The 72089-nt window shown below is 37.5% G+C and overlaps 3 protein-coding genes and 2 non-coding genes across 5 annotated transcripts; 3 read left to right on the top strand and 2 right to left on the bottom strand.

Annotated features, from left to right (window-relative positions):
• Positions 1-20660: 20660 nt before the first annotated feature.
• LOC148573581 (small nucleolar RNA R71) lies at positions 20661-20768 on the bottom strand. Its single transcript, XR_015906341.1, has one exon. It is a non-coding gene; the product is annotated as a small nucleolar RNA R71 (small nucleolar RNA).
• Positions 20769-28989: 8221 nt separating this feature from the next.
• Positions 28990-29097, top strand: LOC148573580 (small nucleolar RNA R71). The gene has a single exon (XR_015905831.1). It is a non-coding gene; the product is annotated as a small nucleolar RNA R71 (small nucleolar RNA).
• A 17501-nt stretch (positions 29098-46598) lies between these two features.
• Positions 46599-48624, top strand: LOC148573579 (uncharacterized). The gene is made up of 2 exons (XM_088505807.1): positions 46599-48496; positions 48606-48624. Exons 1-2 carry the CDS (start codon positions 46599-46601, stop codon positions 48622-48624), a joined length of 1917 nt encoding a protein of 638 aa, XP_088361933.1.
• A 41-nt stretch (positions 48625-48665) lies between these two features.
• LOC148573578 (uncharacterized) lies at positions 48666-49226 on the top strand. Its single transcript, XM_088505806.1, has one exon. The coding sequence runs from the start codon at positions 48666-48668 to the stop codon at positions 49224-49226; it is 561 nt and encodes a 186-aa protein (XP_088361932.1).
• A 5679-nt stretch (positions 49227-54905) lies between these two features.
• On the bottom strand, positions 54906-59904 carry LOC107625250 (adenylate kinase 1, chloroplastic). The gene is made up of 4 exons (XM_088505519.1): positions 59451-59904; positions 56499-56639; positions 55714-55986; positions 54906-55547 (listed from the first exon to the last, which is right to left on the bottom strand). The coding sequence occupies exons 1-4, from the start codon at positions 59778-59780 to the stop codon at positions 55404-55406; spliced, it is 888 nt and encodes a 295-aa protein (XP_088361645.1). The 5' UTR covers positions 59781-59904; the 3' UTR covers positions 54906-55403.
• Between the last annotated feature and the right edge of the window lie 12185 nt (positions 59905-72089).

The following is a 72089-nucleotide window of genomic DNA, read 5'->3' as shown; positions in this document are numbered from 1 at the left end:
TCCTTCCTCACTAACCTCTTCCTCCTCTTCCCCATCACTAATATCATAGCATGGAGGTTGTGAGAAGTCTACCTCCATGTCTTTCTCAAACTCAATGGGGAGAGGCTCATTAGGATCATTAAGGGGATTGACCAAGGAGGACAAAAAATCATCGATGATGGAATTCTCATCTTGATCAACTCCCTCATATCTCTCTTTCTCTCCTCCGGTTCACATATCTCACCTTCCTCCTTATGTTGTGCTTCAAACCTTAGCTCCCCTTCATCCATTTGACATTCCATGCTCTCCTCTTCTCTACGCCCTTCAATTGCTCCTTCACATCCTCCAAGAGGAGGGCCTTGATAGGATGAGCGTAAAAGACCCAAGCGGTTCACCGCTTCGGCTATGGTAGTTACGAATTGCCCTTGAGTCTTTCGGAATCTTTCTTACACTTGGAGAAAGACTTGAAGGTCTTGATGGTCATGGGCTAAGGGTAGAAAAGCTTCATATTGTGGTGAAAAAGAAGGTTCATAGCTTGGGAGAAGAGTGGTATATGTGGGAGGTGACTTATGTTGGTAGGTGTTTTGAGGTGGTATGTAAGAATGTGGTTGTTGGTATTGGTGTGGTGTCTGAAAATATGGTGATTGAGGGTTATGTTGAGGGTATGGGCTATAGGCGTATGGTGGTGGGGGTGCATAATCAATATGAAATCCACCATATCCTTGGGTTGGGTATATAAATTGGGAAGGGTATGGCTCATTGTAATATAGAGGAGGTGGCTCCTTCCAAAATTGATGCTCCAATCCCATTATGCAATCCGAAATTGAGGTTATCAAGCCCTAAATATAAGCACAACCAAACTCCAAACCAAGAGGGTGATAACTCATAGAGAAAATTGAAAATAACAACTAAAGACATCAATTAACAAAATAAACAAAATCCTAATTACCAACAAAAGCAAACAAGCAACCAAAAAATTTCTATTTCACACTATTCACATATTTACAACAACCAAAACTATAACACTCATGATGCTAGTTCCCCGACAACGGTGTAAGACCCAAGACCTTTGAAAAGTCGTATTTTGAACTAATTCTAAATTATATATTTATTTATAGTTTTAATTTCAGAAATTATTTTTATTAAAAATAATTAAAGGCAATTAATTGGATTTAAAATAAATTAATATTTTTATCCAAACTCTATACCTATGGATTATTTTCCTATTTATGATTTAAAGTTCTAGAAATTCGAAAATAATGAGATTTGGCTATTTAAATTAGAATTTTGTCTAATTTTATAATTATTGAATTATTTTCTATATTTAAATTATAAAATTGGTATTTATGAAATAATAAGAATTTTATATAATTTGATTTTAGATAATTTAATTTATATCATTTAATACTTTAAGTTAAAGATAAAGAGAAATTAATTATATTACCATGAATTTTCAATTAGAGTAAATTATTGAGAATTAATTAGTACTTTCATACCACAAATAATATTTTAAAGAAATTTTAGAGATTAAATTAGTTTTTCAAATATTAATACTTTATGCTCCAATTTTATTAAAATTACCAAATTATCCCTATACCTAATTTTTACCAAAATCCTAAATTACCCAAAATTCCCAAACCCACACTCTCCTAACCCTAATTTTATTACACTTTTCCCCCTTTTCTCCTTGTCTCAGCGCCGCAATACCCTTTCCCTCAGCATTCCGTAAACCAAATACCCTTTCCTCAGCTTCATAAAATCAGGAAAAAGAAGAAAGAAAGAAAGAAAGAAAGAAAGAAAAGGAGAAGAGAAATAGGGAGAGCAGAGGAGGGCGGAGAAGACGACCGCACTGGCGCGCTGGGCCTCACCGCCGCCGTCGCATCATTGTCGGACCGTGGAGAGAGGGCGTTTGTGGAGGGAGCTATGAGAGAGAGAGAGAGAGACGAGCGCGAGCCAGGACTAGGAGGGAGAAGCCACCGCCGTGCATCCTCGTTGTCGTTGCTGGAGATCTGGCCGTCGATGGTCCATCCACGTCGTCGCTGAAGCTTGAACGCCGTTGCAACCACCGCGTGTTATCATCTTCAAATCCGCCGCCATGGAGTCGCGTTGCTGGGCTCGCCGTCGTTCTGCCCGCGCAGCTGCTGTGTTGTCGGAGCTCCTCACCGTAGCTGATGGCGCCGAAAACTGCCTTCCAAGCCTGTGTCTGTTGGTAAGCCCTAACCCTGCTTCAGCTTCTTTATTTGTTAAGTTTACCTTTACCGTGAGAGTTGTCGCTGAGGTTGTCTGTGCCAGGTGATACGGTCACTGCGAGTTTCTCTGCTGCCGCTAGAAGGATCCACTACAGCCTCCTCTATTCTTGTCTTTGAATCAGCGCTTCTCTTTTCCAGTTTCAATCCCAATTCTGCTATTTCTGAATATGTAACTCTTCAACCCTTACTCTGCTTCCATTTTGGTTTCTTAGTCTTTTTCTATTCTGAGTAAGGAAAACCTATGTTTCTGTTTAACACTGTTGTTCTGCCTTCCCTATTTGCTGATGGAATTATCATAGGTGATAGTATTAATGGTACTAACGAGCTATTTGAGTTGCTGCCGCTGCTGAAATTAACAAAAAAAGGGGATCATCGCGTTTAAATTCGACGGGTTTGACTAACTGAGGTAGGGTTTTCTTAAAATCTATTTTATATTACAGGGTTGTGATAAATAGATAATGATGTAAAAAGATATACTTTTGTGATTATATTTGTCTTGTGGATGTGATGGTTTGTTGGACTGGATTATTGGGTACTTGATTGCGTGAGTGGCGTATAGTTGTTGATAAAAACTGGTTTGAAAATGTTAATTACTTGATTATTAAGAAAGGTGGATTTTCTTTGTTTTGGAGTTTACTTGGTAAAATAAATGAATCGATTTTGGAAATAATTTGAGAGATGAAAATAAATTGGTTCTGGGAGCGGTTTGGTTTTGAGTTGGTCTGATTTTATAAATGATTATTATTTGAGCTGATTTGATTTTAGAACGAGTTTTATTGTTGGAATTAGTTTGATTTGAAAATAAATTGATATTGGAACTTGTTTAAGTTTGGAAAATGTTTGAGATTTGGAAATGGTTGAGAAAAGGTTTGAGAAATGTTTGGATGGGACCCGAAAAAGGGTGGCAGTGTCCGAGTTTTAGAGGAGATGCTGCCGAAATTTCATAAAATTGGAAGTTTTATTTGAAGTAATTAATTAAAAAGATTTGTTCTTAAACATTATATGTTTTAAGATTGTTTTATTTATCAGAGAAAGAATTATGTTTTGAATTGGGATTGTTAAAGGATGGAATGGAAAAAAGGATGATGAGGATTTTCTTTGAAATATGGTTTTTGAATGAATTTGAAAATGAGATTTGGATTGATGGATGATTATGATGTTGAGAATGTTGAGAATGTTGAGATATGAACTTTGAATTATTCACATGGCTTATGAATTTGAATTATCTGAGATACGAGGTTCCCTGGATAAAGTACCATGGCTTGCCACCATGTGTACCAGGTTGAAAACTCGATACTCTATTGACCCTATGACGTAAGTGTGACCGGGCACTATATAAATTCCCGGGAATGATACCACCATTGAGCAATATTGATTATTTGAGAAAAAAACTATGTATAGACTCTTGGGGATGCACGTCGGGGGACAGTCTAAGGACAATTCAGACTTGTTGGGTTGGATGGATAACCGACAGATGAGCCTCATCAGCCATAGGACAGGCATGCATCATATGCATTTGTATGCTTTGCTTGGGTTTGAACTTGTTTTGGTTTGCCTAATTGCTAAATTGTTCTTAACTGCTACTTGAACTATTTGATGTAACTGCTACCTACTTGTGCTTTCCTTGTCTGTCTTGCTTGTGTTTGTCCTGGCGTGCTACATTTGAGAATGAACTTTGGTGCTGAATTAATGATTGTATTATTTGATTGCGTGGTTGGTTTCTGATTGAGATTTTCTTATAAGAAAGGAAAAGTTTCGGATTTCGGAAAGATTAAACATTGTTTCTTTGAAAAAGTTTTGAACGATTACCTACTAGTTTTTAAAGGATTCATAAGGCAATGATAATCACTGAGCATGAAAATAATTTTCTTGTTAAATATCTTCTTATGACAACTTTGAAACTCCGTGGTGAGACCATGTGGTTAGGTTCTCACCCCCCTACAGCTTTACCTTTTCAGGAACCAGATGAGGAAGCATTATGGAGAGTTATACTGCGTTTGGTTTATATATGTTGTTGTATTAATTAGATTATTTTCTTCCCTCGTCTTTGTTATTACAAGTTTGTAAGAGGGATAGGAGTTGTATATTTTATATGTATATTATATTATGAGTTATTATGTAAGGAGTCTTGTATATGAATCTATGTCTGCTTGTATTTTTCTTAAGATAAAGTATTTATTTCCGGTTTTCAAAGAAATTAGCGATACAGTGTCGAGTCACAGGCTCCTATTTAAATATTAAGTATATAAAGTAGTTGTAATACTTCTTGTTATCAGAATATATACAATAGCCAATAACATAGCACCATTGCAATCCTCGACAACGGCGCCATTTTTTTTATGTGTGAACTCTTGTGATGGTATAGAATTTCCTCAATTGGATGAATTCTCGTTGCAAGTATAGTTCTACACCAACAAAGAATCCTCACATGCAAACATTTTGGTTATCACAAGTACAAACCCCAATAAAAATTTACCGAAGTATTTAGACTTCGGGTTGTCTCCCTATGAATTGCAATGAAGTGTATGCGTATTGGCTATGAAGGGTTAAAAATGGGGTTTGGTTGATAAAAGGGGCAATAAAATAAATGGCAAGAAAAGTAAATCAAACAAGCAATTAAAGAAGCAAGATAAAGGACTCTTGGCTGAGACTTAGGTAATTGAGATCACTATCCTTATCAATAATTCAAACATTGATAATCATATGGAACCGAGCTCATTAGGTCTACTCACTAAAGCCTTAAGTACGTAATGTCTACTCTTAGGCTTGGAGTACGTCAAATGGCTTGATCAATATCAATCCATAAGTCCCAACCTAGCTACTAATTGACTTAGTAGTAGGCTAGAGTCAATGGTTATCAAATTGATCTCCAAGGGTTCTGGAATCACCAATTTAATGAAGCCCAAGGATTCAAGATCACTCAATCCCCTTAGCCTAGGCCAAGGGTTAAGAGAACTACTCAAAAATCTATAGGAAGCATTATATCAAACACCTAATGTGCAATAAAAGTAAACATCACAAAATGCTAAAATTAAAGAGACCCATAACTTTCATAGGTGAAAAATCAATAATAGCAAGCAAGATCAACATAAAAGAAACATATAAACATGAAATTGCATTAAAAGGAAATTAGATCTAACAATGTTCATCAACATACAAGAGAGCAAAATGAGAAATTGACTTTGCAACTAAAGAAATCAAGATGTAGAATTGAGAAATCGTAAAAGAAACAAGATGAAATCAAGTAATTAATTCAAGATCCAAGACATTTTAACCTAATTCTAACTTAATTCTAGAGAGAAGAGGGAGCTACTCTCTCTAGAAAACTAACTAAAGGCTCATGTTGACTAACTAATTACTCCCCCTTTGCTTGGACTTCAATTCTGCATGAAATACACTCAGAAACAAGTTGGATTTGGGCATGGGCAGCTCAGAAATCGCTCCCAGCGTTTTGCCTTTAAATGGGTCAAGTGAGAGTATCGGCGCGTACGCGCCAGGTGCGCGTGCGCGTTGATTGGCCGTTTCTTCACCCGCGCGGACGCTTCTTGTACGCGTGCGCATCTCTATGCAAAACCACTTTTGCGCACGCGCGCCTTGTACGCGTGCGCGCCCATTGATGCATTCCCAATCTTTGTTTCTTCATGCATTCTCCACTTTGTATGCTTTTCTCCTCATTTCTTCCATCCAATACTTACCTTATGAACCTGAAATCACTCAACAAACACATCAAGGCATCGAATGGAATTAAAGTGAATTAAAATCACCAATTTAAGGGTCTAAAAGCATATTTTTACACTTAAGCATAATTCAAGGGAGAATTACAAAACCATGCTATTTCATTGAATAAATGTGGGAAAAGGTGATAAAATTCCCTAAAATAAGCACAAGATAAACCATGAAATCGGGGTTTATCAGCGTACGCACGGGTGCTGGAACTTCCAAACTCCATTTCTTCATGGTTTCTTCCCTTTTGCATGCTCTTTTCCTCACTTCTTCAACCCATACTTGCCTTGGAAACCTAAAATCACTTAACAAATACATCAAAGCACCAAATGGGATTAAAGTGAATTAAAATTGACTAAATTAAGCACAAAAGAGCATGTTTTCACTTTCAAGCACAATTTAGGAAGAAATCTCAAAAGCATACTATTTAGATGAATAAATGTGGGTTTATGTGATGAAATCCACACAAATCAAACCAAAATATATCGTAAAATTTGGACTCATCACCTATTAACATAAAGCTTCCTTCTCAACATAGAGCTTCTCTTTCTCAATGTAAACCTTCTCTTCATTCCTCTATCTCAACATAGAGCCACTACAAAAAAGGGTTTAAAATGGTATTTATATTATGGCGGTTTTAAAGAACCGATATAATATTCGGATATTATGGCATTTTATAATGTTACCATAATTAATTTTTCTAAAATGGCACTTTTTGGTGATTTTGGTGGTTTTCAACCACCATTATCGAAGCCATTATTAAAAAAAAAAGGCCGAAAACCAAGGAAAACCCTAACGCTTATCTGGTGAAAGTGAAACCCGAAAAAGTGAAGCTGCTCCAACGATCTTCTCACGGAGCTCTCCAGGGACTGAAACGCGAAGTGACGATCTGTGTGACAATCTTCTCCAGTGACTGCTCTGGTGATGATCTTCTCAGCGGTGTTCTCCGACGATCTTCTCAGCGACGTTCTCTGAAACGAAGGTATGACATCTTGCGTTCTCCGACGATCTCCTCTAATGACGATCTTCTCCGGTGACATCTCCTCCAGTGACAGCTTCTCCAGCAGCGATTTCCTTCTGCATTTTCCTTCTATGATGATATCCTCCAACGATGATCTTCTCCGGCAACATCTCCTCTAGCGACGATCTTCTCCGGCAACACCTCCTCCAGTGGCGATCTCCTTCGGCGACATCTCCTCTAGTCGCAATCTTTTCTGGCGACTTCTCCTCCAGTGATGATATCCTCCAGCTTCCTCCTTGCCATCCTATGTGTCTTCTCCGCCAAAATCCTCAGTGCCTCCCTTTCGTTCTAGATCGGTAGATCAATTTTCTATTTTTTTTACATTCTTGGGTTCAAAAGTGTGATTCTCTGCTTTTTGATACTGTGATGAGTGTCTAATTTAATACGAATATAGATAAATTAAACAAGAAGTACATTATTTAGATTTTTTTATTTAAAAAAATAAATGTATTCTCGTTGCTGTGTGAATGAATGCTTATGTTGTGTTTGATAAATGTGATGTAAATTTTGATAATGACAGTGTTTGATGATGGAAACCAAGCACAAGAGAATAGCTTAGTTATACTCTGCTTCTGCTTTTGCTCGATAGGTAGGAATTTTGTTTTTCTTCTGTTTCAAAATTGATTCAGTATCATTTTAAAAATTGATTACGTATTTTAAACAATAAATCAAAAGATAAGGTAAAATCACATGAGTATTAAGTGTTTGATCCTAATATATGGAATTTGGCTTGCTTTTTATGGTTGATTTTGATTTTGGGTGACTTTTTGCTTTTTGGTTATAATTATTTATTATTATTATTATTACTAGAAGCCTGATTACCACACTACTAATTTTCTCCCATTGAAGGTGTAGTTTTAAATTTTTGAAGATATTGGTATAATTAGACATTAAATTTCATGTTTGAAAGTTTGATAGATAGGAGTAGTTTTGTTGGAGATAAAAATGAGAGGGATAGTTACTATACTGAATGTATTTATGGACTTGAGAAAAGATTTAATACAATTAACAAAGACCAAAAGGTAGTTATTGGACCCAATTCTCTTTCTTATATGTAATATATTTATATGTATATGGATATATAATAAAGATTAATATTAATATGCATATTTGAGGCTGATGTTGATGTGTCTTTGGCTTGATTCCCCCACCCTCTCTTTTGGCTTGATTCATTTTTAAAGTGAGGTTCAGTGTGATTTGCGTGTCTATTTCTTTTTTTAGGTGTTAAAGTTAGGAAGCAAGTTATGTTAGATGGTCCAGTTAGCTATGGAAAGAGCATTGCACTTGCAATGCTTGTGCATTGGGCTAGGGAAGAAGGTTGGCTGGTTTTCTATGTCCCTAGAGGCAAGGCATGGACTCATGGAGGATTTTTCTATAGGCACCCGCTAACTGGTCTGTGGGATACTCCTATACAGGCTACAAAGGTCCTCAAGGCAAGTATGCTAATTTCTTGCTTGTTAAATTGAATAATATCCCCGAGGTACTCTTCAATGGTAATTCCATTTGTTAATACGTTAAACAGAAGGGAAAAGAAGGAAACAACATGTGTATTTTATTGACTAGTATATTAACAAATCAACAATAGATCAATTTACAAATGGCTTCACGGTTGCTTAGGAACTGAGCAACTTTTTGCATTATCCAAATCACCTTATAGATTGCCATTTCTCAGGGATGTATTTGTATGAGGCAACTTTCTTTCTTTTACGAGTTATCGCCTTCTCTTTTCCAAAATACTTTGACAGCATTTAAGTTTACCTCTAACTTAATTATGCCATGGATTTAATCTATTGGTGAATGACAAAATTTTATTCACATGGAATTTTTGAAAAGCTTATGAGCAATGTTGTTAATGCCTAGGCACTGCACTTAAAAGGAGTTGTGTATGTAGCAATATTTGAAATGCTTTTATGATTTCAGCATCTAATTTATAATTAAAGTTTAAGTGTTGTTCTGATATATCAATTGCACCTTTATGCCTCTATTGAAATTTATATCAATTGCTGCTCTAGAAAAAAATTTTAAGACTGTTGAAATTAACGATTTACCAAATTAAATTTAAGACTCTATTGTGATTGAATTTGTTTGTTTTCCATGTACAGCGGTGACCACACAGTAAAGATAATTGATTGTGAAACTGGAAGTTGCATAAAGGTGCTAGTTGGTCATAGAAGGACGCCTTGGGTGATAAGCTTGTAATCTGGCTTTTAATAGTAATTTATTGAATCTATGTCATTTTATTTCTTTTGGTGCTTATTGTATAAAATGAATCCTCTAGCATGAATTTTGATAAGATATGCATTTAGGAAGTGACAGTTCTATGAAATTTAGCACAAAGTTTTCATTATTATCCATCAAAACCATGGGATGCTGTTCAAATTGTGTGATTTTTTAATATTTTGTTATTTGCTTACTGAATATTGTATCCTAAATTTGTATTTGAATAATTTGTTCAAGTGGTTAGTAGTTGTTAGTTTGAAGGTCGTTCTCTGTTTCTGCCATGGATATGGCAGCACTTGCACCTTCTATTTTGAAGGTTTAATTTCTCTGTTAATATTTATTTTCAGAACTAGTTAATTTAGAGATTGAGATTAGGGTTCAAAATTCTGTTCAGGTCTTGCTAAGAGAATTGATGCTTCTGGATATGTTGTTTATGCTATGGATTACCCAGGTTTTGGCCTTTGTGAAGGCTTACATGGTTACATTCCAAAATTTGATGATCTGGTTGATGATGTTATAGAACAATATACATAAATCATAGGTTGGACATACTCTTAATTGGTTCTTTTAATCTAATAGTTTCAATTTAGAAAGTGCCATAATATTGTCACCATATATATCTTTGTATTTTAATTGACAGCAAAGCCTAAGGTTAGAGAGTTGCTTGGATTTCTATTTGGGCAGTCAATGGATGGAGCCATTGCCCTTAAAGTTCATTTGAAGGAACCAAATAATTGGGATGGGGTAATCCTTGTAGCACCAATGTGTAAAGTAAGCTCATCCCTCTGTATATATAGCATTTGAGTTAATTGTTAACTAGCTTCATTAGTTTCAACTTCTGAATTTGTTTCAAAGTTTGATGATACCTTTGGAATTTGTTTAAGCTTTTGTATCTTATATTTTCAAGTGTTTTCAATCTTTAACAACTCTCATGTGTTGTTAATTTTATATATGCTCATCGTTAAGAGGTTTCTTACAGGTATACAAATAGGCAATTTCAAGTCTCAACTGTGATTTTAAACTTCTCTGACCAACTCTCCTATTTTGTTAACCAATGATCATCTCTTATAATTCCCTCTGGTTTGCTGTAGGGAACAGCGTTGGTAGTCCTCGCCAGACTTGTCGTGGCCCTGAAATTAGTCGGAGGAAACTTAGCTGATCACAGGTTCCTCTTCCTTGGGGCTGGAGAGGTAAAAGTTTTGAAATTGGGCAGCCAGAAAGAAGATACACAGGAAGAAATAAGATCATGATATTATGTTATTTTTCTTACTTTCAAGGTATTAGCTAAGCTAGTTACCTCGTTTTATGTATGACATGTATGCGACACATTGCTAGAAATTGGAGCCAATCGACATTTAGAATTAAAAAATCATGTTATATTTGATAGTTTATTTGTATTGTAGTTATTACCTTTGATTTTCAATACTAAAAAGTTATATATTATGTTTAATACTTTATTTATGAATTACGTAATATTTTGTTTATGGGTTATGATTTCTTGTTATTATGAATTTTAAACAAAAAAATTATTTGTTTAACACAGTAAAAACGACGGTTAAAACTACCTTTCTAAATTATAAAAAGTGTCATTTTTACCCGGTAAAAAGGCAGCTTGTAACTGCCATTTTAAACAACATGAAACGCCATTTTAACACGGCAAAAATGGCGGTTTCAAATGTCATTTTAACCAATAAAAATGCCACTGTTAGGGTAAAAACGGCAATTCAAAATGCCGTTTTAACCAACCAAAAATGCTGTTTTAATCCGGTAAAAACAGTAGTTTCAAATGCCATTTTAACCAACCAAAAACGCTACTCTGCTAAGGTAAAAATGGTGGTTCACAAACGCCGTTTTAACCAACCAAAAATGCCATTTTTACCCTGGAAATAACGGCGGTTTGAACCAACCAAAACTTGCCATTTTATTTGGAAATAATGGCATTTTGAACCATCATTTTAACCTATCCAAAAACTGCTGTTTTAACCCAAAAAATTGTGGCAGTTTTCTAAAAACCGCCGTAATAACCAGAATGGCGCCTAGAATTACGTCGCTTTCTAAAACCATCGTTTCTGGTAATAATGGCAGTTCAAACCGCCGTAAATACCCAAAAAAACTGCCGTTTTAACCAGAATTTTCGTAGAGGAGCTTCTCTTTCTTAACGTAAATTTCTTGTAGTTCCTCTCTGATCTCGTCGTTCTTCTTTGTTTTCTTTTTTGATCTGTATTTCATTTATCTTCTTCCTATTCTTCTTCATTTTCTTCTTCAATTTGCATTGAATTTATCTTCTTCATTTTTAGATTTTAATAGCATATCAAAACAATGAATGATTCAACTTCAAATCAGTTGAATGAGAGCGATTTGGATTATTCTTCTAAATGGAATCAAGCAAACGAGGTTTGGATTATTCAATTTTGAATTGAATTGAATGGAATGCAGTCGCTAAATTATAGATGATTAGTATTGTACATTGGTTTTATTTTGATAGCATTGTACATTTCGCTAAATTCTGAATTTAAATTTATATAATGACAATGTTCGATTCATTTAGTATTGTACATTGGTTTCGTTTTGATAGTATTTCTCAGTTCATTCTAGACGCATGTGTTCTAAATTTGAATTTATATAATGGACATTGTTTGATTCATTTAGTATTATACAATGATTTCGGTTTGATTATATTTTTACTTCATTCTAGACACAGGTGTTATGAATTTCAATTTATATAATGGACAATGTTCAGTTCATTTATTATTATACAATGGTTTCACATTGATAATATTTTTGGTTCATTTTACAGTCCATGTGTGTTGTGGATGAACAATTTGTCTCAAAAGTTGGGATGATTTTCAAGACACTAGAAGAAGCTGAAAGTTCTACAAAGATTATTCCAAACTTGCTGATTTTTCTACCAAAATAAGGAACACAACTCAGAAGAGAGATGAGATTAAGAATCAACTAATTACATGTAATAGAGAGGGGTAGTGGAAATCCAAGATATCTCCAAGTCTGAAGACAAACCCCTCAGCTGGAATAAAGTGTCCAGCTAGGATTTATGTACATATATTGAAGGATGCCGATCTTTGGATCATTTCCAAAGTTGTTCTAAATTATTCACACCCTTGATGTCCAGATGGAGTAGAGATGCTCAAACAACACAGGGAGCTAAGCATGTTTGTGTGTCACACCATTGAAACCAACGAGGAAGCCGGAATCAAACTGAGTAAAACATATCAGTCATTGGTAGTAGCAGTGGGCAGTCATCGGGAACTATGTTTTATCGAAAAAGATGTGAGAAATTACATTACAAGGGAAGTACATAATGTTTCTAAACAAGACAATGCTAAAGAATTTGGCAAGTACTTATTAGGAATGAAAGAGAAGAATCAAAATTTCTTTTTCGAGCTTAACTTTGAAGGTGATTAATCCATCAAAAATGTATTTTAGGCCGATGCAAGGAGTAGGGCTGCATACGAGTATTTTGGAGATGTTGTTTCAATTGACACCACTTACAACACCAACAGGTATTCGGTTCATTTGGATATAGTTTTAGGTTCATAGAGCCTACACATTTCGGTTCATAACTGTGTGAGAGTGTCCATTTATGCAAGTACAATCTAGTTTTTAGTTCTTTTGTGGGTGTGAATTACCACGGTCTGTCCACACTTCTCGGATGCGCTTTGATGAAAAATGAAGACATCCAATCATTCAAATGGCTATTCGAATGTTGGCTTCATTGCATAGAAGGCAAGGCACTAAAAGGGATTCTTACAGATTAATGCGCATCGATGCAAAGGGCTATCGAGATCTATATGCCAACAACAGTTCACCAGTGGTGCTTTAGCACATCAGGAAGAAGATTCCAAGCAAATTAAATGGCTACAAGCGACACGAAAAAATCGAACAAGAGATGAGCAATGTTGTTTGGAACACGTTTACAAAAGACGTATTCAATAGAAATTAGAATAATTTTGTCACAAAGTACGGTGTTAGAGGCAATAAGTGGCTTTTAGGTAACCGAGATTTTAATTCAAATTATTTGATGCTATTACTATTTTGGTGAAAACGAGTATAACGTTTGGTTCATCCTTGCATCTGTTTTTGGTTCATTCTGCAGAGCTATTTGAAAATTACCATTTACAGATTCCAGTTTATTTGGATTACCACTTTTGGGTCAGGATGAGAAGCACACAAAGGAGCGAGAGCATGCATGCATTTTTTAACAAGTTTATCACACGCAATAGCTCCTTGATTCAATTTGTGAAGTAATACGATAATTGCCTAGCAAGCAAAGAGCAAAGAGAGATTGTAATCCAAAAACTTGGTACACACGATTGTATTCTCAACTCCTTTTCACAACTCCACACAACTAACCAGCAAGTGCACTGGGTCGTCCAAGTAATAAACCTTACGTGAGTAAGGGGGATCATCGGCTTGAAGCAAGCTATGGTCATCTTGCAAATCTCAGTCAGACAGATTCAAATGGTTATGGGATTTTGATAATTAAGATATAATTAAAACAGAAAATAAGATAGGAATACTTATGTAATTCATTGGTGAGAATTTCAGATAAGCGTATGGAGATGCTTTGCTCCTTATGAATCTCTGCTTTCCTACTGTCTTCATTCAATCATTCATACTCCTTTCCATGGCAAGCTTTATGTTGGGGGATCACCATTGTCAATGGCTACCATCCGTCCTCTCAGTGAAAATGGTCCAAATGCGCTGTCACCGCACGGCTAATCATCTGTCGGTTCTCGATCATGTTGGAATATGATCCATTGATCCTTTTGCGTCTGTCACTACGCCCAACACTCGCGAGTTTGAAGCTCGTCACAGTCATCCCTTCCCAGATCCTACTCGGAATACCACAGACAAGGTTTAGACTTTCTGGATCTCAGGAATGGCTACCAATAATTCTAGCCTATACCACAAAGACTCTGATCGTGAACCAGGAGGCTAAGAGATACACACTCAAGCTATTGCAGATAGAACAGAAGTGGTTGTCACGCACGCGTTTATAGGTAAGAATGATGATGAGTGTCACGGATCATCACATTCAACAGGTTAAAGTGCGAGTGAATATCTTAGAATAAGAATAAGCTTGAATTGAATAGAAAAATAATAGTACTTTGTATTAATTCATGAGGAACAGCAGAGCTCCACACCTTAATCTATGGGGTGTAGAAACTCCACCGTTGAAGATACATAAGTGAAAATAGGGTAGACATGGCCGAGTGGCCAGCCTCCCATGGAGGTATCAGAACATAAAAGTTACATAATGTGTTCCAGAGATGTAAAATAAATCACTAAAAGTAGTTTTTATACTAAACTAGTAACTAGGGTTTATAAAAATGAGTAAATGATGCAGAAATCCATTCTAGGGCCCACATGGTGTGTGCTTGGGCTGAGCATTGAGCTTTACATGTGTAGAGACTTCTCTTGGAGTTAAATGCCAGGTTGCAGCCTGTTTGTGGCGTTTAACTCTGGTTTGTAACCTGTTTCTGGCGTTTAACTTCAGAATAGGGCAGGAAGTTGGCGTTTGAACGCCAGTTTGCATCATCAAAACTTGGACAAAGTATGGACTATTATATATTGCGGGAAAGCCCTAGATGTCTATGTTCCAACGCAATTGAGAGCGCACCAATTGGGTTTCTGTAGCTCCAGAAAATCCATAGGTCAGAATCCAACAGCATCTGCAGTCCTTTTTCAGTCTCTGAATCAGATTTTTGCTCAGGTTCCTCAATTTCAGCCAGAAAATACCTGAAATCACAGAAAAACACACAAACTCATAGTAAAGTCCAAAAATGTGAATTTTGCATAAAAACTAATAAAAAAATAGTAAAAACTAACTAAATTATACTAAAAACTACCTAAAAACAATGCCAAAAAGCGTATAAATTATCCGCTCATCACAACACCAAACTTAAATTGTTGCTTGTCTCCAAGCAACTGAAAATCAAACAGGATAAAAAGAAGAGAATATACTATAAATTCCAAAATATCAATGAACTTAGCTCCAATTAGATGAGCGGGACTAGTAGCTTTTTGCCTCTGAACAGTTTTGGCATCTCACTTTATCCTTTGAAGTTCTGAATGATTGGCATCTATAGGAACTCAGAATTTAGATAGTGTTATTGATTCTCCTAGTTCAGTATATTTATTCTTGAACATAGCTACTTTATGAGTCTTGGTCGTGGCCCTAAGCACTTTGTTTTCCAGTGTTACCACCGGATACATAAATGCCACAGACACATAACTGGGTGAACCTTTTCAGATTGTGACTCAGCTTTGCTAGAGTCCCCAGTTAGAGGTGTCCAGGGTTCTTAAGCACACTCTTTTTGCTTTGGATTATGACTTTAACTGCTCAGTCTCAAGCTTTTCACTTGACAAGTTCACGCCACAAGCACATGGTTAAGGATAGCTTGGTTTAGCCACTTAGGCCAGGATTTTATTCCTTTAGGCCCTCCTATCCATTAATGCTCAAAGCATTGGATCCTTTTTACCCTTGCCTTTTAGTTTAAAGGGTTACTGGCTTTTTTCTCTTGCCTTTTGGTTTAAAGAGCTCTTGGCTTTTTCTGCTTGCTTTTTCTTTTTCTTTCTTTCTCTTTTTTTTTCCTTTTATTTTTGCCATTTTTTTTGCAAGCTTTTGCTTTTTCACTACTTTTTTTGCTTCAAGAATCAATTTTATGATTTTTTAGATTATCAATAACATTTCTCCTTTTTCATTATTCTTTCAAGAGCCAACAATTTTAACATTCATAAACAACAAATTCAAAAATATGCACTGTTCAAGCATTCATTCAGAAAACAAAAAGTATTGTCACCACATCAAAATAATTAAACTAATTTCAAGGATGAATTTGAAATCATGTACTTCTTGTTCTTTTGTGATTAAAAACATTTTTTATTTAAGAAAGGTGATGGATTCATAGGACATTCATAGCTTTAAGGCATAGACACTTAAACACTAATGATCATGTAATAAAGACACAAACATGAATAAAACATAAAGCATAGAGAACGAAAACAGAAAAAATAAATAAACAAGGAGATTAAGGAATGGGTCCACCTTAGTGAGGGTGGCGTCTTCCTCCTCTTGAAGAACCAATGGTGCTCTTGAGCTCCTCTATGTCTCTTCCTTGCCTTTGTTGCTTCTCCCTCATAGCTCTTTGATCTTCTCTAATCTCATGGAGAATGATGGAGTGCTCTTGGTGCTCCACCCTTAGTTGTCCCATGTTGGAACTCAATTCTCCTAGGGAGGTGTTGATTTGCTCCCAATAGTTTTGTGGAGAAAAATGCATCCCTTGAGGCATCTCAGGGATTTCATGATGAAGAATTTCCTCATGCTCTTGTTGAGGTCTGATGAGCGGATAATTTATACGCTTTTTGGCATTGTTTTTAGTATGTTTTTAGTAGGATCTAGTTACTTTTAGGAATGTTTTTGTTAGTTTTTACGTTAAATTCATATTTCTGGACTTTACTATGAGTTTGTGTGTTTTTCTGTGATTTCAGGTATTTTCTGGCTAAAATTGAGGGACTTGAGCAAAAATCAGATTCAGAGGTTGAAGAAGGACTGCTGATGCTGTTGGATTCTGACCTCCCTGCACTCAAAGTGAATTTTCTGGAGCTACAGAACTCAAAATGGCGCGCTCTCAACGGCGTTGGAAAGTAGACATCCAGGGCTTTTCAGCAATATATAATAGTCCATACTTTGGCCGAGTTTAGACGACGCAAAAGGGCGTTGAACGCCAGTTCTACGCTGCAGTCTGGAGTTAAACGCCAGAAACACGTCACGAACCAGAGTTGAACGCCAAAAACACGTTACAAACTGGCGTTCAACTCCAAGAATGACCTCTCCACGTGTAAACTTCAAGCTCAGCCCAAGCACACACCAAGTTGCCCCGGAAGTGGATTTATGCATCAATTACTTACTTCTGTATACCCTAGTAACTAGTTTAGTATAAATAGGACTTTTTACTATTGTATTAGGGATCTTTGATCCGTTTTATGCTATCTTAGACTTTCATGGGGGCTGGCCATTCGGCCATGCCTGGACCATTATCACTTATGTATTTTCAAACGGTAGAGTTTCTGCACTCCATAGATTAAGGTGTGGAGCTCTGCTGTTCCTCATGATTTAATGCAAAGTACTACTATTTTCTATTCAATTCAACTTATTCCGCTTCTAAGATATCCATTCGCACCTAAGAACATGATGAATGTGATGATTATGTGATGCTCATCATCATTCTCACTTATGAACGCGTGCCTGACAAACACTTCCGTTCTACATGCAACCAAGCTAGAATGAGTATCTCTTAGATATCTAATACAGGGGACCGAGTCCGAGTTATTAGTATCTTCGTGGTATAAGTTAGAACCCATGGATGGCCATTCCTGAGATCCGGAAAGTCTAAACCTTGTCTGTGGTATTCCGCGTAGGATCTGGGAAGGGATGGCTGTGACGAACTTCAAACTCGCGAGTGCTGGGCGTAGTGACAGACGCAAAAGGATAGTAAATCCTATTCCAGTATGATCGAGAACCTCCAGATGATTAGCCATGCCGTGACAGAGCATTTGGACCATTTTCACAGAGAGGATGGGATGTAGCCATTGACAACGGTGATGCCCTTATAGAAAGCTTGCCATGGAAAGGAGTAGGAAGGATTGGATAAAGACAGTAGGAAAGCAGAGGTTCAGAGGAACGAAAGCATCTCTATACACTTATCTGAAATTCTCACCAATGAATTACATAAGTATTTCTATCTTTATTTTTTGTTTATTTATTATTATTATTCGAAAACTCCATAACCATTTGATATCCGCCTGACTGAGATTAACAAGATGACCATAGCTTGCTTCATACCAACAATCTCCGTGGGATCGACCCTTACTCACGTAAGGTTTTATTACTTGGACGACCCAGTGCACTTGCTGGTTAGTTGTGCGAAGTTGTGAAGTTATGTTTGGACCATGGTATTGTGCACCAGTTATTGGCGCCATTGCCAGGGAGAGAACGAACAACAAATTTTACAACCTCAGAGTAACAATTTCGCATACCAAGTTTTTGGCGCCATTGCCGGGGATTGTTCGAGTTTGGACAACTGACGGTTCATCTTGTTGCTCAGATTAGGTAATTTTCTTTTTCGTTTTATTTTCAAAAAAAAAATTTCCTTTTGTTTTCGAAAATTATTCAAAATTTTTAAGAATGAATTCTAGAGTTTCATGGTAACATGTTGAAGCCTGGCTGGCTGTAAAGCCATATCCAAATTCTTTTGGATTGAGGCTTCCACTTGTCTACATAAAAGGCATGTATATGAAGTTGGATGAAGTATCAGCTGTTATATGCTTGATTTGTATCTTCTAAAGCTTGGCTGGCTAGTGAGCTATGTCTAACCCTTGGATTGGAGCTTTAGGCTAACATTGAAAGATTCTTGGAATTCTTATTAAAAATTTTGAATTTCTTATTTTCTTTTTCCTATATGTTTTTTATAAAAAATTTAAAAGAAAATACAAAAAAATCATAAAATCAAAAATATTTTATGTTGTTTGTTTGAGTCTTGAGTCAATTTTTAAGTTTGGTGTCAATTGCATTTTTTTTCTAAAAATTCTTTATGCATTTTTTCGAAAATTCATGCATTCATAGTGTTCTTCATGATCTTCAAGTTGTTCTTGGCCAGTCTTCTTGTTTGATCTTCATATTTTCTTGTTTTGTGTCTTTTCTTATTTTTCATATGCATTCTTGCATTCATAGTGTCTATACATGAAAAATTTCTAAGTTTGGTGTCTTACATGTTTTCTTTTCTTGAAAATTTTTCAAAAATAAGTTCTTGATGTTCATCTTGACATTCATAGTGTTCTTAGTGTTCATCTTGACATTCATAATGTTCTTGCATGCATCACATGTTTAGATCCAAAATTTTCATGCATTGCATCATTTTTCATGTTTTTCTCTCTCATCATTAAAAATTCAAAATTCAAAAAAATATCTTTCCCTTTTTCACTCATAAATTTCGAAAATTTGGATTGACTTTTTCAAAAATTTTTAAAATCTAGTTGTTTTTAAGAGTCAAATCAAATTTTCAATTTAAAAATCTTATCTTTTTCAAAATCTTTTTCAAAAATCAAATCTTTTTCATTTTTCTTATTTATTTTTGAAAATTTTAAAAATATTTTTTTAAAAATCTTTTTCTTAATTTTACATCATATTTTCGAAAATATCATCAACAATTAATGTTTTGATTCAAAAATTTCAAGTTTGTTACTTACTTGTTAAGAAAGATTCAAACTTTAAGTTCTAGAATCATATCTTGTGATTTCTTGTGAATCAAGTCATTAATTATGATTTTAAAAATCAAATATTTTTCAAAACTAATTTCAATCATATCTTTTCAAAAAATATCTTTTTATCTTATCTTTTTCAAATATCTTTTCTAACTTCTTATCTTCTTATCTTTTAAAATTTGATTTTCAAAATTTGTTTCAACTAACTAATTAACTTTTTGTTTATTTCTTATCTCTTTCAAAACTACCTAACTAACTATCTCTCTCTAATTTTCGAAAATATCTCCCTCTTTTTCAAAAATTCTTTTTAATTAATTAATTGTTTTCAATTTTTAATTTTAATTTTATTTCATTCCTAATTTTCGAAAATTACTAACCTTTTTCAAAAACTATTTTTGAAATTTAACTTTAAATTTTAATTTTTAATTTTCGAAAATCCTCTCACCTCTCATCTCCTTCTATTTATTGATTCATTTACTGACACTTCTCTTCATCTCATTATCTCTGCTCCCCTCACCCTTGTGTTTGGATTCTCCTCCCTTCTCTTTCTTTACATTACATTCTTTTCTTCTTCTACTCACAACAAGGGAACCTCTATACTGTGGTAGAAAGGATCCCTATTATTATTTTTCTGTGCCCTTCTCTTTCATATGAGCAGGAGCAAGGACAAGAACATTCTTGTTGAAGCAGACCCTGAACCTGAAAGGACTCTGAAGAGGAAACTAAGAGAAGCTAAAATACAACAATCTAGAGACAACCTTACAGGAATTTTCGAACAGGAAGAAGAGATGGCAGCCGAAAATAATAATAATGCAAGGAGGATGCTTGGTGACTTCACTGCACCTAATTCCAATTTACATGGAAGAAGCATCTCAATTCCTACCATTGGAGCAAACAACTTTGAGCTTAAACATCAATTAGTTTCTCTGATGCAACAAAACTGCAAGTTTCATGGACTTTCATCTGAAGATCCTTTTCAGTTCTTAACTGAATTCTTGTAGATATGTGATACTGTTAAGACTAATGGAGTAGATCCTGAAGTCTACAGGCTCATGCTTTTCCCTTTTGCTGTGAGAGACAGAGCTAGAATATGGTTGGATTCTCAACCTAAAGATAGCCTGAACTCTTGGGATAAGCTGGTCAAGGCTTTCTTAGCCAAGTTCTTTCCTCCTCAAAAGCTTAGTAAGCTTAGAGTGGATGTCCAAACCTTCAGACAGAAAGAAGGTGAATCCTTCTATGAAGCTTGGGAGAGATACAAGGAACTGACCAAAAAGTGTCCTTCTGACATGCTTTCAGAATGGACCATCCTGGATATATTCTATGATGGTCTGTCTGAATTAGCTAAGATGTCATTGGATACTTCTGCAGGTGGATCCATTCACCTAAAGAAAACGCCTGCAGAAGCTCAAGAACTCATTGACATGGTTGCTAATAACCAGTTTATGTACAATTCTGAGAGGAATCCTGTGAGTAATGGGACGCCTCAAAAGAAGGGAGTTCTTGAAATTGATACTCTGAATGCTATATTAGCTCAGAATAAAATATTAACTCAGCAAGTTAATATGATTTCTCAGAGTCTGAATGGAATGCAAGCTGCATCCAACAGTACTCAAGAGGCATCTTCTGAAGAAGAAGCTTATGATCCTGAGAACCCTGCAATAGCAGAGGTGAATTACATGGGTGAACCATATGGAAACACCTATAATCCCTCATGGAAAAATCACCCAAATCTCTCATGGAAGGATCAACAAAAGCCTCAACAAGGCTTTAATAATAGTGGAAGAAACAGGTTTAGCAATAGCAAGCCTTTTCCATCATCCACTCAGCAAAAGATAGAGAATTCTGAGCAGAATCCATCTAGCTTAGCAAATTTAGTCTCTGATCTATCTAAGGCCACTGTGAGTTTCATGAATGAAACAAGGTCTTCCATTAGAAATTTGGAAGCACAAGTGGGCCAGCTAAGTAAAAGGATCACTGAAACTCCTCCTAGTACTCTCCCAAGCAATACAGAAGAAAATCCAAAAGGAGAGTGCAAGGCCATTGAAATGACCATCATGGCCGAAACCACAAAAGAGGAGGAGGACGTGAATCCCAGTGAGGAAGACCTCCTGGGACGTCCAGTGATCAACAAGGAGTTTCCCTTTGAGGAACCAAAGGAATCTGAGACCATCTAGAGACCATAGAGATTCCATTAAACCTCCTTACACCTTTCATGAGCTCTGATGAGTATTCTTCTTCTGAAGAGAATGAGGATGTTACTGAAGAGCAAGTTGCCAAGTTCCTTGGTGCAATCATGAAGCTGAATGCCAATTTATTTGGTAAAGAGACTTGGGGAGATGAACCTCCCCTGTTCACCAATGAACTAAATGCATTGGATCAATTGAGATTGCCTCAGAAGAAACAGGATCCTGGAAAGTTCCTAATATCCTGTACCATAGGCACCATGACCTTTGAGAAGGCTCTATGTGACCTTGGGTCTGGAATAAACCTCATGCCCCTCTCTGTAATGGAGAACTTGGGAATCTTTGAGGTGCAAGCTGCCAGAATCTCATTAGAGATGGCAGACAACTCAAGAAAAGAGGCTTATGGACAAGTAGAGGACGTGTTAGTAAAGGTTGAAGGCCTTTACATCCCTGCTGATTTCATAATCCTAGATACTAGGAAGGATGAGGATGAATCCATCATCCTTGGAAGACCCTTCCTAACCACAGCAAGAGTTGTGATTGATGTTGACAGAGGTGAACTAGTCCTTCAATTGAATGAGGACTCCCTTGAGTTTAAAACTCAAGGTCATCCTTCTGTAAACATGGAAAAGAGGCACAGTAAGCTTCTCTCAAAACAGAGTCATGCAGAGCCCCCATAATCAAACTCTAAGTTTGGTGTTGGGAAGTCTCAACAATGCTCTGAATATCTGTAAGGCTCCATGAGAGCCCACTGTCAAGCTATTGACATTAAAGAAGCGCTTGTTGGGAGGCAACCCAATTTTTATTTATCTAATTTTATTTTTATTTTATTGTTCTTTCATGTTTTATTAGGTTCATGATCATGTGGAGTCACAAAATAAATAGAAAAATCAAAAACAGAATCAAAAATAGCAGAAGAAAAATCACACCCTGGAGGAAGGGTTTACTGGCGTTTAAACGCCAGTAAGGAGCATCTGGCTGGCGTTCAATGCCAGAACAGAGTATGGATCTGACGCTGAATGCCAGAAACCTGCATAGAACTGGCGTTCAACACCAGAAACATGCTGCATCTGGGCGTTGAACGCCCAGAACAAGCATCAGTTCGGCGTTTAAACGCCAGAATTGCATGCAAAGGCATTTTACATGCCTAATTAGTGCAGGGATGTAAATCCTTGACACCTCAAGATCTGTGGACCTCACAGGATCATCTCAGGATCTGTGGACCCCACAGGATCCCCACCTTCCCTCCTCATAATCCTAGATTCTTCCACATCTTCTTTTTCTTCTATTCTTTCTTCTTTTGCTCGAGGGCAAGCAACATTCTAAGTTTGGTGTGGTAAAAGCATAGTTCTTTTGTTTTTCCATAACCATTGATGGCACCTAAGGCCAGAGAAACCTCTAGAAAGAGGAAAGGGAAGACAAAAGCTTCCATCAAGGGTCTATAGCTCAGTGGTAGAACATTTGACTGCAAATCAAGAGATCCCTGAGATACCTCAGGGGATACATTTTTCTCCACACAATTATTGGGGACAACTAAGGGTGGAACATCAAGAGCACTCAATCATCCTTCATGAAATTAGAGAAGATCAAAGAGCTATGAGGGAGGAGCAACAAAGACAAGGAAGAGACATAGAAGAGCTCAAGGACATCATTGGTTCCTCAAGAAGGAAACGCCACCATCACTAAGGTGGACTCATTCCTTGTTCTTAAATTTTCTGTTTTTCGTTTTCTTATGTTAAATGTTTATCTATGTTTGTGTCTTTATTACATTATCATTAGTGTCTAAGTGTCTATGCCTTAAAGTAGTGAATATGAATCCATAACCTCTCTTAAATGAAAAATGTTTTAATTACAAAAGAAAAAGAAGTACATGAGTTTCGAATTTATCCTTGAACTTAGTTTAATTATATTGATGTGGAGACAATACTTTTTGTTTTCTGAATGAATGCTTGAACAGTGCATATGTCTTTTGAAGTTGGTGTTTTAGAATGTTAAATATGTTGGCTCTTAAAAAAATGATGACAAGGAGACATGTTATTTGATAATCTGAAAAATCATAAAAATGATTCTTGAAGCAAGAAAAAGCAGTGAATACAAAAAGCTTGCAAAAAAATGGCAAAAAAAAAAAAGAAAAAGCAAGCAGAAAAAGCCAAAAGCTCTTTAAACCAAAAGGCAAGAGCAAAAAGCCAGTAACCCTTAAAACCAAAAGGCAAGGGTAATAAAAAGGATCCCAAGGCTTTGAGCATCAGTGGATAGGAGGGCCTAAAGGAATAAAATCCTGGCCTAAGCGGCTAAACCAAGCTGTCCCTAACCAAGTGCTTGTGGCGTGAAGGTGTCAAGTGAAAACTTGAGACTGGGCGGTTAAAGTCAAGGTCCAAAGCAAAAGAAGAGTGTGCTTAAGAACCCTGGACACCTCTAATTGGGGACTTTAGCAAAGCTGAGTCACAATCTGAAAAGGTTCACCCAATTATATGTCTGTGGCATTTATGTATCCGGTGGTAATACTGGAAAACAAAGTGCTTAGGGCCACGGCCAAGACTCATAAAGTAGCTGTGTTCAAGAATCAACATACTGAACTAGGAGAATCAATAACACTATCTGAACTCTGAGTTCCTATAGATGCCAATCATTCTGAACTTCAATGGATAAAGCGAGATGCCAAAACTATTCAAGAGGCAAAAAGCTACAAGTCCCGCTCATCTGATTGGAGCTATGTTTCATTGATAGTTTGGAATTTATAGTATATTCTCTTCTTTTTATCCTATTTGATTTTTAGTTTCTTGGGGACAAGCAACAATTTAAGTTTGGTGTTGTGATGAGCGGATAATTTATACACTTTTTGGCATTGTTTTTAGTATATTTTTAGTAGGATCTAGTTACTTTTAGGGATGTTTTTATTAGTTTTTATGTTAAATTTACATTTCTGGACTTTACTATGAGTTTTTGTGTTTTTCTGTGATTTCAGGTATTTTCTGGCTGAAATTGAGGGACTTGAGCAAAAATCAGATTCAGAGGTTGAAGAAGGACTACTGATGTTGTTGGATTCTGACCTCTCTGCACTCAAAGTGGATTTTCCGGAGCTACAAAACTCAAAATGGTGCGCTCTCAACAGCGTTGGAAATTAGACATCCAGGGCTTTCCAGCAATATATAATAGTCCATACTTTGGCCGAGTTTAGACGATGCAAAAGGGCGTTGAATGCGAGTTCTACGCTGCAGTCTGGAGTTAAACGCCAGAAACACGTCACAAACCAGAGTTGAACGCCAAAAACACGTTACAAACTGGCGTTCAACTCCAAGAATGACCTCTCCACGTGTAAACTTCAAGCTCAGCCCAAGCACACACCAAGTGGGCTCCGGAAGTGGATTTATGCATCAATTACTTACTTTTGTAAACCCTAGTAACTAGTTTAGTATAAATAGGACTTTTTACTATTGTATTAGGGATCTTTGATCCGTTTTATGCTATCTTAGACTTTCATGGGGGCTGGCCATTCGGCCATGCCTGGACCATTATCACTTATGTATTTTCAAACGGTAGAGTTTCTGCACTCCATAGATTAAGGTGTGGAGCTCTGCTGTTCCTCATGATTTAATGCAAAGTACTACTATTTTCTATTCAATTCAACTTATTCCGCTTCTAAGATATCCATTCACACCTAAGAACATGATGAATGTGATGATTATGTGATGCTCATCATCATTCTCACTTATGAACGCGTGCCTGACAAACACTTCCGTTCTACATGCAACAAAGCTAGAATGAGTATCTCTTAGATATCTAATACAGGGGACCGAGTCCGAGTTATTAGTATCTTCGTGGTATAAGTTAGAACCCATGGATGGCCATTCCTGAGATCCGGAAAGTCTAAACCTTGTCTGTGGTATTCCGCGTAGGATCTGGGAAGGGATGGCTGTGACGAACTTCAAACTCGCGAGTGCTGGGCGTAGTGACAGACGCAAAAGGATAGTAAATCCTATTCCAGTATGATCGAGAACCTCCAGATGATTAGCCATGCCGTGACAGAGCATTTGGACCATTTTCACAGAGAGGATGGGATGTAGCCATTGACAACGGTGATGCCCTTACAGAAAGCTTGCCATGGAAAGGAGTAGGAAGGATTGGATGAAGACAGCAGGAAAGCAGAGGTTCAGAGGAACGAAAGCATCTCTATACACTTATCTGAAATTCTCACCAATGAATTACATAAGTATTTCTATCTTTATTTTCTGTTTATTTATTATTATTATTCGAAAACTCCATAACCATTTGATATCCGCCTGACTGAGATTAACAAGATGACCATAGCTTGCTTCATACCAACAATCTCCGTAGGATCGACCCTTACTCACATAAGGTTTTATTACTTGGACGACCCAGTGCACTTGCTGGTTAGTTGTGCGAAGTTGTGAAGTTATGTTTGGACCATGGTATTGTGCACCAGTTATTGGCGCCATTGCCAGGGAGAGAACGAACAACAAATTTTACAACCTCAGAGTAATAATTTTTATACCAAGGTCTATGAGTGGGCTCTCTTGTTTGCTCCATCCTCTTTTTAGTGATGGGCTTGTCCTCTTCAATGAGGATGTCTCCCTCTATGACAATTCCTGCTGAATTGCATAGGGCGCAGATGACTTGGCCACAACTTCATAGAAGTGGTCTTGATGGACCTTTGAGATGAATCTCTCCATCTCCCATGACTCAGAGGTGGAAGCTTTTGCCTTCCTTTTCCTCTTTCTTGAGGTTTCTCTGGCCTTAAGTGCGATTAATGGTTATGGAAAAACAAAAAGTAATGCTTTTACCACACCAAACTTAAAAGGTTTGCTCGTCCTCGAGCAAAAGAAGAAAGAAAGTAGTAGAAGAGGAAGAAAATAGAGGAGATGGAGGGAGATATGTGGTTTGGCCAAGGGGTAGAAGTAATGGTTGTAATGTGTGAAAATGAAGGAGTGGTGAGGGGTTTATATAGGGTGGGGGGGAGGGTTAGGTTTCGTGTATTAGGGTTGGGTTTGGGAAGGAAAAAGGGTTTTGAATTTGAAGGTAGATGGGGTTTTGGGGAAGAGTGAATGAGGTGATTGGTGAAGGGTATTTGGGAAGAGATATGGAGGTGATTGGTGAAGGGTATTTAGGGAAGAGTGTTATGAAAAGGTGTGAAGAAGAGAGAAGAAGAGGTGGGGTAGGTGGGAATCCTGTGGAGTCCACAGATCTTGAGGGTCCCTGCTCTATTTAGGCGTGTAAATGCCTTTAAAGTGCAATCCAAGCGTTTAACGCCAGACTGCTGCTTGTTTTTAGCATTAAATGCCAAGCTGTAGCCTGTTTCTGGCGTTTAATGCCAGACTGTAGCCTGTTTCTGGCGTTTAACGCCAGCTTGATGCTTCTTTCTGGCGTTAAATGCCAGTCTGATGCTTCTAACTGGCGTTTAAACGCCAGTAAGCTCTTCCTCCAGGGTGAGCTGTTTTTAATGCTGTTTTTCGTTCTGTTTTTTATTTTTCAGTTGTTTTTGTGACTCCACATAATCATCAACCTAAGGGAAACATAAAATAACAATGGAAAATAACTAGATATAATTAAATAACATTAGGTTGCCTCCCAATAAGCGCTTCTTTAATGTCAATAGCTTGACAGTGAGCTCTCATGGAGCCTCACAGATAATCAGAGCAGGGTTGGGGCCTCTCAACACCAAACTTAGAGTTTGGTTGTGGCTTCCCAACACCAAACTTAGAGTTTGGTTGTGGCCTCCCAACACCAAACTTAGAGTTTGAATGTGGGGATTTTGTTTGACTCTGTATTGAGAGAAGCTTTTCATGCTTCCTCTCCATGGTTATAGAAGGAGAACCTTGAGTCTTAAATATAAGGTAGTCCTCATTTAACTGAAGGACCAACTCTCCTCTGTCAACATCAATCACAGCTTTTACTGTGGCTAGGAAGGGTCTTCCAAGGATGATGGATTCATCCTCATCCTTCCCAGTGTCTAGGATTATGAAATCAGCAGGGTGTAAAGGCCTTCAACCTTTACTAGCACGTCCTCTACTAGTCTATAAGTCTGTTTCATTGATTTGTCTGCCATCTCTAGTGAGATTCTTACAGCTTGTACCTCAAAGATTCCCAATTTCTCCATTACAGAGAGTGGCATGAGGTTTATCCCTGACCCCAGGTCACATAGAGCCTTCTCAAAGGTTATGGTGCCTATGGTACAAAGTATGAAGAATTTTCAAGGATCCGGTTTCTTCTGAGGTAATGTCTGCCTCATTAATGCATTCAGTTCATTGGTGAACAAGGGGGTTTCATCCTCCCAAGTCTCATTACCAAATAACTTGGCATTCAGCTTCATGATTGCTCCTAGATATTTAGCAACTTGCTCTTCAGTGATGTCTTCATCCTCTTCAGAGGAAGAATATTTATTAGAGCTCATGAATGGCAGAAGGAAGTTCAATAGAATCTATATGGTCTTTGTATGAGCCTCAGATTCCTTTGGTTCCTCAAAAGGAAACTCCTTTCTGTCCAGAGGACGTCCCATGAGGCTTTTCTCATTGGGACTCACGTCATCCTCACTCTCTCCAGGTTCGGCCATGTTGGTCATGGTTATGGCCTTGCACTCTCTCTTGGAATTTTCTTCTGTATTACTTGGGAGAGTACTAGGAGGAGTTTCAGTAATCTTCTTACTCAGCTGACCCACCTGTGCCTCCAAATTTCTAAGGGAGGACCTTGTTTCATTCATGAAACTTAGTGTGGTCTTGGATAGATCAGAGACTATGGTTGCTAGGCCAGAATGGCTCTGTTCAGAATTCTCTGTCTGTTGCTGAGAAGATGATGGAAAAGGCTTGCTATTGCTAAACCTGTTTCTTCCACCATTATTATTGAAGCCTTGTTGAGGCTTCTGTTGGAGCTTCCATGAGAAATCTGGATGATTTCTCCATGAAGGATTATAGGTGTTTCCATAGGGTTCTCCCATGTAATTCACCTCTGCCATTGCAGGGTTCTCAAGATCATAAGCTTCTTCTTCAGAAGATGCTTCCTTAGTACTGTTGGATGCAGCTTGCAATCCATTCAGACTCTGAGAAATCATATTGACTTGCTGAGTCAATATTTTGTTATGAGCCAATATGGCATTCAGAGTATCAATTTTAAGAACTCCCTTCTTCTGAGGCGTCCCATTGTTCACAGGACTCCTCTCAGAGGTGTACATGAACTGGTTATTTGCAACCATTTCAATGAGTTCCTGAGCTTCTACAGGGGTTTTCAGATGAAGAGATCCTCCTGCAGAATGGTCCAATGACATTTTTGACAACTCAGACAGACCATCATAGAATATACATATGATGCTCCATTCTGGAAGCATGTCAGTAGGACACCTTTTGATCAATTGCTTATATCTTTCCCAAGCTTCATAGAGGGACTCACCTTCTTTCTGTCTGAAGGTTTGGATTTCCACTCTAAGCTTGCTCATCTTTTGAGGTGGAAAGAATTTGGTCAGGAAAGTACTGACCAGCTTTTCCCAAGAGTTCAGGCTTTCCTTAGGTTGTGAATCCAACCATGTTCTAGCTCTGTCTCTTACAGTGAAAGGGAAAAGCATAAGCCTGTAGACCTCGGGATCAACTCCATTGGTCTTGACAGTGTCACAGATTTGCAAGAATTCAGCTAAGAACTTATGAGGATCTTCCAATGGAAGTCCATAAAACTTGCAATTCTGCTGCATCAGAGAAACTAATTGAGGCTTAAGCTCAAATTTGTTTGCTCCAATGGCAGGAATTGAGATGCTTCTTCCACAGAAGTCAGAAGAAGGTACAATGAAGTCACCAAGCATCTTCCTTGTATTGTTGGCATTGTTGTTATTTGGTTCGGCCATGTCTCCTTTTTTGAAAATTTCTGTCAGGTCCTCTCCAGAGGGTTGTGCTTTAACTTCTCTTAGTTTCCTCTTAAGAGTCCTTTCTGGTTCAGGATTAGCTTCAATAAGAATGTCTTTGTCCCTGTTCCTACTCATATGAAAAAGAAGAGAACAGAAAAGAAGAGGAATCCTCTATGTCACAGTATAGAGATTCCTTTATGTGAGTAGAAGAAGAGAAGAATAAAATAAGGAGAAGAGAAAAATTCGAACACAGTGAAGAAGAGGGGGTTCGAATTTTGAGTGGAAGAGGAATGTTAGTAGATAAATAAATAAATATAGAGATGAGAGGGGAAGAGATTTCGAATTTTAAATTGAAATAAAAAGAAAATATTTTTGTTTTTGTTTAATTATTAGTTAGAATTCGAAAATTAAAAAGAGAAATAAGATTAATTTAAAATTTAAAACAATTAGTTAACTAAAAAGAATTTTGAAAAAGTGGGTAGGAGTTTTCGAAAATTAGAGAGAGAAAATTAGTTAGGTGGTTTTGAAAAAGATATGATTGAAATAGAAAACTTTTAAAATCAAACCAAAAATTCAAGTAGTTAACTGAAAAAGATTTGAAAATCAAATTTGAAAAGATAAGAAGTTAGAAAAGATTTTGAAACTGATTTTTGAAAAAGATATAATTTGAAATTTAATTTGAAAAAGATTTGAAAAGGAAATTTAAAAAGATTTGATTTTGAAATTAAAGTTGATTACTTGACTAATAAGAAACTAAAAGATATGATTTTAAAATTCAAAGATTGAACCTTTCTTAATAGGCAAGTAACAACTTGAAAATTTTTTGAATTAAAACATTAAATGTTAGTGAGATTTTCGAAAATATGAAGTAAGAATAAGAAAAAGATTTTGAAAATCAATTAAAAAATTTCGAAAAATATGTAAAAATAAATGAAAAAGATTTTATTTTTGAAAAAGATTTGAAAAGATAGAATTTTGAAATTGAAATTGATGAGTAAAATAAGGAAAGATATATTTTTTTTATTTTTGAATTTTTAGTAAAGAGAGAGAAAAACACCAAATTGAAACAAAACATAAAAATTATGAATCAAAACAACTAATGCATGTAAGAACACTTTGAATGTCAAGATGAACACCAAGAAAACTTTGAATGTCAAGATGAACACCAAAACTTATTTTTGAAAATTTTTTAAGAAAAGACACACATACAAGACACCAAACATGGAAATTTTCAATGTTTAGACACTGACAATTTAAAAATGCATATGAAAAATAAGAAAAGACACAAAATAAGAAAATGTAAAGATCAAACAAGGAAAATATGCAGGAACAACTTGAAGATTATGAAGAACAAATGCATGAATTTTTGAAATTAAAGGAGAATTAAAAAGATGCAATTGACACCAAACTTAGAATTTGACACAAGACTCAAACAAGAAACATAAAATTTTTTGTTTTTATGATTTTAAATTTTTTTTTTGAATTTTTCAAAAATAAAAATAAGAAAGCTTAAATATAAAATAAAATTACCTAATCTGAGCAACAAGATGAACCGTCAGTTGTCCAAACTCAAACAATCCCCGGCAACGGTGCCAAAAACTTGGTGCACGAAATTGTGATCTCTAAAACGGCACCAAAAACTTGGTACGCACGATTGTAATCTCAACTCCTTTTCACAATCTGGACAACTAACCAGCAAGTGCACTGGGTCGTCCAAGTAATAAACCTTACGTGAGTAAGGGTCGATCCCACGGAGATTGTCGGCTTGAAGCAAGCTATGGTCATCTTGCAAATCTCAGTCAGACAGATTCAAATGGTTATGGGATTTTGATAATTAAGATATAATTAAAACAGAAAATTAGATAGGAATACTTATGTAATTCATTGGTGAGAATTTCAGAAAAGCGTATGGAGATGCTTTGCTCCTTATGAATCTCTGCTTTCCTACTGTCTTCATTCAATCATTCATACTCCTTTCCATGGAAAGCTTTATGTTGGGGGATCAACGTTGTCAATGGCTACCGTCCGTCCTCTCAGTGAAAATGGTCCAAAGGCGCTGTTACCGCACGGCTAATCATCTGTCGGTTCTCGATCATGTTGGAATAGGATCCATTGATCCTTTTGCGTCTGTCACTACGCCCAACACTCGCGAGTTTGAAGCTCGTCACAGTCATCCCTTCCTAGATCCTACTCGGAATACCACAGACAAGGTTTAGACTTTCTGGATCTCAGGAATGGCCGCCAATAATTCTAGTCTATACCACGAAGACTCTGATCGTGAACCAGGAGGCTAAGAGATACACACTCAAGCTATTGCAGATAGAACGGAAGTGGTTGTCACGCACGCGTTCATAGGTGAGAATGATGATGAGTGTCACGGATCATCACATTCAATAGGTTGAAGTGCGAGTGAATATCTTGGAATAATAATAAGCTTGAATTGAATAGAAAAACAATAGTACTTTGTATTAATTCATGAGGAACAGCAGAGCTCCACACCTTAATCTATGGGGTGTAGAAACTCCACCGTTGAAAATACATAAGTGAAAATAGGGTAGACATGGCCGACTGGCCAGCCTTCCATGGAGGTCTCAGAACGTAAAATTTACATAATGTGTTCTAGAGATGTAAAATAAATCACTAAAAGTAGTTTTTATACTAAACTAGTAACTAGGGTTTACAGAAATGAGTAAATGATGCAGAAATCCACTTCCGGGGCCCACTTAATGTGTGCTTGGGCTGAGCATTAAGCTTTACACGTGTAGAGACTTCTCTTGGAGTTAAACGCCAGGTTGCAGCCTGTTTGTGGCGTTTAACTCTGGTTTGTAACCTGTTTTTGGCGTTTAACTTCAGAATAGGGCAGGAAATTGGCATTTGAACGCCAGTTTGCATCGTCAAAACTTGGGCAAAGTATGGACTATTATATATTGCAGGAAAGTCCTAGATGTCTACGTTCCAATGCAATTGAGAGCGCTCCATATGGGTTTCTGTAGCTCCAGAAAATCCACTTTGAGTGCAGGGAGGTCAGAATCCAACAGCATCTGCAGTCCTTTTTCAGTCTTTGAATCAGATTTTTGCTCAGGTCCCTCAATTTCAGCCAGAAAATACCTAAAATCACAGAAAAACACACAAACTCATAGTAAAGTCCAGAAATGTGAATTTTGCATAAAAACTAATAAAAACATAGTAAAAACTAACTAAATTATACTAAAAACTACCTAAAAATAATGCCAAAAGCGTATAAATTATCCGCTCATCAGTATGCCCTATGGCCGATGAGTCTCATCTGTTAGTTATAATGGCAAACCCGACATGTTTGGTAGCTAACCCTAGACAGAACACCAAACACGAAGCAAGTGAGACCAAACCGCAACCCTTGCATCTTACCCACGTACTCGGAGTAGGGGACAACCTCACCACTGCCTCTTACGCAGGCAGTGTTACAGTTCTCGACCTGGAGCAAGTGGTGACAGAACTCAACCCTTGCATCTTACCTGAAGCCTAGAACTCTTATCCAGAGCAAGTGGATAACACCACTGCATATTACCCGGAATATACCCGGAGCGAGTGGACAACGCCACCACCTCTTACCCGGTCACATATATCTTATTATCATTCAATTCATTCAACAATGATACTTTAAAATCAATCATTCATTCAAATTCAATCATTATCATCACACCTCCCATTCCGTTCATCAACAACGCCAACTCAAAACATAATTCATTCTTTTCTAAATGAATCAAATTCAACTCAAAATCAAACCATATAATCCCTTAAATCCAAATCTCTTTAAAAAACCATTTTAAATGAAATCTCTAATTTTTATAAAAATTTGGGTAGCATCTCCTCTAAAATTTGAACTATGCCACTCTTCAAGGGTCCCAACCAAACTATTTCTCAAACTCATTTCAATCATTTCCAAAATCAAGCAACCCAAATCCAATATCTCAAACCATTTTCAATCTCAAAATTTATTTCCAATAAATCAAACCCATTTCTAATATTAAAACATTTCCAAATCTTAAGAAAACCAATTCGCCAATCCCCAATTTAACAAAAATCAATTAATAACCCCAAAAATGTTCAATCTTCTCAAATAATCAATAATTTAATTAAACAAATAATTTCAATCATCCATAGTTCTCACACCAAGTTTGGTGTTGCCACATTTTACCCATGCATGGTCCACCCCCTATGCCAATACATTAGCAACATGTTTATTTGGTTTTATTTTGTCTTTTCTTTCATTTTATTTTTAATTTTGTTTGTTTTATTTGAATGAGCTCCTGCCTTGCTTCCTTATATCCATAAAACAATCATGTTTATTCCCATTTCCATCACCACTGTTTTATTTTGCTACTTGAGGATAAATAATCATTCTAAGTTTGGTTTTGGAGGCTATGCACTACATAGTCTAAAAGGATAATGAAGAGGAAGATGAGGAAGATGACGGCAATGAGAACTAAGGTTGTTGACTTCTATTTGTTTCCTTCCTTTATAATTATATGCATATATTATATTGTTCTATCCTATATATTGCATTTATGAGTCTTGTTAATCAAGTGCATATCATTACTTGTCCATCACAACCTGTAAGACCCAGTTAATTAACGGCTAATTAACCCATAAATGAGAATTTATTCTAGAAAGCCAAAAATGTTATTTTTATGGCTAAATGTGATAGAGGAGATTGAGACGAGAATTTCGGTACCAATTTTATAGAAATCGGACCAAGATTGGACCAAACGGGCCAAACCGGTCCAACCGGACCCAAAGTGGGCCCTTGGCCCAACTAAACTAAACCAAAACCCTAGTTTTCAGCACTCTCTCTCCTCACAACACACTAAACACGCTGAAAATGGAGGCTATGGAGGGAAGAACACTCTCTCAAGTTCTTTCTCTCACTTGATCTTCAAACCACCATAACTTTTGATCTAGAGCTCCGATTGCCGCTCCGTTTGTGGCCACGCATTCACCGCGGAGAGCTCTACAAAACCCATACAATTAATCTTGAGGTAAGCCACGTTTTACTATTCGAAATTCCAGCCCTTGATTTCGAGTTTCAAGAGCAAAAATGTTGAGATTTTGGGTTCTTTGATGTTATAGGACCCAACTCTCTTGAAGGAGAAGGTTAATCTTGTCTCCTTGGACCTTGGGTGTGATAAGATTCTCAACCCTAGTGTAATTTGTTGTTATATGAGGTTTGGACATTGAGATGTTGTGTATGGGTATGATGATTGTGGCTTAGGTTGTGTATATGTGAATATTGGAGCTTGATTGGTGATTTTGGAAAGCTTGGAAGAGGGTTTTGTGTGACAAAATCTGTTCTTGGAGGTGTTGAGACCTTGAGAGCTTGAGGACAAGTGGTTTGGAAGTGCTCCGGTTGAGCTTGGGAAATCGGCTAAGGTATGGTTTTGGTTTCCCGTATCTAATATGTAATGTGGTAGGAAATACTTAGGCTAGAGGCCCTAAGATAGGCATTGAATTGTTGGTGTTGTTGAATAGTTGAGATATATGATGTGTTCATATATGTGATTATGAATATTGATGCCTTGATTGTGTGATGTATGAGAAATGCATGTTGTGATATATGCTTGATGGGTGATTGAGGTTAAATTGATGGGTGGTACCATGTTGATGGTGAGTATGATGTTGATCATGTATAATGATGGTTGATTTGGAAATTAATATTATTGGAAATTGGGATGAGAAGGATGTATGACATGAGATTGTGTTTGTCCTTTAGCCATTGATTAAGAAGTGTTAAAATGGTTGGAGGTAGTTTTGGAAATTTTGGTAAAATGTCAATGTGTGAGTTGAGGATGGCTTGTTGTTGATTTTGGTACATTTCGAATGATTTCAAAGAGAAGGGTTAAAATTGGCATGTTTTGATTGATTTTGAAAAGAGTTGAAAGTGGCTTGTTTTGAAAATGGCCCTTTGTGGTTTTGAATGAAAACATGGTTTTTGGGCATACTTTGACGGGACATAACTTGGACTACGGATCTCTGATTTGTGCCAAATCTGTTTAGAAATGAAATTGGATCCGAGATGTCCATGCCGTTTGAAGAACGGGTGAAAAATGATTTAAAATGAGAGAGTTATGACCGTCGGAAGATTGGGGGTTGAATCTGTGAATTCTGCAGTTTTTAACTTAGAAAATTTTTAGCAGAATGACCCCCCGCGCGTAGGCGCACTTGGCGCGTACGCGCCGTTCTTCCAGGAAGCGCCATCCACGCGTGCGCGTGATGTGCGCGGGCGCGCCGAATGTACTGCACCCAATGCCCAGCCATTTTCCAGAGAGTTGTGCCAGAGTTGTGCCAGTTTTGTGCCTGGGGCACAAGAGTACCCACGCGTACGCGTGGCTGACGCGTGCGCGTTGTTTGGCTAATTTTCAACCCGCGCGTTCGCGCGTATGACGCTTGCGCGTAGATGAGTTATAAGGCCATCCGCGCGTGCGCGTGGAGTGCGCGTATGCGTGGCCCTGTTTTCATCCCAAAGTTGATTTTTGAGTTTTAAAAGCCAAATTTCATACTTCTAAGCCTCCGATCTCACCACTTATGTCTTAAATCCTTATGATATGCCTAGCATGAGAAAAAGGGCTAGTGACTGTGGTAACTTGCGAGTGAAGCAAGGGGAAAAATGAATGATCATTGAGGATCAAAGATGATTATGTGAGATGCGGAGAATGACGGTGGAAGTGCTTGTTATGCCATGGGCCGAAGGACCATAATTGTTAATGAATTGGCTGGTTATGGATTTAACTGTGAGCCGGATGGCTAGATTATTGCCGTGTTACGGCGGAGCCATGTTTATGGCCAAGTATAAATGCATATATGCTGTTGATTGAATTGTGTATGTTTGCACTTCCACCATTGGAGATGAGGGTTTCCCTGGGTAGTAGCAATGGCTAGCCACCATGTGCTCCAGGTTGAGACTCGAAGCTCTGTTAACCCAATGTCGTAAGTGTGGCCGGGCACTGTGAAAGGCCCGGATGAGCTCACCCCCATAAATATTCACCTGTGATGGTGATGGATAAATATTCACCAGTGAGGGTGATGGATATGGATCATGATTATGATCAAGTTTATGATGAGTATAACTCGAGTTGGGGATGCACGACAGAGGGACAGTCTAATGGTTAGCTACCAGGACTTGTCGGGTTGGCTCTATAACCGACAGATGATATCATCAGCCACTAGGGACAGGCATGCATCATAAGCATACTACATGAATTGTTTGAGATTGCCTATTGACTGCATATTACTTGCTAATTGCCTAAATGCCTTATCTGTTCCTATTTGTAAATCTCTTGTCAGATATAACTGTGTTTGCTATATTATACTCCTGCTGGTGGTTGGGAGGTCTGAAGGAATTGGAAAGGGAAGTATTAGTTAGAATGAAGGATCTTTAGTCAGTTGCCACTTACGGTTTAGCTTGTTTATAAGCTTTGATATTACCTGGAGGAAGTTCTAGGATTGCCTTCGGCTTTCCTCTATTATTATGTATTATATATGTGGAAGCTGTTACCGTACTGGGGACCTCTGGTTCTCACCCATGCGGATTTTGTGGTTTTCAGATGCAGGACGCGAGGCTTCTCGTTGAGGCATGCTGGAGACTTCTGGATTAGCGAAGATCCTTTGTTCTTGGGACTCTGTTTGGTTTATATATCTTGTTTAGATACTTTTATCTCCATTAAATAATACAAACTGTGATGACTCCTTCTAGAGGGGATTTTGGAGAATAGGTTGTATGTATTTGTGTCCCTTTGGGGTTTCCTTATTTTATTATATGTATATATTATTATGCTCGGACCGGTTATCTTCGCAGCCGGATTTTGAGTCTTGATATTCCCGTTTTTGACACTCCTTATATATATGATCTTGCGTTAGCTTATCCTTTGCTCGTTACGTTATCGATCGGAGTGTTGCGCGTTCGAGTTACGGTTTTTGTTTACCCCTTTTTCTACAAAGGCTCCTAGCTATAATCAATTATTCATACTACTATACGTACTAAATTTTTGTTTTAGAGGTCGTAATACCTTGCCATCTCTGAATTATGACTTAAGCATAAGACTCTGTATGGTAGGGTGTTACACAACCCACAATTATAATTGTTCTTGCTCCTACATGTGGGCAAGAATCATGTACCAAGAAAGAACAAAAAGAAAAAGGGATTGATCATAAAGAGCATGACAATGTAAGATTGAAAGGCTAAACTAACTAAGAATGTTCAACACAAGCTTAGTCAAATTACTTGAGGCCTTAGTCTAGAGGACTATTATGGGATCTTTACACTTGACAAAGCCTTGAAGGAGCAATGTAACACCCTACCACATAGAGTTTTATGCTTAAGTCAGAAAATAGAGGTGGCGAGGTATTACGACCTCTAAAAATAAAATCATATATATAATATAGTTGAAAAGGAGGTTTATTTAGGAGCCTTGAATTATTGAACGAAATACAAGCAGAACAACGCAACACTCACGATCGGATAAAAGTAGAAAGGTAGATAAGATTGAACAGAAAAGATAATATATGTATAAAATCAGAGTTCCAAAAATATAATTAACAAGCTCTAGGCTTGGCCTGTAACGCAAAGACCGACTAGAGCATACATATCCATATATATACACCCCATACTATGTTGTTGTTTTTCAGATGCAGATCGAGAGGCACCTCGCTAGACGTCTAGACTTTTGAAGCAGAGTGGTTTCTGGGTTTCTTTTGATGTACAGTTATGTATATATGTATTTAGTTTCCTCTCCGAATAACTTGTTTATTTTGTTCCTCTTAGAGGTTTAAGGAGAGTTGGGGTTTCATCTATGTATTTTGGCTTTGTGGGATATGTATATATGTACGTAAATATTCTCCGGCCAGCGTTGGCTTCGTAGGCGGAGTCAGGAGCTAGTTATTTTGTATCCTTGACTCTCTATTCTCACTTTCTGTTTACCTGTACTTATGAACCTTAGTTTTCTTCATACGCAAGTAATCTCGTTTCTGAGTGTTGCGCTTTTTATTTTGTGATTTTGTTTTATCTTTCCAATATTATTTTGTATATATTTTGTGATTAGAGGTCGTAATACCACACCACCTCTGTTTTACGGCTTAAGTGTAAAGCTCTGTGTGGTAGGGTGTTACACTCTTTCCTAGACTGGACCTCGCCCTTTTTTTGTGCCTCATTCACAATATGTACATGATTCACTATTTCAGCATCATCATCATCCTCAATAACTATAAGTCTTTTTCTTGGAGTCTTCTTTGGAGTTAGATTCCTTTTAGCACAACTCTTGATTCTCATCTTTGTTGGAGTAATATTCTGCTCAACTAGCACATGATTAACTTGTGGATGCTCCGTATATACATCAATTATATTACCATTCTTCACAATTATCTCATACATTTTAACTATGTCCATCTCAACCCTTAATAATCTCAGCCTATTATCAAGCTCCTTCCTAGGTTTTAGCTAGTAAAAATCTATGATAGGCATATATCCAATGTCCTTCAGCAAATCAATTATGAAAAAATCATTGAGGGTATCCACATTAACCCTCTCAATCTCTGTTACTTCTCCATCGATATACAAAAGCTTTCCACATGTCCCTCTCTCAACCCTTCCTCTATGATTAATAGACAAAGTTATACGAATGGTGGCCATCCCTACAAGTAAGACAATACAACCAAGGATACCATTCCATGTAATTGTAACTAATAAAAACCCTAACCCAACTTTTCTGACATTTTAAAACCTATCACAATGTTCGATAAAAGAACAAAATCATTCTAACTAATCAAAAGTGGGAATGGCATATCTCTGTTCTTCGCAGATCAAAGGGAGTGATGTATTTGTTGTTGACGCGAGACACTTTCCACGATTCCCTATTCTGTATTTGTTGCCAAGTAATGGAGGTACTCCGATTTAGGATGGTAATGACGAGGACGATTCAGCTCTGCTAGGGCACAGAAAGGCGCCAAATCTATTTTCTCCAATAGCTTAGTAAATTTTTTTTTTTAAAATACACATTGATAGGTTTGGAGGGGTTGAGGTGCACGTAGGTTTGGATACTAACGGAGCAAGTGTGTAACAAATATCAGGGTACTTTTGGCACACAGAGGTCATCTTCCATGGGTACAAGATGGGATTTTTTCTTCTATTGATACATATGTCAGCGTTCTCCTCTTTCATAGGTACAAATGATAATTTATTCTTCAAAACAAATTAAAAAAATAAAGATAACTTATATTTTATTGGATATGGTTCCTCTACCATTATTACATACATTACCCTGGCTTCATGAAGATAACAAAGGGATTAAAATTTCCAATGGATCTGAGAACATAAATTGCAGAAGTTGCATTAGATTTTTGCAAACAAAGCTTCAATCCCTATCTTTGACCAATAGTCACTACTACGCTTGGATACACCACACAAAAAATAGTGGGATTAAAAATAATAGAGATACGGAGAGAGAGAGAGAGAGAGAGAGAGAGTTGATAATAACATCCAAATAAATATCTCCTCGGAGAACCTTGGATAATTGGATATTATTATATAGTGATGAAATCTTGGACGTGATTGTTTCAACCTTGCGAGGAGTTTTGACTCCACCCTTGTGTGGATTTGAATTGCTGGCCTCAATATTTGGTATTACCGTGACTTTGCTATGAAGAATTGCAATAGCTATCGGTGAATCTATCAAGGTCGATATTACAACTAAAGAGGCAAAACGGGGACGCTTTGCTAGAATGCCTATTCAAATAAATTTGAAAGTGCCGATGGTGGATGAGATCATTATTCATGACACCAAATTTAAGGTAGAATATGAAAACTTGGACCTTATTTATGATAAGTGTATATGTTTTGGTCATACCACTTATTAGTGCAACCAAAGACCAAAGCATAATGAGCAGCGAAAAACGGAGGCAACATCGGTGGAGAAAGTGAAATCAAGTGGTGAGTCACACGTTGTGTTGTCGTAGGAGGTATAGAAGGATGATGAACAAGAACTGGTGAAGAGTGGAAATCAAAGAGATGTTCCGGTTGTCAATCCCAAAAGGATTGTCATGCAATTACCGGAAATAAAGGATGAAGTTATTCTTCATGAAGATACGTTGCATGGGAATAAATTAGAGGATGAAGGAAGGATTGATTTATTGAGATCACAAGACAATAATGGGTGGGCCCAAGTCAACAATAAAAAAGGAAAGTAGTTTTTGTTACTAACGAGCCATCATAATCGGGTTCAACTTTTCAGTTTGGTACTAAAGCCTCTTTGAAAAAGTGATTTATTTTTTCAAAAATAAAGCCTACCTCCATTTTGAGTAGAAATCATAACAAGGGGGCAAAAGTCTTTTATCAGCTTATGAAGAATGTATCAGGGAAAATCTCCAAAAAGAGAATAGCGAGGGAACTTCCAAAACTCCATCTCAAGCTTCTACCCACAAAAAAAGAAGACATGTATCTCTTCAAAACTCCCATAGTACAAATGACTACCAACCCGAGTCTTTGGAGAAGCAAAATGTGGAAGTAGATCAAGCAACTCTAGAAAAGAGGAGAGAGAAGATGAGTAATTAATTAAGAAAATATTTCATTTTAAAATAAGATAAGAGATAAGATAAGAAAAGTTATGAAATTAAAATTTGAAATTAGAAAAAGATAAGATAAGAAGTTTAAAAAGATTTTAAAAAGATAAGATTTTAAAATTTGATTTTGAAAAAGATATGATTTTTAAATTTTGAAATTTGAAAAAGATAAAATTTTTAATTTTGAAAAGATTTGATTTTTGAATATTGAAAACTAAGATAAGATAAGATAAAAATTTAAAATTGAAATTTGAATTTTTATTTAAAAATTTTGAAAATTAAACAAAAAGAAAAATAGAAAAGATATTTTTTATTTTTGAATTTAATGATGAAAGAGAAAAACAAGTAAAAGACACAAAACTTAAAATTTTTAGATCTAGTGCTCCTTATTTTCGAAAATTTTGGAGGAAAATACAAAGGAACACCAAACTTAAAAATTTTAAGATCAAAACAGAAAAAAGACTCAAGAACACTTTGAAGAATAATAAGAACACAATGAACAAAACTCAAAGACTCAAAGAACACAAGAACATAAAAAGGACATCAAACTTAAAATTTTTTAGAAAACCAAAACACAATTTTCGAAAATTAAAAAAAAAATAACAAGAAAACACCAAACTTAGAAACTTGACACAAGATTTAACCAAAGAAAATATTTTTGAAATTTTTTTTTTGAAAGAAGAACTTATAGAGGACGAAAATTTTAACCAAGAACATAAACACAAGGACTCAAACAGAAAGCTAAGGATGCTTGAAAATAAACTGCAAGAAAAGGGTTTTTGAAAAAGTTTTAAAATTTTTGTAATTGAAAAACAGGAATATGTCAGACTCACACCAAGAACAAAGATTAAACAAAGAAAAAGAAAAGTATTTTTGAAAAACTTTTTTTATTTTTTCAAAAATTTGAAGAAGAAGAAAATAAAAATAAAAGACTCAAATAAAATAAAATAAAATAAATTACCTGATCTAGGGAGCAAGACAATCCGTCAGTTTGTCCAAACTCAACAATCCCCGACAACAGCACCAAAAATTTGGTAGCACGAATCCCCACACCTTCGTACTGTTGTACCAGCAAGTGCATGGGTCGTCCAAGTAATACCTGAGTGAGTCAGGGTCGATCCCACGAGGATTGTGGTTTGAAGCAAGCCATGATTATCTTGCAAGTCTTAGTTAGGCAGATTAGAAGGTTGTTGGTTGTGAGATCATGAGACTATGAATACATGTAACTAATAAAGCAAAAGGGGTAGAAAATACTTATAAGTTGGAATGGAATCAATAATAGGAATATAGTTGAGGATTGGAGTTACTTTGTCTTTCTGAATTAACTCTGGTATCATTGTCTTCTTTACTTGTGAGTGATCTCTTCAATGGCAGGCTGTAAGTGATTGGCGCCTTTATTGAGAGGTCGTCAATACTCCTCTGGATCTGAACCCCAGGGTTAGTGTGGATCCATCTCTGCTTGAGGGTGAAGCTCGCACAGTCCATTCTCCTTAATGATCCTACTCAAAACGCCACAGACAAGGTCGGATCTTCCAGATCAAAGAATGCTGCATCATTGGGTTCTAGCCTCTACCACAGAGACCCTAATCTCCCCGTAAATCGGCTGAACTGGTGTCTCGAGAAGTCCCCAACGAAGTCGTGGATTAGCCGTCTGAGAGATGTATGATTCAAGCTGGTGGTGCGTGCTTTCCACTGAAGTATTAACACAAACCCAAGTAGACGCGGATGTTTGTCAGGAACATTCATCTTAGTGTGATGAACAGAGCTGATTGTCACTGATCATCCTATTCACCACATTGAAGTACGAATATACATCTTAGAATTAATCAAACACGGATCGAAGAAGAAACAGTAATACTTTTATTAATTCATAGGACTCAGCAGGGCTCCTCCCCTCAACCTAGGAGGTTTAGAAACTCATACTGATGTAAAACACAAAGTAAAACTCGAAAATAATGTGTAAAATCTAGATGATATTGTAAAATGCACTTTAAATACTAAACAGATGACTAGTAAGGGTAAAACAGTCTATTTAGTGCTAAAATTCACTTCTGGGGCCCACTTGGTGAGTGTTTGGGCTGGGCTTTGATGAGATCCATGTGTTATGAGGCTCCTAGGGCGTTGAACGCTGGATAGGGGGTCCTCTCTGGGCGTTTGGACGCTGGACTCTGCTCTGTGGGTGCTAGACGCTTGGAAGGGGGCAGGTAGCTGGCGTTGGATGCCAGTTTTGAGCCTTCTAATCCGAAGAAAAGTATGGACTATATTGTTGGAAAGCTTTGGAAGTCAGCTTTCCATAGCCGTTGAGAGTGCTCCATTTGAACTTTTGTAGCTCCAGAAAAGCTCTTTCGAATGCAAGGAGGTCAGATCCAGACAGCATCTGCAGTGCTTTCTCTGTCTCTGAATCAGACTTCTGCTCCAACTCCTCAATTTCAGCTAGAAAATACCTGAAATTGTACAAAAACATAAAAACTCATAGTTGAATCCAAAAAATATGAATTTAACACTAAAATCTATAAAAACTTAACAAAAACTATATGAAAATGATGCCAAAAAGCGTATAAAATATTCGCTCATCACTTATATTAGATTTAATTCTTTAAAAGTCGTTTGGAATAAACTAGGTTATCAGGCTATTGGGATTTCAGAGACTAACAAACATAGTGGTGACATATGGCTCTTGTCTTCTGTCCAAGTGAATAACTGCAAAGTCATACGTAATATGGATCAATATATATGTGTTTAAGTGGCTTCCAGAGGCAAAAACTGGAGATTTTGTGCAATGTATGGTAGCCCTATTCATGCTCATCAAGTTGGCTTATAGGATCATTTCATTAGCATGGTAGAGGAGGTGTCTTGTCCGTAGATTGTTACAAAAGATTTTAATAAAATTCTTTGTCCAACTGAGGTTAGTAGATGATCTTTCAAAGACACAATGTGATGACAAAGAACAAAGAAATAGAAGCAGAGGCACGAAGTAATGACAATAACAAAAAAGCAAAAGCAAAGAAGCATGGGCAACAATGCTAGCTTTGACAAAACAAGACAATGACAACTCCAAATAGTGAAGAAAGGAAGAAAGAAGATATGTGGTAAAGCAAAAAAGGGATGAGATGAAGAATTAAGGGAAGAAGGAGAGAGTGGACCGAGAAAACAGGGAAAAAGAAAGAGGAGGTTGAAGAAGAGTGGGTTGAGAAGAAGGGAAAAATAAAGAGGAAAAATGCGTGCGTGTGTGCGTGTGTATACGTGCGGACAAGCAGGTGAGCGTGTGGAGAGAGAGAGAAAGAGAAAAAGAGAGAAAACATGCTAAAAGTATACTTATCTGGATGCAATGGTTTTAACCACATCTGATTGACTGTTTTGTTGTACATTTTTTTTGGTAAATGTTTTGTTGTACATTTATTTGATAGAAATCAATAAGGCTACAAGTTAAAAGCCATAAGTATTAGTTGGTTCGAATGGGCTTACAGAAGACATAGCTTAGGCTTATTGTAGTATGTTATGATCTATTGCGGTACTTATTTCTAGATTTTCTATCAAAGAATAACATTGAATCTTCTGACCAAAAAGATAATGTAGGGACTAAGGTGCAATCTATCTTATACTGTACAAACTTTAGCTGTTCAGAACTGGTACAATATTCGCTTAATCGACCAGCTGTATTTTTTCATTTTTTTTTGTTCTACAACACACTATTCACTTCCTGGTTTTAACTAGGACTTGAACTCTAGTGCAGCTCTTTAGGAGGCCAACAATTCCTCCAATACGCCATTGCCTTAGTTGCTAGCTCTAGCGGCTGACCAAACTTATTGGCTTGCAACTCTGACGCAAACCAACTGGGCCAACTGCATACAAAAGGAAGAAAAGACCCCAAAATATAAAACTAAAAAACCAAAAGATTGTGCGTTTAGTTTATATTTTTATGGAAGAATGGACAAAATTACACCTGAAAGTTCATACGCTGGACACAAATACACATAAATCATTTAATGAGTCACGCGTGCACAGTAATTATACACTCCGGCGGACACAATTACCATTCCGGCCATCAGCGTGTGGCGTGGTTAGTTTGAGTGGACACGTGCCTCTATTCACTCCTTGCTGGCACCTTCAGATTGAGTGAGCTGACCATTTAGTGCCAATTTAAAAATTACAATTTATTTTAAAAAAGAAAAAAGAATAAAAAGACATCCTTAACACGCAGCCCAAAGCGAAGCCATTGTTGTGTTGTGTTGTATCATCTTCTTTCTCTTCCACCCCCTTCATTGATTCACACCAAAAGCTTGAAACTTTGATTGATGGGGTACCTCAGTTTCTCTTGCAGAGCTGAATCTGCAGTTTCAACCTCCAATTCTCTCACACCATCACCTTCTTTTTCTTCTTCTTCCACCACGACCACCTTAAAGAAACATAACAACAAAGAAAAAGAAAAACCCATCAAAATCTAACACTTCCATTACAGTGACCTTGAAGCTGCCACCAATGGCTTCTCAGAGCGCAAGCTCCTCGGCAAAGGAAGCCATGGTTATTTCTATAAAGCTGTTGTACGTGGCCGTCCTGTGGCAGTGAAAAGACCATCAAGACCCCATCATCATAATTTACCCCCATCAAGACCAGCAAGCTTCCGAATTGGGGAAAAAGGGTTCGTTTGGCATTGCAAACTGCAAAGGCAATTGATACCCTTCATTCATCAACACCACCTGTGATCTACAGAAATATTAAATCAGCAAATGTTCTAATTGATAGAAACTTCAATGCAAGGTTAGGTGATTTTGGTTTGGCTCTTATGTGCCATGTTGATGATTATAGACTAAGGTCAACTCCACCAGCTGGCACAACGGGGTACTTGATCCTTGTTATCTTCTAGTTGAAAAGAAGTTGTTGGATATTACAATTGCTTGTTTTGTCCCTAATTTACACAGTTTTACATTTTTTTTCTGATGTCAATGGTTGATGGTTGATGTTACACTACTTACAATATGTAATTCACAAAAAAAAACAGGACTTTTTTTTTCGGGTAAAAAACCCAAATAAGCCAAGGAGAGTTACAAATTACCCAAATCCGCCAAATCAAAAATCCACACCTGAATCCACCAGGACGAATTATTATATAATTCGAATCAATAAGATTCGAATTATGCTCTCAAGTAATTCGAATTGATATAATTCGAATTATGTGCATGCAACGAGTTAAAGTAATTCGAATCAATATGATTCGAATTACTATGAAGGAAACAAAATAAAGTAATTCGAAACAACTCGTCTCGAATTATAATTAAGGAATTCGAGTTTAGTTAATTCGAATTACTAGGTTAGCTTGTGATACAACATAATTCGAAACAAATCGTTTCGAATTATCATTAAGCAATTCGAGTTTAGTTAATTCGAATTACTAGGTTAGCTTGTGATACAACATAATTCGAAACAAATTGTTTCGAATTATATATATATAGCACGAACCAGAGCTGTATATATATGCTGTGAACTCATGATGCTCTCAACAAAGAGGGGAGATGGCTAGTGAGGAGAGTTTCCTAGTGCTGGTACATTATAGAGGGTCGATTAAGAGAAAAACTCGGTCCGGCGTGAAGTTCACTGATAAGGATCCCCTATGTATTATCCTGACGCCAACAACCACCTACGATGCTCTTGTTAGCTGTGTGCTGGATAAGCTTGGTCTCGAAGGAGTTAAAAGGGTCAAGAAGTTTTTCTACCGCATTCCAACAGCGGTGCTCCATGACACCGTGAAGTTTGATTGTTCCACAATCGGTAGTAACGAGGACTTGCAGGTTATGTTTCTTTGTCGTAGGCAGTTTCCCGAGGTAAGGACACCAGAGTTGTTGGCTAAGTTGGTTGATGTGGTATCTAGCTCGGGTGGTTCAAACCGGAATGCCAATACTATAGCCGCGGTTGCCGGCTCGAGCTCGAGACCTGCTGTTGCTTCATCCTCTGCTCCTGTGTATGAGCCACCGATGCAGCCTGTTGCGTCCCCTTCATTTGCCATCGATCTGGGCGGCAATGTTGGAGACGAGGTTCGGCATGGGGAACATATTCCCACCGAGGTACATTGTCCCACACCGGCTGGTGTTGGTGATGGTTTGTTTGATGATCCAGATGACGATGACGTGGAGCCGGATATGATCGCTGATGAAAGCGGCGATGATGTTGGAACTACTGTTCCGAGAAGGGCTACAGGTGGATCTAGTTCTGGCACACAGCAGTATCCACCCCATTTTTCCTCGTTGGACCTGGATGCCATGCGGCAGGATGAAAATGCTCTGCAGCCCTCAGGATTTGGCGCTAGAGATACCGAGGGGTCTGCCGGTATGAACGAGTTTCAGGTTGGCCAACAATTTCAGGATAAAGATGAGGCGCTGTTGAATGTGAAGACGTACAGTATCCGCCGAGGGGTCCAGTACAAGGTCGTTGAGTCTGACTATCGCAGGTATGTGGGAAAGTGTTCTGAGTTTGGGAATGGGTGCACATGGCTCATTCGGATGAGTCTCCGACAGCGGAAGGGTATCTGGGAAGTGAAGCGATACAACGGACCGCATACATGTCTCGCCAGCTCCATCTCCAGCGACCATAGGAGTCTGGACTACCATGTGATATCCACCTTCATTATGCCGATGGTTAGGGCTGATGCAGCTGTGAACATCAAGGTGCTTCAAAATGCCACGGCCGCACACTTTGGGTTCAGGCCAACGTACAGGAGGGTATGGATGGCGAAGCAGAAGGCCGTTGCCGTCATATATGGGGACTGGGACGAGTCGTACAATGAGCTCCCTAGGTGGGTTTTAGGAGTTCAGCTGACGATGCCTGGCACTGTAGCCGTCCTCAGGACTTGCCCTGTTCGAGTTGGGGGACAGGTTGACGAGTCTCAGGTTTATTTTCATAGGCTGTTCTGGACTTTCCCCCCTTGTATCCAGGCATTCCGTCATTGCAAGCCTTTGGTGAGTATTGATGGCACCCATCTATATGGGAAGTATGGGGGAACACTGCTAGTCGCCATTGCACAGGACGGAAACTCGAACATCCTCCCCGTGGCATTTGCACTAGTCGGGGGTGAGAATGCTGAGTCATGGTCTTTCTTTCTTTCGCACCTCCGTGAGCACGTGACACCTCAGCCGGGTCTGTTAGTTATTTCAGATAAGCATAACGGCATCAAGGCAGCCCTCGAGGCTCCGGATGGGGGATGGCTACCCCCAGCTGCGTACCGGGCATTCTGCATTCGACACGTTGCATCGAATTTTGCCTTGACGTTCAAGGGAAAAGATGCCCGGAGGCTTCTTGTTAACGCCGCATATGCCAAGACCGAAGTGGAGTTCGACTACTGGTTTGACATTCTGCGCTCTGAGAATCCGGCAATGTGTGACTGGGCGAACCGAATCGAGTATTCGTTGTGGACACAGTACTGTGATGAGGGTCGGAGATTCGGGCACATGACGACCAATATTTCGGAATGTGTCAACTCAATCCTGAAGGGGGTAAGAAACCTCCCTGTTTGCTCGCTGGTGAAGGCCACATACGGAAGGCTAGCTGAGCTATTTGTCCGTAAGGGTAGGGAGGCCGAGGCTCAGATGGGTACTGGACAACAATTCAGTCAATACCTAGTAAAGTGTATCGAGGCCAACCTGAAGACAGCCAGGTGCTTCACGGTGACTGTTTACGACAGGGATAACTCGGAATACACCGTTGCTGAGACGACTCCGACAGATTCATTCTCCCTTGGTACGTACAGGGTCTCATTAGGGTCTAAGACTTGTGATTGTGGATACTTCCAAGCACTTCATTTTCCCTGTCCGCATGCACTGGCATGCTGTGCTTATTCACGACTTACATGGCAGCCTTACGTCCACGAGGTCTATCGCCTTAGTTCCGTTTTCGGTGTCTATCAGATGGGATTTACACCTCCCATTCCAGAGGGTTTCTGGTCACCTTATGCCGGGCCAACCGTTATACCGGATCCGAATATGAGGCGTGCGAGGGAGGGTCGTCCTAGATCCACAAGAATCCGCACCAATATGGATGAAGCAAATCCGAACCGGCCAAAGAGATGTGGCCTCTGCAGGCAGCCAGGTCACACCAGGCGTAGTTGTCCACAAGGTGCAGGCCCCAGCGGGACTGCTGGAAATCAATAGGAGATTTGTTAATCTATTAGCACTTGTCTTCTACTTAAGTTAGCAACCATTGTGCTCCGTTGTACTAAGTTGTTTCCTATTAGTAATGAAACTTGTTATTCGTACCAAATATTTCTGCTGAATATGTTTTAAATGATTGAAATTAATATCTAAAACAAACAACATTACCTCAAGGGATGACTCATAATGAATAACATAACATCAAACTATATATCATAACAGAAAAGTAGAAGACATCAGAGTAAATGACATAACAAAACAACAAAGTACATACCATAACATCAAATAACATAACAACAACGTACATACCATAACAATGATAACCAACCAATAAGGTACAATATAAATATAACAACATGACATACACCACTATCCATAAATCATCTAAATAGGTGCGATCCAGTGCCGCAACGGCGTGGCACCCGTGTCCGGAAACTCCTCTGTATAAGTGGCTCCTCATCCTCAATCGATTCGTCGCTGTCATCCGGAACTGGCTGTCTCGGGGTCACAGGCGCAACATGCACGGGTCTGGATGATGACGGGCCGGCAACTGAATGTGACCCAATAGTCTGGGCCGATGCTGGGGTCCCACCCATGGCAAAAGGATGCGCAGGAGCTACCGTGGCAGGCTCGTTAAGATCTACATCCAGGGGTGCCTGTGTCCCTGTCGTCTGAACCCGTCCGGCTGCAGCCTCATCCTCCTGCATGATGGTCCGGATATCATCAAGGAAATGCGGTCCACCAAACTCGGCCACAATGCCATCACTAGCAAGCAAGTCTCCAAACATCGAGCCCGGACTCACCCATGGAGTACTCTCCTGAAGGGTATGATCATCACCGGGAACACCTACGAAATAATCTCCAAGACCTCCACCACCAAGCCCAGCATCAGTGTGACTCGTGGGATCTCTCATACCAGATCCACGCGACCCACCCTCATGCCCGCCCTGATGGGCCCTATCAACCCCCGCAACATCACCTCCCCCAGGCATCTGGGCACCCTCTCTAGCAGCACCCACCCTCCTCCTGCCTCCACGACCACGAACTCTCCCCCCACCCCTAACTGGGTCGTCGACGTCATCCATAGCCAGATCCACCCCGTTCCATTCACGCTGGCAACGACGTGTCCCAACTCGTGCTCTACGCTCAATACGACGTCTGTCAGGAACATCCTCGACCCGGTCCATATCTGGAAGTAGACCTGCACCCCTCTGTGTCGCCTCATCTGGAATAGGAATACCTCTCGGATCCCCCAATAACATCTCCGGCGACAAAAACCTCTTTCCGTGCTGATACCACCATGTCAAGAAATCATGTGACGGACCGGGGTCGGGCACGATGTCAAACTGTAGAATGTGCTCCGCACGCTCCTGCCAGTGAAGATGCCACTCAGCGTAATGTGCCGGGAACCAACGGTCACCTCCTCTCCCGTCCTTCGACATCAAGAAGTCGATGTTCAAGGCGGGAGACGGTGTGGGCTGAACGCCGCCAAACTGAAGTAAAACTCTATCAACCTGATGCCACTCCACAACCGCAAAATAAATCAAGGACGTCCTGCACCGCCATAACATCGTATGTCGAGGCTCCAAGACCTCCGGATGGACAACCTGGATGACGTCGAGTGCGCTATAGGGCATCCATATGAACTGGAAAAATAAAAATAAAAACGTTCGTACACTTATGTTAGACAATATAAACTGAAACAATGACTTCAGATACACATATGTTCTGCGTACTTACCTGCTGAGGCTGTAACAAGTCGATCTTCAGGCGAGCCATCTGTACCCGAGGTCCCTTGTTGCTAATCCCAGGATTGTAACCAGACCATCTGCGTACGAGAAACATAAAAATTGGTTGCATAATCGAAAATAAATACAAGAAGAATATATAGTACAAAACAAAAACGGTACCTCGAGGCAAGGGGCCAGCTAATCTCATCATACCCAGATGGTCTAAGAGTGGGAAACCTCCAGAATATCCAAGACTGTAGTAACTGTAAAGGGCCAGCTAACTTCACCACATGTCTGTTGGCGACTCGGCACATGCACCTGTACAACCATGCAAGTGCCGCCGACCCCCAACTGTAGCGACCCATCTCCTCAAGCCGAGCAACATAAGGTAGCCATCTGATGTGTATACGATTGCCGGACTTGTCGGCAAAGAGCTGCGTGCCCAATAACATCATGATATAGGCCCGGGCAAAGCACCTAACTGTCTCCTCATCAGCCCCGTCTGGACACTCTGCAAATGTCTCCTGAAACCAGGTGCAGTTGACTGCGAATTTCTGCACCTGGTTCTCGGGAGGTAAAACACCGAGCAACTCATGGAACCACTGCCAAGCAGGTCTCCCACCCTCAATGTAAAGGTGGAAGTCTGTCAGGCAACCACTAACGTAATCTCCGTCGACTGGCAACCCCAGCTGGTATGCGACGTCCTGAAGCGTGATGGTGCACTCTCCGAACGGCATGTGGAAGGTGTGCGTCTCAGGCCGCCACCTCTCGACGAATGCGCTGACTAGGGGCTCGTCTAGTCGGAACCATCTGTCATTCAGTCTCACAAGATGGTACAATCCGGCCATCTGCAAGTACGGAACGTACCTCTCATCAAGACGCATCCCCTGCTGCCGCCTAACGCTGGATATGCAATGACGAGGCTGGCCAGTACATAAACCGCATAATTAGAACATATGCACAACCCACTAACATATACAATATGTTTCATAAGGAACCAGAAAATAAATCGTGATGAGTAAAAGATATATGAAACAAACGACCAACATTTTATACACAAACCGCTCACTCAAACCACGTGCAAATACCATTAACAAAAACAGATGCATGTTCACATTTATCATAAACCACTACCGTTAACCGCTAAACCGCTTACTTAAACCGCTAACACTAAAATAAACCCCCATAAAAAACCATTAACAAAACCCACTACCATACACCACCAACTCAAACCACCCCCCTAAACCGCTAACCATCACTAAAACCACTATCCAAAACAATTAACACAAACCGCTTACAAAAAACAATTTCAAATACCACTAACAAAAACCACTGGCCTAAACCGCTTGCTTAAACCGCTAACACTAAAATAAACCGCTATAAAAAACCATTAACAAAAAACCACTAGCCTACACCACTATCCTAAACCACTATCCTAAACCCCTAACAGTAACATAAACCATTATCAAAAACCATTAACAAATACCGTTATCATAAACCGCTTTCATAAACCACTAACCTCGTCGTTGATCACACCGGCGATATGAGCAACTCCATCCAAACAATAAAGCCTTTCCGGATCGTCCCCCATCGACAAAAAAAGCCGCTCTGGTCTTACTCGTACGAAAGGTTGGTCTTTTTCTCTGGGATTTGGTGGGGTTGGAGAATGAGAAACTGATTCGAATGAACTTGGTTCGAACTCCTTTTATAGCCGAAACCCTTGTAATTCGAATCAACTAGATTCGAACCTCTCTAGAGTGAACTTCTCCTAGTAATTCGAATTAACTAAATTCGAAATAGGTAAGTTTAATTCGAAATGTATTGTTTCGAATTACATCATTTTTTGCATCTGTATAATTCGAATCATATCAACTCGAATTACGTTCATATGTTGCATGGAGATAATTCGAATTATATCACTTCGAATTACTTGAGAGTATAATTCGAATCTTATTGATTCGAATTATATAATAATTCGTCCTGGTGGATTCAGGTATGAATTTTTGATTTGGCTGATTTGGGTAATTTGGAGCTCTCCTTGACTTATTTGGGTTTTTTACCCTTTTTTTTCTTCCATTTATTCAATGCAACTTTGAAACTAATTACACATGATCCTCACTTCTGAGCATATATCATCAAAATCAATAATGCCTAAAAATCCAACCCAAACAAATGTCCATAACCATATTTTTAATACACTTTATTTCACCCCTAATCATATTAACTGTCTTCTGTAATAATTGCACATCTTCTTCCAATTTGGTGGCACACTTTGTAAGCTCATTCATCTTTTAGCATGATTGTTTCAATGGCCTTTCTTCATATACAACATCTGTCCCCACATTTCTTGTTTTTCTTTCTACTTCGTCCAGCCAAACAAAATACTCACAACAATGTTTAGCACTCTGAAAATTTGAGACAACAATCGAAGGATGGGTGAAGAAGGAAACAAAAGGATGAAAATCTAACGCCAGTAACAAGAAGAAACGCAAATTCAAAACCTACCTCCCACAGAGGACATCGCAGAAACAATCTGTCTGGATTCTACTTCTTCTTCTTCTTCTTGTTCCTCAACAACGAAGATCCGCCACCAACAGCGCTGCCACAATTTAGGGATAAAGAGCTCGATTTTTCCTGGAGTGAGTCCATGTTCTTAGTTATTGGTTAAGATGTTAGGGTTTCAACACATAGCATCTTCTTTCTGAAGATAAAAGAGAACGAAGGGTTTATTTTAATTAATCATTAAAATAAATTGTAATTTCTGAGTTGGCACTAAATGGCCAGTTCACTCAATCTGAACATGCCAGCAAGGAGTGAATAGGGGCACGTGTCTACTCAAACTAACCACGCCACACGCTGATGGCCAGAATGGTGATTGTGTCCGCCGGAGTTTATAATTACTGTGCACGCGTGACTCATTAAATGATTTATGTGTATTTGTGTCCAGCGTATGAACTTTCAAGTGTAATTTTGTCCATTCTTCCTATTTTTATTTTCAGTATTTTTTGTTTTCAAGATAAGAAAAAAAGAAAAAAATTAAAAGTTTGATAGTAGAAAACCAGATTTTGTTGTTTCTATTATTTTCTCTTCTCTTTTCATAAAATCCTGAAAACAGGGAATACAGAAGAAAATAAAAACACAAGCCAAAAACACATTTTCCGGAACTGACTATAGCAAAGTAACCATGATTCCATGAATGGTGTATGCAGATTCTGTAGCATAGAGCTGGAACTGGGCATTGTTTTATGTTGCAGCTGCTTTACTTTCTGGCTCGCAATACGCTGCCAACCAGCCCGGCCAGCTGCAAATGAAGAAAAGTTGCAACTGATATGGAATGCCGTTATCCGCACCTCTCTAAACCTAGCAGGTACCACAAATGTAGAATAGTTGGGCAACCCCTTGCAGTGTGCAAGGAACCCTATAAATTGGAGAAAAATGCAATTTAAATGTGTAGTTTCAGGTAGAGGTTGTTTACGAGTTAAAGCTACACAACCTCTCCAAGAAACGACTCTCAAAAAGATGAACCAAACCAAATTAATCCATGATTCCCTTGTACCCTTTATTTATAGTAACTAACTTCTCCAACTAACTACTTAATCCTAACACAACGACAACATTTAACCCATGGATTGCAAACTTGCCATCTGGGGGGAGATATAACAAGGCTTGAAGGAAAGTGAGAAAGATGAAATCCACATTGCAACCAGCAGTACAGCACAGTCAAAAGAGGCATGTCCATAGCCTTTTACTTCATCAGGTATCATCATACCACCACAAGATATGAGAGACTGTTGATAGGACCTGAACTCACAACCTCTAAGTCACAAACAAGTCACAAGGTAGAAACCTTACGATTTCACCGGGACTACCTACCTTGGTAGCAGAATTGAGAACTTCTTAGAGTTCAAACACATCAAAACAACATAAACATTTTGTAACAAGAAGCAAATTGAAAGAAAATTGTCATAGTAATTTATTGTACTTTCAACGTGCATATTCAAATAACATCACAAAATAGGTTTTAATTTTCAAGGAAGTTAATTATCTCTGCTTTCTGAATCTCAAGGACGTGAAGAATAACTCAGAAAATTTGCTTCATGTGTTCATTCACATTTATGTTACCACAACCCAGTAATGGTGTAACAATGTGAACGTTATTGCTAACTAACTATCCTATGTGGCAACTCTAACAAATTCTTGCCAGTAATATTTAAAGCACCCAACAGCACACCCATATAAACAAATTTATCGGGGAACAAAAAAGAAAATAAATGAAAACCCAACACTATTAATTTGTTCAGATTACAACACTTACCAATACCATTATCGGTACAACTAATACTACTAGAGAAGTCCCATTTGGTTCTCTTTCCTTCAAAATTGACAGGCATACAGTATATGCATGCAAAGAATGAAATACTCACTACTATGGTACATTATGATATATTTACGCTGCTGCCGACTGTTTGTCCTCATAATCATCAAGATTAAGAGCATGCAGCAACTTTGGCCAAGACTCCGGAATTCCTCCAGGCAGGTCAAACACCAATAATTTTCCTCTACTACGGTAGAATTCCTCGACAGGCCGAGTCTGCAGCGTTAATGCCAAAAGATCCAAAACAAATTAGAAATCAAATGGAAATATTCATTCATAAAAGACTTAGAAACGCAAACCATTTATACAACTCCCTAAGATCTTGCAAGCAAAATAATAATGCAAGTTCACCTGAACAATAATAGCAACGATAGAACCATACCATTTCATTGTATATTCGAAGCCTTTCTCTCACCACTGCTTCAGTGTCATCTGATCTGGTAATGAGCTTCGACAAACAATTTGACGGAGGAAGAAGAGGGGCCATGATGATTCCAGGGCTCCCATCCTCAGCCTTGATGTTGATGGAAGCAATATTGAAATTCCCCCCACACTGATTGCAAATTCTCCTACCAAGGCATTTCTCAAGAAGTATATCTTCTCGGAGCTTCAGATTAATTACCAAGTCAAGGTCAGTCACCCCTTCCAATATTTCCTGAGCAGCACAAAAAATAAAAGTCATAAAAAAAACTTGAGCACTTGTTCTATAAACTGCTACAGTGAAAGTAAGCACATTACATAAACACTTGGGACTCCAAAACATAAAAGTGGTAAAGCAACTTGAGGAGGAGAGACAAAGAAACTGATTGCTTAGGTTCAGCATAACTCACATGATGATGAGATATATAGAAATACGTTTATATAAAGACGCATCAAATGAGACCTTGATATACTTATTTCAACAGTGGTAAAGCAGTTGCCAGAAGGGGGCCAAGAGTAGTAGCTGACTAGCTGAAAAGGGAACTATGAAAGATGCAAGGTAACTTAAATCATCACATCACAATATCATATTATAATTTAATTCTCAATGCAAATTACACTCTTTTCCGAAATCTAATACCAAATGGCAATATTCTAGTTTCCCATGTTCATTTAACCAGATTTTGCAATAGGAAAAGGGGAGAATACCTAGATTAAAATACACTTTACCGAAGTGAAGATACTCACTGCTTGCTTTATTGTTCGAGGAAAGCCATCTAGAATAAATCCCGTCTCGCCATTAGCTTCTCCAGCAGCCAGTTTTTTTGACAACAAACTTATGATAAGTTCATCTGACACCAATTGACCTCGATTTACAATTTCCGATAGCTGCAAGACACCAAAAATTACAAAGCTGAAGGCAAACAAGACAGCATAATAGAGCAATTGAAATTTACTCCTGTAATACCTATGCAATAGTTAACTCTGAAACAAATATTCAGTCAAGTGACCATTAAGAAGAGATTGAGAACAATCAGGTATCCAGTACCTTAATCACATACAAATGGCAGAATAAAAATTATGAGTAATCACCAATCAAGACTTCACTAGTATGGATTAGGAGAACATTAGGAGTTAGGACTGCTGGGTTTTTCATTTCAGCCAGAATTTTGTGGAGGGAAAAAAAAGATACTGTTGAAAAAATAAAATTTTAATTCTGTTTTCACACTTTTTTTTTTCTTCACAAAATCTTGAAAATAGAAAATACCGAAACATATTGTTTAACATATATATAGACACGCACATAAAAAATGCAACAAAAACCAGTGCTCCTGCAAAAGTTCTATTTTGGATACACATACCCTTCAATTTTCTAACTCCGCCTATGCTACATCTGCGATACATAGCTAGTCCCAAGCCCGGATAAAGGGGGAGGGTTGTGTTAGGCCTTCGACAGCCAACATAAAAAATTAGCTGAATTTTCATAACATGGATCAAAGACGTTATTGCACTAAAGCTAGATCGTTGCCCGGAAGTAACGCGCTGTATGACTCGCGTACAGTGCCAAATGAATAAGAATCGCTGCATCGATGTCCGCGTGTAGTGTTAAATGAACAAGGGTTCCCGTGTTTTCGTGAACGGACGAGGATAAATAAGCTAGTTCACAAAGAAAAAGGTAAAGGTAAAACTTGGAGCGACAGAAGGTTGAGATTTAGGACATAGAACATAGGCACTCAAACAAGAAAATCCATAGAGGTGGTAGATACTATGACAAGGAGAAAGATCAACATCATGTGCTAACAAAATACAAAATAGATCGGTGCGAAAACTAGGGAGTTGGATACTTCCGGGTTCAAACTTTAGTATACAGGAAAAAGCGTACAATAAGGTGTCAAGGGAGGTCTTATGGAAGGTTTTGGAAAAGAAGAGTAAGGATTGCATATATTCATGCAATTAAAGATATGTATAATGGGCCTACAACTAGTGTGAAAACTCAAGATAGTGTGACAAAGGAATTTCCTATTAGTATAGAATTACACCAGAGGTAATCCTTAAGTCCAAATCTTTTCACATTAGTCTTGGAAGTACTCACAGAACATATCCAATAGCCTGTGCTATGGTACATGCTTTTCGCCGATGATATCATCCTTATGAGAGAGTCAAAGAAAGACTTAAATAAAAAGTTTGATTTATGAAAAAAAGATTTAGAAGTGCATAACCTGCGCATAAGCTGTAGTAAGATGGAATATATGGAATGTAAGTTCGGCCGTCGAAGGTAAAATCCTAATAAAAGGTGAAGATTGGAGAAAATATCATACGAAAAGTTAAAAATTTTAAATACCTTGGATGTCATACAGGATAATGGAGAGATTGAATAGAATGTAAATTATAAGATACAAGTAGGTTGGTCAAAATGACGAAGTTCGTCTGGTTTTATATGCGACAAAAAAATGTTTTTAAAACTTAAAGATAAATTCTATCACACTGCTACCAGACCGACTATACTTTATGGTACAGAGTGTTGGGCGGTCAAAGGAAAGCACGAATATAAGTTAAGTGTGACAGAAATGAAAATGTTAAGATGGATAAGTAGTCATACGCGATTGGATAGAATAAGAAACGAAGATATAAGAGAGAGAGTTGGAGTAGCACTTATTGTGAAAATGATGGTAAAATCGCGTCTCAAGTAGTTTGGACATATGAGAAAAAGACCAACAGATCACCCAAGAGGGTGGATGAAATGAAAGATGGACAAAGAGTGAAATGCAGAAGAAGACCTAAAAAGACCATCCATGAGATGATCAAATGAAATTTACATGTAAATAGACTTTCTATAGACATGATACATAATAGAGCATGATATCGTTTGATTTATGTAGCCAACCTCACCTAATAGGACAAAACTTTGTTATTGTTGGTGTTTATACCCATTAATTTTCTAGTAGAAGTGCAGTCCCAAAAAATGACATATGAAAGCGGATGTGGGCTGAGACCCAAAGAAACTTTTTAAGAGTGCATCTGGAATACAATGGAATTGGAATTGATTTGGTTACAAAATCAAATTCTTTGTTTGGAATAGATAAGAAATAGATAAGTATGGAAGAGGTGCTAGAGGCCTCCGGTCAACTGCGCCAGCCACCGACCCAGGGTGACATCTGACTACTGATATTGATGGTGTAAAAAATAAAGGATAAAAATATAAAATCAAATCATTATATAAATTTTTAAATCCAAGCAATTACTACTATTAATTCCAAACACACTAATGCATTTCCAATTTACTTCTTTTCAAATCAAATCCAATCCAAAAATATTTGTTCCAAACACAGTTCGAACATTGGAATTGTTGGTACTTTGAGTAGGAGGCTTCACAAAACCACCTCATAGTTTGGAATTGCAAGAACAACTCTTTAAAAAATAAAATAAATAAGAAATCAGTGGCAAAATTTCCAGAAGAGTTATAGTAAAATGGCTAATCACTCTGGAGAAATAAGTCAAAAGGTTTCATTAGTTTTTTCATTTCCCCTGTAAATTGAAAGAGATACATTATGAAATCATATGCTTGAAATGGATCATGCTACAGTGCATACAAATTCATTCAAAGTCAACAACAAAACATCATAAACGTTAAAAAAAATTAAGCCTTCCGAGAATGAAAAAAAAAAATTGAAAAGAAAAAAAGGTGCAATATAGAGAAACCTCCGAAGAGAAGGGGCCCGAGGAAGCGAGCTCTTCCCTAACGAGATCGCCGGTGGCGATGTGAGGGATGCCGAGGAGGTTGGAGAGGCGGCTGGCGTAGGTTCCTTTTCCAACGCCGGGGCAGCCAAGGAAGACCCACTGCACCTGCTGCTTCTTCTCATTCGGTGGCGGCGGAGAGGGGAGGGGGTTGAGGCGAAAGTGCGGCGGCGCGTGGGGCTTGTTGTTGTTGTCGTTGGTTCCCGAGGGAGGCACCGCCGAGGAAAGTGACCTCCACCTCGCCAGTAGTGAAGAGATGGAGGAGCGGTTCGCTACTCGGGTTACGGCCGACATGAGAGGAAGAGTAAGGGGGACAAGGGAAAGGAGAGAGTTGGAAGACAGATGGGGATGAAGAAAGAAGATGGGACTTGTGAGTTACTTCCTCACGTCACGTGCTTTTCTCCTAGCAAATCCTATTAATTAATTAGTAGTATTTAGAGTCCAAAATCAATTATTTATCAGGTTTTTTTTTTTTTTTTTATCATTTCATAACCACGTCCAAATAAACATTTTCTTGTGGATTTTAAATGGTTAAATCTTATGGTAATTATTCTAATGAAAATGTTAAAAACATCTTTTTATAATGGTTTTTGTTTAAAAAGTGTAATTTATTTGTTTGCTCACATTTTAAATAAAAATAACACTTTATAACATATGAAAATTAAACCCTACAATTAATCATCCAATAATCAAAATAAAGTATTTTCACATGATGATAATAATAAAATCTTCATTGGAGTAGCCACCAAATCTTATTATGTGCCGGTGAAATTTTGGACGTCATTATTTTAATTTTGCGAGGAGTTTTTCGACTCCATCCTTGTGTGGATTCGAATTACTAACCTTAGTATTTAGTATTATCATGATTTTGCTATGAGAAGAATTACAATGACTATTGATGCATCTATCAAGGTTGATATCGCAACTAAAGAGACAAAACAAAGATGTTTTGCTAGAATGTATATTTAAATAAATTTAGAATTGTCAATCGTGGGTGAAATCGTTATTAAAGACACCAAATTCAAAGTAGAATATGAAAACTTGGACTTTATTTGTGATAGGTGTAGATGTTTTGGTCAAACCATTTATTAGTGCAACCAAAGATCGAAGCATGATAAGTAATGAAAAACGAATGCAGTACCAATAAAAAAAGTGAAATCAGATGATGAGCCACACGTTGTGTCATCAGAAGAGGTGAAAAACAGTGATGAACAAGCATTAGTAAAGAGCGAAAATCAAGGAAATGTTCTAATTGTCAATTCCAAAAAGATTGTCATGCAATCAGGAATAACAAAGTAGAGAATTATTCTTCATGAAGATACATTGCATGGGAATAAATTAGAGGATCAGGAAATGATTGATTTACTGGGATCACAAGACAATAATAAGTAGACACAAGTTAACAATAAAAAAAATAATTTTTGTGGCTAATAAATTATCACAATTGGATCTAACTTTTTAGTTTGTTACTAAGGTCTCTTTGAAAAAGGGTTTAATTTCTTCAAAAACAAAGCTTACCTCCGTTTTGAGTAGAAATCATAACCATAAAGGAGCAAAAATCTTTTATCAACTTATGAAGAATATATCAGAGAGAACCTCCAGAAAGAAAATGGCAAGAAAATTTTTAAAATTCCATCTCAAACTTCTATCTCACAAGAGAGGAAGACATGTCTCTCTTCAAAACTTTTTTGATACAAATGACCACCAACTTGAGTCTTTGGAGAAGCAAAATGTGAAAGTGAATCAAACAGCTCTGGCAAAAGAGGGAGCTATTTTTCATGAAGATACATTGCATGGAAATAAATTAAAAGATGAGAGAAAGACTAATTTATTGGGATCGCAAGACAATAATGAGTGGACCCAAGTCAACAACAAAAAAAAGAGAAAAATAGTCTTTGTTGTTAATGGGACATTATAATTGGGTCCAACTTTTTACTTTGGTACTAAAGCCTCTATGAAAAAAAGTTTATATTTTTCAAAAACAAAGTTTATTTTTGTTTTAAGTAAAAATCATAACAATAAGAGGACAGAAGTATTATATTAGCCTATGAAAAATGTATCGGGGAGAACTTCTAAAAAGAGAATGGTAAGTGAACTTTTAAAACTCCATCTTAGACTTCTATCCATAAGAGAAAATGACATGCCTTTCTTCAAAACTCTCCTGATAGAAATGACCACCAACCTGAATCTTTGGAAAAGTAAAACGTGAAAAGTGGATCAAACAGTTCTGACAAAAGATCATGGTCCTCCATTATCGGTCTAAGATCGGTAGATTTTCTGTATATACTATCTTTATTTTAACTTTATAAATAGTGTGAATTATAAATAGTAATAAACTAGCTCGTGTTCATTACAAAGAGTTTGTCAATAAATTTTACCCCCTCTTTTTTGTTCTTTTGGAGACTTATATTAGGTTTGATTCTTTAGAAGTCTTTTGGAATAAACTAGTTGTCAAGCTATTGAAATTTTTGAGGCTAATAGACATAGTGGTAGCATGTGTGGATCTTGTCCTCCATCAAAATAAATAACTACAAAGTCATAGATATTATGGATCAATGTATTTGTATTGAAGTGGCTTCAAGAGTCAGCAATTGGAGATTTTGTGCAGTGCATAATAACCCTGTTCAAGCTCATCAAGTTAGCTTATGGGATTATCTCATTAGCATGGCTGAGGAGGTGTCTTGTCCGTAGATTGTTGTGGAAGATTTTAGTGAAAGTATTTATCCAAGTGAGGTTAGTGGAGGATCTTTCAATTTGTCTACGGCAAACTCGTTAGCTATATGTTGTGAGGCAATGGTCATATAACCGTTATTATTAATAAATTAGTATTATATTACTTTGTATATACTACTTACAAACACTTCTATTATCATAATTTCTTCTAATTTGTTCAATATCTTCTAAAATTTCTAAAATAGGAACTGTTGTGTAGCACTCTCACTATCAGCATGTTATGTTTTCGGCTGTGCCACTCTGATAGCAAGAAGTATTACGATGACTTCATATACTTAATAATAAATTAGGAGCCTTTGACTCGGAACCATATCGTTGTTTTCTTTAAAAAAAATGGAAAAGACTTTAAAATTGAAAATCATCAAGCATATTCATATATACAAAACTTATTATATAAGTAGCTTATAGATATAATATACATATAAAACATACAACTCCGATCCTATTCCTCTTACAAAATTATAATAACAAAGGCGAGGGAAGAAAAATTATAACAACATCATATAAACAAAACACAATAAAACTCTTCATAATGCTCCTTCATCCGATTCCTGAAAAAGTAAAGCTGTAGGAGGTGAGAACCTAACCACACGGTCTCACCACGGAGTTTTAGAATTGTCGTAATAAGATATTTAATAGGAAAACTATTTTCAAACTCAATGATTATCGTTGTCTTGTGAATCTTTTGAAAACCAACGGTTTAACCATCCAAAAATTCAAAACCTTCTTTAAAGAAATCAGTTAACTATTCAAATCAAAAACCTTTCTTTTCGTATAAGAAAATCTTAAAAAGTTTTCTAGACTGTATGAATGACCAACCTATTCCAAGCATAGGTTCATTAAGTCTATGCTATACCAGCTTGGTTTTTCATACTTAACTAAATCTCACTTAGAAACCAATCATGGCCTCATGCCCATTCACGCAATCAATCAGCACTTATCATCAATTCAGCACCAAAATTCAATCTCAAAAGTACGACACTAGAGCAAACACAGGCAAAACACACAAGAAAAACACAGATATCATTACAATAAAACAGCATTTTGGCGACGATTTTTTTATGCTTGGTGACAGTTTTAACTGTCACTAAATGATTTTGCGACGGTCAAAAAAAGCGTCACATATTTAAGCGTCGCCAGCTGACATAGTGACGGTTTTGGACCACCGTTGGTAATGAGTGTCGCTAAATTGTTTATGACGATTTTTAAAACATAAAACCGTCACTAATTTGTAACACTTGTAAAGGTACTGTATTTCTCAATGTTTTGAAACTGTCGTTAAATTACCAAATCCTGTGACAATTTTTTCTTATATTTCATGACTATTTTAAACTGTCACAATTTAACGATGATTTGAAATTGTCACTAAGTTACTAGTTCTTATGACAGTTTTTAGGCATATTTAGTGACTATTTAAACCGTCATAATATTTTTAGTGACAGTTTTTTTATTTAAAACCATTACTAAGTTACTTATTCCTGTGACAGTTTTTTCCTGTATTTAGTGATTGTTTTAAATTGTCATAATCTCTCCAACATTAAAGCTTTCTTTTATTAAATATTGCAAAAATTATTTCTATTCTAAATAATAATTTAAATGTGTCTACCAATAAAATAATAAATGGCATTCTACGAGTTTTATATAGTCATACTCCATGAAATATAAATTCAAAAAATCCCAAATTAATCCAAACATGTAAAGCTAACAATTGTACTTGTAACTTGATCCTTAACTTTTCTCCGCAACTTCGCTTCACCTTCAACCTCAATAGTATTCAACTTCAGTAATTGCTTCACAATCAACTCTTCAATACAATAAACTCTCTCTTGCTCTCTTCAACAATTTCTTGTGATCCCCTATTACTGAAGACCCAAACAAGACAAACCATGCATCAATGAACAATATTCTAGATGAACAAACTAATATTATAATATTAATACTACTTACTAGTGTTGCCCACATTCTTTTATTAAGTGATTAACCTTTGGTTCCAATTTGCATAGCTCATAGTAAATTTTCCTAATATCATATATATTAACATCGCTTGTAGATGCTTTATGATTATAATAACTCAATTACTCAAATATTTTATAATACCAAAAATCCAAATCAGTAAGGAATAATGCCTTATTATGTATCTCTTTTTAAATTATAGGGATAAATATAGCCACCGTTGCTAAGGAGATAAAAAAGACACCCCCCAGATTAACACATTGAAAAAGTTCCTTCAAACTGGATAAAACTAATACCCCATGATTCCAATTGCTTAGAACAATTAATACATAATCTACATTCAAGTTCAAAAGTTGAGAAAAGACTAACCTTTATAAGTGAATTTTTTATTATTGAGCTAAGCCTTGAAGATGAAGGTGAAAACAAACCCCCAAATTTCCAACATTCTCTATATTGTTGAGTAAGTCTTGAACCTACTCCAACGACCTTGATGAGCGGATATTTTATACGTTTTTTGCCATCTTTTTCATATAGTTTTTAGTATGTTTTGCTTAAGTTTTATTGAGTTTTCATAGCTTTTAGTGCAAAATTCACATTTTTGGATTCTACTTTGAGTTTATGTGTATTTATGCAATTTTAGGTATTTTCTGACTAAAATTGAGGAGTTGGAGCAAAAGTCTGATTCAGAGACAGAGAAAGCACTACAGATGTTATCTGGATCTGATCTCCTTGCATTCGAAAGAGCTTTTCTGGAGTTACAGAAGTCCAAATGGAGCGTTCTCAACATCTATGAAAAGCGAACATCTAGAGCTTTCCAAAAATGTATAATAGTCTATACTTTGCTTTAGAATTGAAGGCCCAAAACTGGCGTTCAACGCCAACCTCCTGCCCCCCTAGCTAGCATTCAACGCCCTAGAGGCCTCCTAGCACGTGGATCTCAATCATGCTCAACCCAAACACTCACCAAGTGGGCCCCAGAAGTAGATTTTAGCACTAAAAGACTATTTTACCTTTCTTATGTAATCCTTAGTCATTAGTTTAGTATTTAAAGGACAAGGATCACCCTTGTTCAAAGACTTTTTATCATATTTTTGAATTACATATTGTATTTTCTATCAGTATGAGTTTCTAATCTCCTAGGTTGAGGGGAGGAGCTTTGCTGAGTTTTATGGATTAATAAAGTACTACTATTCTATCTCAATACGTGTTTGATTCTCTATTCTAAGATGTATTATTCATTCTTCATCATTATGAATGCGTTAAACTGGCACAAGGTTATCTCATTTTACATGGGTTCAGAGTGAGTTCTTCATCGGACAATGATGAACCACTAACTTGATTATACATCTCTTAGACAGCTAATCCACGACTTCGTTGGGGACTTCTCGAGACACCAGTTCAGCCGAGGTATGGGAAGATTAGAGTCTTTATGGTAGAGGCTAGAACCAAAGGCACAGCATCCTCTGATTCAGAAGAGTCGACCTTGTTTGTGCCATTTTGAGTAGGATCACTAAGGAGAATGAACTGCAGGAGCTTCACCCTCAATCATACTGGATCTGCACTAACCCTGGGGTTCAGATTTGGAGAAGCATTAGTGATCTCTTAAGAAGGGCGTTGATCACATACAGCCTGCCATAGAAGAAATCATTCACAGTTGGAATAGACAGTAAGATCGGATTAACCCAGAAGAACAAAGCATCTCCAAGCCTTAACCATCTCTATATCATTGCATTCACCATCAACTGAGTAACATTTTATTTATTTTCTTTTTATGCGTTCAAACAATCAAACAACTTTTCTATCCACCTGACTAAAATCTAGAATATATCCATAGCTTGCTTTAAATCACAATCTTCGTGGGATCGACCCAGTGTACTTGCTGGTTTAGTTGCACGGAAGTGTGGGAATCCGTGCACCAAGTTTTTGGCGCTGTTGTCGGGGATTGTTCGAGTTTGGACAACTAACGGAATATCTTATTGCTTAGATTAGGTATTGTTTTTAATTTTGTTTGAGTCTTTTATTTTCTTCTTCTTTTTCGAAAAATCAATTTTTTTTCAAAAACCTTTTCTTTTCTTTATTTAATCCTTATTTTTGGTTTGAGTCTTTTGTTTGTGTTCTTGTGGAATTTTCGAAATTCTTGTTTCTTTTTCCAAAAATTTTTCAAAAATAGTGTCTTTTGTTTGAGTCTTGTGTCAATCTTTAAGTTTGGTGTCTTCTTGAATCTTTTCTTTTAAAATTTTTGAAAATTGTGTCTTTGGTTTTCAAAATTTTTATGTTTGGTGTCCTTTGCATGTTCTTGTTATTTTTTTATCCTTTGAGTTTTGTTCTTGGTGTTCTTGTTGATCTTTAAAGTATTCTTGTTTTTCTTCTTGTTTTGATCTTGAAATTTTTATGTTTGGTGTCTCTTTGTGTTTTTCTTTGCAATTTTCGAATTCTAGGTGTTTTAGATCTAAAAACTTTAAGTTTGGTGTCTTTTTGTTATTTTTCTCTTTCTTCATTAATTTCAAAAATAAAAAAAATAAATATCTTTTCTATTTTTTATCTTAATTTTCGAAAATCAACAAAAGATTTCAAATTTTAATTTCAAAAATCTTATCTTAGTTTTAAATTTCAAAATTCAAATCTTTTCAATCTTTTAAAAAAAATCATATCTTTTTCAAATTACTATCTTATCTTTCTATCTTTCTTTTAAATTCAAAAATCTTATCTTATCTTATTTCAAATTCAAATTTTAAAGTTCAATTTCAAAATTCAAAATTTAAATTTCAAATTTCTAATTTCAAAATCTTATCTTTTTCAAAAATCAAATTTCAAATCTTATCTCTTTCAAATCTTTTTCAAATTCCTATCTTATCTTTTCTACTTTCAAATTTTAAAATTAAATCTTTTTCAAATCTTTTCAATTTCTATCTTATCTTTTTAAATTTAAATTTAAATTTCAAATTCAAATCTCTTCTAATCTTCTATCTTATCTTGTTTTCAAAGCTTTCTTAATTAGTTACTTGATTTCTCTTTCTTCTTTTTCAAAACTTTCTAACTAATTCTTCTCTCTCCTAATTTTTGAAAATATCTTTTCTCTTTCCCTCTTTTATTTTTTCGAAAACCATTATTTAATTTTCAAATCTTTTCAATTAATTAGCTTTTATTTTCGAATTACATGAATAAAATAAAAACAAAACAAAAATATTTTAATTTTAAAAATCTCATTCTTCTTTATTTTCAAATTAGTGTTACTTCTCCCCCCTCTATATTTTCGAATTCTTCTTATCTTCTTTCTATCTTCATTCTTCTTTCTTCTTCACATCTCACAAGGAGTCCTCTGTTCTTGAACATAGAGCTCCTATTATTCTTCTTTCTTGTTTTCTTTTTCTTGTTTATGACTAGAAATAGAGATAAAGAACCTCTCTTTAAACCTGAATATGAACCTGAGAAAACTCTAAGGAGGCGTTTACAACAAGATAAAGTACAACACTCCAAAAAAACCTCTCAAAAAATTTTGAACAAGAAGCTGAAGACATGGCAGACAATGGTAATAATGAAGGAGAGGCAAGAAAGATTCTTGGTGACTACACCATACCTATCTCTGACTTTTATGGCAGAAGTATCTCCATACATGCCATTGGAGCTAACAATTTTGAGCTTAACCCTCAGTTAGTCTCTCTTTTGCAACAGAATTACAAGTTCCATGGACTTTCACTGGAAGATCCACATTAATTTCTGTCTAAATTCTTGTAAATCTGTGACACTGTTAAGACCAATGGAGTATATCCTGAGGTCTACATACTTATGCTCTTTTCCTTTGCTATTAGAGATAGAGCTAAAATATGGTTGGATTCTCAACCTAAAGAAAGCTTAGACTCTTGGGAGAAGCTGGTCAATGCTTTCTTGGCCAAATTCTTTCCTCCTCAAAGAATGAGCAAAATTAGAGTGGAAGTTCAAACCTTCAGACAAAAAGAAGTTGAATCCTTCTATGAAGCTTGGAAAAGATACAAGCAACTGATCAGGAGATGTCCTCCTGACATGCTCTCAGAATGGTCTATCCTAGGCATATTCTATGATGGTCTGTCTGAGATGTCCAAAATATCATTGGACAACTCTACAGGTGGATCACTCTACTTGAAGAAAACACCTGCAGAAGCAAGAGAACTCACTGAGATGGTTACAAACAACCAATTCATGTACACTTTTGAGAGAAATCCTATGAACAATGGGGCAGCTCAGAAGAAAGGAGTTCTTGAAGTAGACACTCTGAATGTCATATTGGCTCAGAACAAGATCTTAACCCAGCAGGTCAATATGATCTCTCAGTATTTGACTGGAATGCAAGCTACAGCTGGTTGCACACAAGAAGCTTCCTCTGAAGTAGAAGCTTATGATCCTGACCAACCCATCATGGAGGAGGTGAATTACATAGGAGAACCCTATGAAAACACCTACAATCCCTCATGAAGGAACCATCCTAACCTTTCATGGAAGGATCAACAGAAGCCTCAGCAAGGCTTCAATAATAATCAAGGTGGAAGAACCCAGCATAGGTTCAACAACATGCCACCATTCCCATCTTCTCAAGGGAATATGGAGACTCCTAAGTAAAGCCTTTCTGACTTAGGAACTATAGTCTCCAACCTCTCTAAGACCACTCATAGTTTCATAACTGAAACAATGTCCTCCATAAAAAATTTGGAGGTACAAGTTGGTCAACTGAGTAAGAGAATCCCTGAGATTCCTCCTGACACTCTTCCTAGTAACATTGAAGTAAACCCAAGAGAAGAATGCAAGGCCATCACCATAGAGGTTGAGGCCGAATCTGGAGAAGCTGAGATGGCATTGAACGCCAGTGAGGAAGACCTCACTGGGTGTTCAATGCCCAAGCTGGCACAAGAGCTGGCATTGAATGCCCAGTGAGGACCCAAACAGGCATCAGAGCTGGCATTGAACGCCCAGTGAGGGCTCCCTCACTGGGCGTTCAACGCCCACAATGGCACTAGAACTGGCGTTGAACGCCAGGAAGGAGGTCCCTCCTGGGCGTTCAACGCCCAACTTGGCAAAAAAACTGGCATTGAACGCCAGTGAAGGGATGCATGATGGGGGTTCAATGCCCAAAGAACCACCAGAACTGGCATTGAACGCTAGTAATAGCATACTTACTGAGTGCTCAGCACCTACTGAACAAATTCCTATCCAAGAATTAAAGGAAGTCGAGGCTCATATAAAGACTATAGAGGTTACCTTGCATGCACTCCTGCAATGCATGAGTTCTTATGAATACTCATCCTCTGATGAGAATGAGGCCACTAGGGAAGAACAAGTTGCTCGGTACCTAGGAGCTCTCATGAAGCTGAATGCCAAGCTGTTTGGTACAAAGCATTTGGAGGAAGAACCTCCACTACTAACCAAAGAACTCAATGCTTTGGTTCAGCAGAAGCTTCCGGATCCCAAACGCTTCCTAATCCCTTACACCATAGGTACCATGACCTTTGAGAAGGCTCTGTGTGACCTAGGGTTAGGTATAAACCTCATGCCACTCTCTATAATGGAGAAGTTGGGAATCTTTGAGGTACAAGCTACAAAACATCTCACTAGAGATGGTAGACAAATCAATGAAGACATTATATGGCTTAGTAGAGGATGTATTGGTGAAGGTTGAAAACCTTTACATCCCTGCAAACTTCCTAATCTTAGATACTGGGGAAGATGAGGATGAATCCATCATCCTTGGAAGACCTTTCCTAGCCACTGCCAATGCTATCATTGATGTAGCAAAGGGAGAACTGATTCTTCAACTAGGGGAGGATCACATCTTGTTCAAGATGCCTCACCCTAACTCTCCCTCTGAAAAAAGAGAGATAAATGTGCAACACTTAGTGTTCCAACCATCTCTTTCAGTGCAAAGCTTTACTGAGCCTCCAAACATCAATTCTAAGTTTGGTGTTGGACAGCCACGAACAAACACTAAGAACAAAGGTACTAAGAAGAAAGTACCTAAATGTTGGAGGGACAAAAAAGTCCCCACTGATGGCCTCTCACCTGGCATGAGAGTTGTCTTCACCAAAAAGCTAGTCATACCACATACAGTGAGTCGTGTCTTATCTCTAGAGCATGTGGAGCTCATCCATGAGAAGACAGGAAGAAAGTTCACTGTAAGGGGCAAAATTCTAAACCCATATCCATCTCCGTAAGGAGCTAACCGTCAAGCTAGTGACGTTAAAGAAGTGCTTGTTGGGAGGCAACCCAACCAAAGCTATTGTTTATGTTTTTCTTTGAATTTATTTTCTTTAAGTTATTTCTTTAGATTCATGATCATGTGCAGCAGTCGGTACAGAGACAGAAAGGTTCAGTAATGAAAACAAAACACTCTGGATGGAGTGTCTTGCTGGCGTTGAACGTCAGCCAGGGAGCACTGGCTGGTCGTTCAATGCCCAAATTGGCATACTTGCTGGCGTTGAACGCCAGCTAGGGAGCATAGCCTGGCCGTTCAACGCCCCAATTGGCAGTAAAGCTGGCGTTGAATGCTAGCCAAGAGCATAGTGCTGGGCATTCAACACCCATGTAGAGGGCAGGAAATCTGAATTCTCTAACCTCTCAGGACCAGTGAAAAAGGGATTCCCAATCCAAGCCCATTCAAGTAAGAAGGCTTGAACTCAAGCCCGTAGCTAGAGGATGGTTGGAATTCATCCAACGCTCTATCATCCCTACTAGCAATCGGTCAGAAGTGACCATTGACAGAGCCATCATGATTCATTGTATCATGATTGGGAGTGAGGTGGAAATACATGAGGTGATACCTCAAGAACTGTACAAGATAGCTAAGAAGCCTTCCACCCAACCAAGGTTGGCATTCCCTCACCTCATTTGTCACCTATGCAATTCAGCTGGAATTGTCATAGAAGGAGACATCTTCATTGAGGAGGACAAGCCCATCACTAAGACGAGGATGGAGCAAACTAGAGAGCATGCATGAAAGAGTAAAACCGTCGGCTAATATATTCTTCTCAATAAAAGAGAAATAACCTCGTTGCAAGTATAGTTCTCAACGAACGAGTAATTCTCAATCAAAGTTTGATATTTTTCAATAAAAACAATTAACCAAGAGTATTAAAACTCCCGGGTCATCTCCCTAGGAACTAATGCCAATGAGCACATAATTTTGGTTGTGGAAAGCAAGGGGACTTTTCAATAATAAAGGAAACAAATAAAGAGATAAAAGAACAAGACCCAAATTGCAATTAATAAAGTAATAAAGGAATAAAAGAACTATGTATGTAATATAAATAAGTAAGACTCAAAATTGATGGAAAAGTGGTTCAAAACATAAATGAAACCTTGACTTGGGATGAATTATGGAATCCCTTCCTTGTCATAACCACAACTATGATAATTATGATGGATTAATCTCACTAAGTCAACCCTTAACATCGAAGGATAGGTTAAGTGAGCATAATTGTTATTAATCCACAAATCCTAGCTACCTTACTAATTACCTTAGTAAGAAGCTAGCGTTAGTGGAAACAATAACAACCAACAACCCAAGAATTATCACTAAATGTTGGACATTATGACTCTAGTATTCCATAATTTTGTTTTCCCAAGCCAAGGGGTGAAAATTTACCCATAATCAAAACTGGTATTTCATCAAACACATAGAGGGCATAATCATAAATCATGGCAAAATTAGAAAAATGATGAAAACTATGAACCACAAAAGAACAAAATCAACAATGGTAATCCAATAAACATATAAAAACCATCAAACATCAATTTCATTAACCAAAACACAAAATTGCAAAACTATGTATATATTGATAAGAGAAATTAAAATATAAGAAAGTGTAGAACACGTAGTGTAATAAAAGAGGAATTAAAGAAATACTTGCAATGAAATTGCTAGGATCCAAAATCAAACTTGAACTATAAAAT

This window comes from Arachis ipaensis, chromosome B2 (genome assembly GCF_059453495.1).
Source record: "Arachis ipaensis isolate K30076 ecotype BB chromosome B2, ASM5945349v1, whole genome shotgun sequence".
Lineage (NCBI taxonomy): Eukaryota > Viridiplantae > Streptophyta > Magnoliopsida > Fabales > Fabaceae > Arachis > Arachis ipaensis.
The sequence above is the reverse complement of the archived record's forward strand: the minus strand, read 5'-3'. Positions and strand labels throughout refer to the sequence as shown.

Excerpts from the sequence above, each read along its gene's own strand:
- LOC148573578 (XM_088505806.1), top strand. The coding sequence starts at position 48,666 with ATGGGTACTGGACAACAATTCAGTCAATACCTAGTAAAGTGTATCGAG.
- LOC148573579 (XM_088505807.1), top strand. The coding sequence starts at position 46,599 with ATGGCTAGTGAGGAGAGTTTCCTAGTGCTGGTACATTATAGAGGGTCG.
- LOC107625250 (XM_088505519.1), bottom strand. The coding sequence starts at position 59,780 with ATGTCGGCCGTAACCCGAGTAGCGAACCGCTCCTCCATCTCTTCACTA. Across the intron at positions 56,640-59,450 it reads CGGGCCCCTTCTCTTCGGAG|CTATCGGAAATTGTAAATCG; the intron begins GTTTCTCTATAT and ends GGTGTCTTGCAG. Across the intron at positions 55,548-55,713 it reads TTCGAATATACAATGAAATG|ACTCGGCCTGTCGAGGAATT; the intron begins GTATGGTTCTAT and ends TTAACGCTGCAG.